The sequence below is a fragment of the Manis pentadactyla genome, chromosome 2 (genome assembly GCF_030020395.1).
Source record: "Manis pentadactyla isolate mManPen7 chromosome 2, mManPen7.hap1, whole genome shotgun sequence".
In the NCBI taxonomy this organism is placed as follows: domain Eukaryota; kingdom Metazoa; phylum Chordata; class Mammalia; order Pholidota; family Manidae; genus Manis; species Manis pentadactyla.
Genome location: NC_080020.1, coordinates 155,149,524 through 155,221,612, shown reverse-complemented (window position 1 = coordinate 155,221,612; position 72,089 = coordinate 155,149,524). Strand labels below are relative to the sequence as shown.

Genomic DNA, 72,089 nt, shown 5'->3' with positions numbered 1-72,089 from the left:
TCACAACCTTTAAATAGAACTCGTGCCACATGTCCAATTTACCGAGTATCATAATTCTTCCAAGTGGTAAAGACACCTCAAGACAAATGCTGGGCATAGAAGCCACAGGGCATAAATATGCAAAGAAGTAAAAAGCTAACCTTTTCAAACAATAAGGCTTCTCTCTCACTTACCAACTTAACATTTCCCTGTATGGCCCCGGAAGATGACTGGTTAGCCAGAGACGGGTAAGATTCCTCAAGGGAGGAACAACCTAAGACAGGCACAGTCGCAGGGGGGCCATCAGGTGAGAAATTGGGGATCAACAGAGGTGAGGCTTAGAACCTCACCCCCCCGTTCTGAGAGAAATCTTCTGCATACGTGGATGTTTTATTGCCCTTGTCTAGCTTGGATTAACACATAGTCTACAGGCACACACCTGATCATCTACATGTGCTCTCTTACAACACTAAACTATGTTTTCTACCTTTATCTTGTATCTACCTACCACTTCAGCATTTTATTAAAAATAATAATAATAAAGAGAGAAATGTGGTATCCACATATAAATCAAGTATAAAAACCAAATGAGTATTCATATTTGAACTGACTGTTTATAGTTCATAATGCATGAGCAAAACCGAAAGTTTCTGTGATGACTGCCCTTGTACTGTTCACTATGTAACTTATTCATTATGTAAGAATTTGTTCTACATGTAAAAACTTGTTTGTTATGCCTCAGAAGATTGGAGACTGACAAAAATTAGGCTTGGGGTGGAATAATGATTGTGCATTGAGCATTGACTCCCCTATACAGAATTTTATTGTCGTTAACAACCATTTGATCAATAAATATGAGAGATGCCCTCACAAAAAAAAAAAAAAAAAAAAAAAAGGACAGACTTCCAATGGTAAAATAAATTAGTAACCGGGATGTAAGGTATAGCATAAGGAATATAGTCAAGATATTGTAACAGCCTGGTAGGGTGATAGCTGGAACCTAGAATTATGTATATAAATGTTCTATCACTGTGTTGTACACTTGAAACTCATGTAATGTAATACTGTGTGTCAACTACCCTTCAATAAAAAATAGTAAAAAAAAAAAAAAAAAAAAAAAAAAACAATGATGGGAGAGTTAACTTAGCAAGAAAATGCTTTGAGAAGTCCAATAAATGCCGGATGAGACTGTAAAAAAAAAAAAAAAAAAAAAAACTATATGTGTGGTATGACTTCAACTATTTAAAACATGTACAGAAAAGAACTAGAAATGAACACATCAAAATATAAATGGTGGACACTTCTAGTTGGTGAGACTATAAGCATTCTTTTCTCTTTTTTATAGCTTGCTATACTTGCCAAAATTTTTATTCTGAATATGTATGCCTTTGAGGTTGAAAAATATACATCTATTGGGCCAATCATTCCATTTGCCCCTCCAGGTCCATTCTTCCACATGCCTGACTTTGTGTCCTAGGACAAATCCAGGAGGCTGACCTATATGGACTGCACTGACTCTTTTGTCTTCTGGTCTCCACCCAGGTTCAGTCAATGGGATGCACCAAGAGATGAGGGGCAGAACAGGCAACTGGAGATCCCTCTGTGTTCCTCTTCCTACAGTTCAAGTTGATTGGCCCCTCTATGACGGTACAGCTCCTCCCAGAACACATTAACAGCACTCCTTTGGGTTAATGGGTGGTAAACCACTGTTGTGTCCCTGGGCACCTCACCAACCCTTGTTGTTTCTCTTAACCCTGACTAAATGGCCTCTTCACTAACTCTGTTGTGCCCTTTGAGTATGCCATCTTTTCTTGCCATGCCATTAACTGGTAGAACTAATAAACCCTTTGATAAACCTCTAATAAACACACCTATTCGTTAAGAGTGGCAGAGACTTGAAAGTTGTGTTGATTCACTCAAATATATACACAGATATGCATACACAGTTCTTGGCCCCCGAACAGGAACAGATCCTGTCCTGCTTGATAATGACTTGCACAGCAGCTTCCTCATGAGCAGAAACACCGCTCGTGGAGGAATTCCAGGCTGCTTCTTATCCTCCTAGAGATAGGGCCATGCCATCAAAAATTTTCCTTTAGAAAGTGCTATGTGCTACAACCTCTTCGAAAGTTTTGTAGTATCTACTGAAGCTGGACATAAGCTGAACCTATGACCCAGCCATTCCATTCCACCAAAAGAAATGGGTATAAGGATTCACCAAAAGGTATCTACATAGTTAGCATTATTTATAATAATCCAAAACCAGGGACTATTCATAGGTAACATATTAAATTAAATACTATTCAACATTAAGAATGACCTCCTGACACATGTAACACAGATGAACTTCACCTTATGCTGAAAAGAGCTAGACACACAAAAAAGTACAGGATTCTAACATACAATTTAAAAACAGGAAAAACCACTCCATAGTAGTAGAAGTCAGGGAAGAAGTTACTCCGGAGTAGAAGGGAGATAGTGTGGCAGTAGTATTTACATGCTATTTATGAAAAATCATCATAGTGACCACTTTTTATTTGTGCACATTTCTGCACATACATTGTATTTAAATAAAAAAGTTTACACTTTTAAAAGTGCCATGTGTGGAATCCCTGCAAGTTAGAGATACTATTAGTCCAGAAAATTCTGCTTTAGGGTTTCCTGTGCCTAGAGTGGGCTCTATAGGAAGGAGATTTTTGTCTCTGTCTCCCAGTATGCAGCATCCCAGCCCAGGAAATAACTAGCACTCCCACAGTGAGGTGACAGTCTATTTAGAACTGTTTAGAACTAGCTCTGCCACCTGCTGTTAGGCCAGGGCCAGCAGAACAGGATGAGTCCTTGAAGACATTTTGGTGTTTCCCAGCCCTCCACTATCAGCTATATGGCCTGGCAAACTCCCTTCCCTTTTCCAAGACTCAAGTCCCTCTTTTAGGAATTGAGGGGGCAACCAGAGATCTCCAAAGCTCACCTAAGGTGCTTATTAAAATACAGATTCCCCAGCCCTAACCCAAATAATAAACTATGAGAGTGGGATTTGGTCATATTTTAAGCCACCAAAAAACCAAGTGTGTGGAAAATATTGCAAGGTATAATCTCCAAGGACCCACCCAGCTGTTATTTACCTGGCATTTTGCACCCATGGTTCTTGGAGCCTAGGATCTTGGATCACAAAGACTGAGAGAAAACAGCCCCCATTAGATGTTACCTTGGATTCTAGACTCTTTTTTAACTGGTGAGTTTAATCCATTTATATTTACTATAATTACTGTCAGAGGACTAACTTTGTGTTTTCTGTAAGGGTATTTCTTTTTCTTTCTCTTCTTTCTTACTTACCAATAGATTTAGCAAGATTTCTTTAACTGGTTTAAAAGGTCTACATTCTATTTTTGCTCTTAGGGTGGTTACTGTTGCCTTAACATCCATTCTTATGATCATACCCTTACTGGCTTAATTTCTTTCCACAACAGGACAAGTGCTTCAGCTGCTTTACATGTCCTTTTATCTCTTGCCCCCTGTTACCAACCCAATCACATTATCTAGAATTTTAGTTTTAGATGGATATATATATATATATATATATATTTCATGTCTGAACTTTTTTTTAAAGCAGTAAACTTTTAATGAAGATATTTAATCACCCTCACTTTCTATATTTCTTGCTATTTTGTCTGGAGTTGTTTCTAAGTGCTTCTAAATATTTCTTCTAATGAGTCTTTATGTAGCAGACTTTTGAAGCCTTGTATGCCTGAGAACATTTTTAACATGACCTCACATTCAAATTCAATACTCTTCAACACTTGAAATACATTAATGAATGACTTCTTGAATCCAAGACTGATGTTGAGATGGCTTTTATCAGTCCCATTCTAGTTCAAACTTTCTGGTGATCTGTGTTTTCTCCATGGAAGCCTTTAATATTTTCTGTCTTTGACTATAACATGTCTAGATGTGGGTTTTCTTATTACTCTCTTTTGAGACTTCCCTTTCAATCTGAGGTCTATTTTCTCTTAATTCCTAGAAATTTTCCATTCTTTAACAAATTATTTCCTCAGTCTTAGTTTCATTATTCTCTCTACAACTCTTAATTGTGTTGCACTATTTCTACTTCTATTCTCCAGATTTATTGGTTTTTCCTGATGCCTTCTGGGAAAGTTCCTAATTGTAATCTTCCAATTCACTAATTCATTCTTTAGCCATATCCCTTTCTACTTTTTAATCCCATCACCTTACTTAATCTATTTTTTCCATATCCCATATATTATATTCTCCATAGCTAATATTTCTGGGTTTTTTTCTTTTTTTTTTGGTATTTCCTTGTTTTGTCTTAATAATTTCTAACCTGAACTCCTTCCATACATTCATCATATGATAATTTCTTGGTCCCTATCTTCCAATAATTCTGCTTCAGAAAGTATTTGCTGTCCAGTGCACTACCTTTTTTTTTTGCTTGTCAAGAAGTATTTAATTTTTTTTTTGGTATCATTAATCTACAATTACATGAGGAACATTATGTTTACTAGACTCCCCCCTTCACCAAGTCCCCCCCACAAACCCCATTACAGTTACTGTCCATCAGCATAGTAAGATGCTGTAGAATCACTACTTGTCTTCTCTGTGTTGCACAGCCCTCCCCATGCACCCCCCCACATTATACATGCTAATCATAAGGCCCCCTTTCTTCTTCCCCCTCCCCGACACTACCTCTTTATGAGGTGATTGTCTCTTCAGATTTTCTAGTTACTTTGATGCTGGTGTCAAAGAAGGCCACATAGGAAACCAAAATTTTCATTACAATGAATGGTAATAAGGGCTTAAACCCCCATCACCACTGTGTCACTGGAGACCATATATAGTTAGCCTGGCCATCCACTCCAACCTGGAGGTAAAAAGGCACACCCCCTCCCAGCTGTATGGGGCCAGCTAAAGTCTAGTGCAGACATTCACTGCTCCCCACAAATGAGGGCATATAACCCCTGCAGTATAAATTGAGGCCTTGTGAGGAAGAGATGCCCATTCCCATTCCACCCAGATTGGCATCAGCAGAGGCCTAGTGGGCAACTGAAACTTCCCTCTACCTGGTAGTAAAGAGGAGTCCCTTTCCCTTTGTGTCAATGAGAGCCAAGCAGGGATCCTAGACTTTCCATCTCACCCAGCAGTAACAAAATCTCCCCCTTTATCCTGCCGGAGCAGAAACAAACATGGCTTGCTAAAACAGATTTAAATAAGATCTAGTTTCAGAGATAATACCAAGGTGTCAAGCTTTCAATAAAAAACACACAATGAACCTGCAAAAACAAAGAACCAGCAAAATTTCAGCTTGAATGAGAAAAGACAATCAACAGATTGTCAACATTGTGATGTCACCTAACATTTTAAATGATTTTAAAGCAGTCATCACAAAAATGCTTCAGTAGACAATTACGAACACACTTGAGACAAATGAAATATAATTCTTAGCAAGGAAATAAAAGACATACAGAACAAAACAGAAATTTTAGAACTGAAAAATGTAATCACATAAGTGAAAAACTCAATGGATAAGTTCAATAGCAGAACAGAGGGGAGAGAGGGAAGAATCATCAAATTTGAAAAAAACAACAACAGAAATTATACAATCTGAAAAGAGAGTAAACAGAGTTTAGAAAGAAAAAGGTAAGAGTCTTAGGGCCCTGAAGGACACAATTAAAGATCTAACATTCATGTCACTAGAGTTTAAGGAGTGGAAAGAGAGGGTGGGGCTGAAAAAAAAAGGCTGAAAATCCCCATTTGACAAAAAAGCCTAACCCTACAGATTCAAGAAGCTGAGTGAACCCCAGCAAGATAACTCCAATGAAACTCATGCCAATACATCATAAAGTCTGAGCACTAAAAACAAAACAAAAAATATTCAAAGCACAAAATGAGAAACACCCATCTGTGGGGGAGAAAGAATGTGAATAATAGAAGATTTCTCATCAGAAACCGAGGAAGGAGTATAATTTTCAATTGCTGAAGGAAAAGAATGGTCAACCAATTTTATATCCAGCAACAATATCCTTCATAATAAAGGGAAATTAGAACATTGCCAGATGAAGGAAAACTAATTGCTGCCAGCTGACCTTCTTTAAAAGAATGGCTGACGGAAGTTCTCAAACAGAAAGGAAACGATGAAAGTAGGAATCTTGGAACATCAGGAAGGAGAAAGAACAATGGAAAGAATAAAAATATGGGTAAATATAACAACATGTTCTTTCTCCGCTTGAGTTTTCTAAATTGAAGCAGAACTTAACACCACTGAATATCATTCTAAATATATTCAGACAATTATACTGGAAGTAAGGGAGGGTAAAGGGACATAATGGGTGGTTAGGCTTTGTGTAACATTTCCAGAGTATCTTGCCTGGCTTTTAGTTCATTTGCATATCCTCAGGGATGGAGAGAAGTTCATCTCCATGTTAATGGGTATTTATCTGGGCAACTGAGGGCATGTCTGAACCTGAGAGGTTAAGGGGAGGAGCTGGCTTGCTGGCTTGCTTCTTCCTAAGGAGCAGAGGAGAGAGACTGCCCTGGACTGCAGTTTGTAAGCAATAAATGGGTTTTAAAGTTTATTTCTCCCTTTGACTGATTTTGGTTTTTAGAGGTATTTTGTCCCAGGATTTCCTCTCCCTGGACTTACATCTGGCGGGAGTCAGCAGGGTGCCTCTGAAACCCAAAATCTGTCACAATGGGTATGACCTTTGGGAGGGCTGCTCTTGTGGATGGTGGGGAGGTCCCAGTGGATGCAGCGGCAGAGGGTGCCGCTTCACCAGTTATTATCCTCCCAGAACTATCCCCAGAACTGGGGAAGGGTGGAAACACTGGAAGCTGCAGAATTAGCCCACCATGAGTTGGAAGACTGCTTGGAGACCTTAGAAGGCTGTGTAGTGGCTGACATAGTAAGGTCTCTTTTCATTGAGATAGTGGAAGATGTTGTACAGGAAAAAGAGGATTATTGAGGGACTCAGGCAGGAGAGAGACACACCTCTCCACCGCTTGGAGGAGCTGGGCGGTAACCTATGGGATGCTGTTAAAGAAGAAAGGCAGTTACTGAAAAGGCAGGTCACGCTCCTAGAAGATTCCTTAGCAGCGGCGAGGGGGGAGACTGCAGGAAAAGCTGCGATGCAGGAGGCTGTGGGGAAGGGGGAGGAAAGAGTAGGGCCTTCAGTCCCAGAAATGGTGGAGGAGGAGCCATTGGTGGAGAAGCCCAAGGGAGAAGAGGAGGAGGTGGGGCCACTGGTGGATCTGCTACCAGGCCACTGCTGGAGGTACCATCTTCTCCTGTTTTAAAGGCCTGCCCAGCTGTAATAAAGAAAATAAAAATGAAACAACCCCGGGTTCCTCAGGGGGAGGAGCAGCCCCTCCCCAGGTTGTGGGGCACCCCATGCTCCGCCCCTATACCCGGGATGAGCTGGTGGACATGAGCATCCGGTATAGGCAGAGGCCATCGGAATCTCTGCCGAGATGGCTTTTACGTCGCTGGGATATGGGGGTGGAAAACATTGTTGTGTTGGGTACTGAGATGAGGGCTTCCCTGACGACTCACCCTTTCCTCCGGCAGCAGTTGCAAAATACGCGTCATGCCTCAGGGAATCAGACACTCCTGGAATGGCCGACAGCTGCCATCATGATAGTTTGGCATAATCAGGGCGATTTACCATATTTTTCCTGTAGTTGGAAAACATATGCAGAGCTCCAACAGGTACTGTGGGAATTGGGTATGAAAAACATCATCTATAATATAGACCCCCAGAGCCCTGATGAAGAGGTGTTCACTATAGGAATGAGAAACCTGGTGTTGCATACAGCTCCCACATCTCTCTTTGGGTTCCTAGTGAATACTCTAGCCCCCCACCTAGGGCAACACTTAAGTGAGGCTATTCGTACTTTAGCAGATCTGGGGGAGGTTAAAACAATAAGGGCACAGAGGGAAGTACAGGCCGTGACTGAAAGGAGAGGTGCAAAAGGCCCCATGAAGTTCTCGAGGACCCAGATGTGAGTTGATTTGATAAAGGCCGGGGTAGTCAAAGAAAAACTCGATGGGCCGCCCAAAGAATATTGTTGGAACAGTGGCACCAATTAAAGCCAGAGCAGCAGTTCTAGCCTCTGAGGTCCAGGACATGGAAATCAGAGTCAAGGCCTCATGCCTGGCCTGTGTCCCTGCAAAACTTCATGGGAGACAGTACTCAGGATTCACCTGAGCTCTCACCCCCACAGGAGGATGATTGGGCATTGCAGTTCAACTGAGGGGTGGGGGTCAAAGTCCCCACCTTGGAGGACATGGTGAGGAGCAGAGGCCACATGTAGAATTAGCAATTCATTGGTCCCCTGTGAATGTACAACATGTCCTGGCGCTGGTGGACACAGGAGCTGAATGTTCTTTGATTCACGGCAACCCTGAGCGGTTTCCCGGGACCCCTGCTGTGATAGATGGCTATGGGGGTAAGGCAATTAAGAGTGAAGAAAGCCCAAATCTAATTGGGGATGGAGCGTTTGCCCCCAAAGGAGTATACATTTCTCCCATCCCTGAAGATATTTTGGGGTTAGATATCCTGCAGAGCCTGTGGTTGTAGACCACTGCAGGTGAGTTCAGGCTGAGGGTACATGTGGTAAAGGCAGTTCTGAGGGGACATGCTAAGCCCCCATCTGTTGCTCTGCCTGTACCTTGGCGGGTGACAAATATTAAGCAGTATAAATTGCCTGGGGGGCACAAGGAAATTGGAGAAACTCTATAGGAGTTGGAGAGGGTGGGCATCATAAAGCCCACTCATAGTCCTTTTAATTCCCCAGCGTGGACAGTGAGAAAGCCAGAGGGCTCCTGGCATATGATTGTAGACTACAGGGAATTGAATAAAGTCACACCCTCTTTGCATGCTGCTGTCCCCTCTATAGCAGACATTCTGGACACCCTCAGCCATATACTGGGAATGTATCATTATGTAGTAGACCTTGCTAATGCTTTCTTCTCTGTTGACATAGCACAGGAAAGCCAGCAACAGTTTGCCTTCACGTGGGAAGGCCGGCAGTGGACATTCACTGTCCTTCCACAGGGATACCTCTGAGACAGGGACCATGGGATTAGGCAGAGTAAGGTGAGGGCCTCCGGAGAAAAAGCAGAGCAAGATAATTACAGTCAGAACAATGTAGCAATGTGCAAAGAAGTCCCTATTGAAACTCTGTGATAAGCATTATGCAAAGTCAGAGTCACACTAATTCTCCAAGGTAAAGATACCAGACTAGGAATATAGACATCTTCAGTGCGATCAGTTAAAACTCAAAAGGCCAGCAGCAACTTAGCCTGGAATGTTTGAGTGTTCTGCAAATAAAGAAAAGTGTCTCAGCATAACCTGTGACTTCACTGTATCAATTTAAATCATGACACTGTAAAATTTACCTTAGCCTGCTAAAAGGCCCAGCTTATTTTAACCGTACCTATGTGCTATATTTCCTTCTCTGATCCTAACCAAGTAATCTGCAACCTAGGAAAAAGCCTGATTTAGTAAGCAAGCCCAACTATAAACAGCTCAAGAAGAAGTAAGATTCTTAACTTACTCCAGGAAACAGCCAACAACCCAGCCCACCTTGGGGGCAGGGTAGGCGGTCTTAATTGACATACTCCCAGAAAGAAACTGCTATCTTAAGAAAGAATCAGAGCAGAAAATTTCTTCTATTACTCATCAAAAATGAGCATTCTGGGACCACTCAACAAGTCTGCACCCCTAATCCTTTACCCTCATTCCTGAAAATCCTCAACCGTGCATAAAACCCCTAGACAATGAGCCAACCACGGACTCTCTTGTCCCCTCCTGGTGTGAGCTGAGAGCTCTTTCCTCTCACTTTATCTCCAAATAAAAGCCTGTACCCTGCTCTCCTACCTTGAGTATTTGTGAAGCTCATTCTTTGGCTTCATGAACAAGAACCCCGGCACCACCTCTACAGTCCCACCGTCTGTCATGGACTTGTAGTCCAGGACTTGGCCACATGGAAGAAACCGCAAACAGTGTGGTTGTATCACTACATTGATGATATTATGATCACATCTGGTTCTCTTTCAGATTTAGAAGGGGCAGTTCCTAGACTGTTGCAACAACTACAGGAGAAAGGATGGGCTGTGAACAGCACCAAGGTTCAGGGACCTGGTTTGTCTGTGAAATTCTTGGGAGTTGTCTGGTCGGGTAAAACTAAAGCTGTTCCTGAAGCAGTTATAGACAAGGTCCAGGCTTTCTCCACCCCTACCACTATGAAAGTATTACAAGAGTTTTGGGGTCTTTTGGGCTACTGGAGTGTTTATCCCACACTTGGCACAAATTCTGAAGCCCTTATAATGGCTGATATAAAGGGCATCATTTAGGACTGGGATGACACATGTGCAGCTGCTTTTACTGCTGCCAAGTGGGCAGTCAAGGCTGTACAGGCCTTGAGTGTAATGGACTCATCAAGGCCCTGTGAACTAGATATTCATGTAACCAAAGATGGTTATGGATGGGGTCTTTGGCAGCGGCTTGAACGGACACGCCAATCTATTGGATTCTGGTCACAACTATGGAAAGGAGAAGAGGTCCGGTACACCTTGACAGAGAAGCAGCTGGCTGTTGCATACCATATCTTGCTGGCTATGGAGCCCATTGCTGTAACAGCTCCAACCAAGGTAATAAACACCTATCCCATCATAGGGTGGGTGTGTGACTGGACCCAAAGGCTACGGAGTGGCATGGCACAGACACCTACACTGGCCAAATGGGGTGCATATTTATAGCAGCGCAGCACCCTCTCTACTAGCTAGCCCCTTAAGTGGAGAACTCCAATGCTTATTGGGGCCAGTGATCCATACCAGTGGAAAGCAGGAATTGCTTTTCAGCCCTTGGTAGCCGAGACTCCTTATCAGGAGGGAAAAGCCCCTCTACCTGAAGATGCTTGGTACACAGATGGCTCCAGTCATGCGCAGCCCCCAAAGTGGAGGGCTGTGGCTTTCCATCCTAAGACTGAGACAATATGGATGGAGGACGGAGAGGGGAAGAGAAGTCAATGGGCTGAGTTGCAGGCAGTATGGCTCATGATCACCCAGGAGCCTTCCCCCATAGTTGTCTGCATTGACAGCTGGGCTGTCTATTGGGGCTTGACCCTATGGCTACCGACATGGTATCATGCTGACTGGATGGTTGGTCACCGGCCCCTTTAGGGGCAAGAGTTGTGACAAGACCTATGGGCCTCTGGTCAGACTAAGACTGTTACTGTATGTCATGTGACTGGCCGTTTGCCTTTGGCATCCCCAGGGAATGATGAAGCAGACACACTGGCCCAGGTGCGCTGGCTAGAAGGAAAGCCTGCTTCTGATGTGGCCCAATGGCTACACCAGCGTTTGTTGCACACAGGGCAAAAGACAATGTGGGCTGCTGCCCGTAGGTATGGCTTGCCATTGACCTTTGAAGAAGTCAGCAGAGCCCGGAAGGAGTGCCTTGTGTGCTCTAAGAGGGACTTACACTGAGCCCCACAGCAATGTGAGACAATAGTAAGGAGGCCAATACCCCTTGTCAGTTGGCAAATAGACTTTATTGGGTCTCTGCCCATATCAGAAGGATATTGGTATGCCATGACTTGTGTGGACACGGCTACTGGACTATTGGTTGCTTTTCCTGCACATTGTGCACATCAGAAAACCACCAAGAGGGGCCTGGAGCATCTCTTTGCAGCCTATGGCCAGCCGCAGGTGATTGAGAGTGATCAAGGCACCCACTTTACTAGACATGCATTACAAGAATGGGTGTAGCAATTAGGAATAAAGGGGAAATTTCATGAACCATATAATCCTACTGGGGCAGGCATGATAGGGAGGTACAATGGTTTGTTGAAATCTGGCCTGAAGTCAGACACCAATAGTCTACGGGGTTGGTCAGTTTGCCTATGGACAGTGCTGTGGCGTTTAAATAAGAAGACACGTCACCAAAAAAAAAGAAATTAAATAAATAAATAAATAAGACACGTAAAGGAGCTTTGCACCCTGTGGATATGCTCACACACCTTGCTGCCTCTTCTGTACGATTGTACATCCAAACCAAAGAAGAACTATTGAAGCCAGGATATGGCCAGCAGACCAGCCCTTTCTGCATTAAGCCCTGGAGACACTGTTGAATGGACCTGGCCCTGGACATTTTGACACATGGACCAGCGATGGCTGGCCCTTCTGGCACCTTGGGGGAGAGGTCTGGAAGGTGGTCTCATGTGTATTCCTGGAGTAACGGCTGAATGGTCCCCAAAGGTCACGGTAGTGTACCCAGAACATCCAGGAGGTAAGAGCATCTTGCAGGGAAGTTTTGTTTTATGTTTATGGCCAGTGCATGTACCTCCTGTACCCTATATATTGACCCATTTGTAACTCGCGCAGGGAGGGGGGTGAAAGCCTGGTATACTAGACCAGGAGGAGATCTCATTCCTACCACTGTTTTATCACAAGACCACTCCTTTGCATGTATCCTACCTGATGGAAAAGGTTTGCCTATGCTGGTATCATTAAAACAATGTTATCTTATCGTCCTTAAAGTTATTTTCTCCTACAGTCCTTGTGGCCTGAATGTACCCCCTGGCTGCAGCTGCTGCATGACGATTATTCTGAACCCTCAACTACTGCCTGCCTATGGAATTAATCTGCTATGGACTTAATCTGCATAAGACTTTGAACCTAGCTGAATCTTCCATCTTGAGGACTGTCAAAATTTTATTGCTGTTGCTATTGTTATGTCATTAGTCTGGTCACAATGCTCCAGTTTTCTCACTCAGGGACCATTGTGGAGGAAGGGGAACGAGTAGATTGTAAGGCGAGATTTCTGGAGGGGTGGCCTGTGGGTAAAATTGTAACATTTTCAGAGTATCTCACCTGGTTTTAGTTCATTTGCATATTCTCAGGGGTGGAGAGAAGTTCATCTCCATGTCAATGGGTAATTACCTGGGCAACAGAGGGCCTGTCTGAACCTGAGAGGTTAAGGGAGGGGGCTGGCTGGCTGGCTTGCTTCTTCCTAAGGAGCAGAGGAGAGAGACTGCCCTGGACTGCAGTTTGTAAGCAATAAATGGGTTTAAAAGTTTATTTCTCCCTTTGACTGATTTCGGTTTTTAGAGGTATTTTGTCCTGGGATTTCCTCTCCTCGGACTTACAGGCTTCTACAACTCACTCAAATGGGTAGAATGTGGATACTAACAGACTATTAATACATTATGTGTACATATAGTGCAACATCTAGAGTGACCATTAGAAAAGCTGAACAAGGAGATATACTTCAACACACTTCAGATAAATCAAAATGGGGAGCATATTTCTACATGTTAGATGGGATGCTGCCCAATTTGAATTGCTTGATAAAACCATTTATATCTTCAAATTTAAAAAAATCCATACCCTCAGACAACAGAAAGAGATAAAAGGCATTCAAATTGGTAAGGAAAAGTTAAGTTCTCACTATTTGCAGATGACATATTATACGTAGAAAATCCTAAAGAATCCACCAAAAAGTACTAGAACTAATAACTGAATTCAACAAAGTTGCAGGATACAAAATTAATACAAAGAAGTCTGTTGCATTCCTATATACAAACAATGAACTAGCAGAAAGAGAAATCAGGAAAACAACTCCACTTACAATTGCATGAGAAAGAATAAAATACCTAGGAATAAACCTCACCAAGGAGGTGAAAGAGCTATACTATGAAAGCTATAAGACAGTCATGAGAAAAATTAAAGAAGACACCAAAAAATGGAAATCTATCCCATGCCCATGGATAGGAAGAATTAACATTGTCAAAATGGCCATCCTGCCAAAAGCAATTTACAGATTCAATGCAATCCCTACCAAAATAACAACAGCATTCTTCAATGAACTAGAACGAAGAGTTCTAAAATTCATATGGAACCACAAAAAACCCTGAATAGCCAAAACAATCCTGAGAAGGAGGAACAAAGCTGGGGGGATTATGCTCCCTGAATTCAAGCTCTACTACAAAGCCACAGTAATCAAAACAATTTGGTACTGGCTCAAGAACAGACCCATAGATCAATGGCAGAATAGAGAATGCAGATATAAACCTACGTGTCTATGGTGAATTAATATATGATAAAGGAGCCATGAATATACAATGGGGAAAAAACAGCCTCTTCAACAACTGGTGTTGGCAAAAGCAGACAGGTAAATGTAAGAGAATGAAACTGGATTACTGTCTACCTCCATGCACAAAAGTAAGCTCTAAATGGATCAAAGACCTGAATGTAAGTCATGAAGCCATAAAAATATTAGAAGAAAACATAGGCAAAAGCCTCCTGAATATAAAACATGACCAACTTTTTCCTGAACATCTCCTCAGGCAAGGGAAACAAAATAAAAAATGAATGAGTTGGGGCTACATCAAACTAAAAAGCTTTTGTACAGCAAAGGACACAATCAGCAGAACAAAAAGCCATCCTACAGTATGGGAGAACATATTCATAAATGACTCATCTGTTAAGGGGTTAGGACCTGAACAGACCTTCTCCAAAGGAGAAATATAAATGTCCAACAGGCACATGAAGAGATGCTCCGCATCATCAATCATCAGGGAAATGCAAATTAAAACCACAATGAGATATCACCTCACACCAGTCAGAATGGCCACTATCAGAAAGACAAGAACTAACAAATGCTAGCAAGAGTGTGGAGAAATAGGAACCCTCCTACACTGTTGGTGGGACTGCAAATTGGTGTATCCGCTGTGGAAAGCAGTATGGAGGTTCCTCAAAAAACTCAAAATAGATATACCATTTGACCCAGTAATTCCACTCCTAGGAATTTACTTGAAGAAAACAAAATCCCTGATTTGAAAAGATATACGCACTCTACGTTTATCACTGCACTGTTTGCAATAGCCAAGATATGGAAACAACTTAAGTGTCCATCAGTAGATGAATGGATAAAGAAGATGTGGTACATATACACAATGGAATATTATTTAGCCATAAAAAGAAAAGAACTTCTCCCATTTGCAACAACCTGGGTGGATCTAGAGGATATTATGCTCAGTGAAATAAGCCAGGCAGAGAAAGACAAATACCATATGATTTCACTTATTTGTGGAATATAAAAACAAAGCAAAACAGAAGGAACACAACAGCATTAGACTCACAGACACTGAGAAGTGACTAGTGGTTACCAAGGGGGAGGGGTTTGGGTAGGATGGGGGAGGGTAACTGTTAATCCACTGTGATGTACATTTGAGTAAGAAAAAGTTCATATTTGAGCATTTTGCATGTAATTAAACATTATCTGAGAATAGTTTTAATAGTTTTATAATAGACTATTCTAAAGAGATACCATAAAATACTTAACTACTGTCCTAGTATTAGCTATTTAAATTGTATCCAATTTTTCACTATTAAAAAATCTTAATAAACAAAAATAAAAATGGTATTCTAAAAAAATGTTCAAGTAACTCAATTGGTAGGAAAAAGAAACAGAAACAAAAAACAAAGAACAGTAAACAAAAACTAAAATGGCTGACTTAAGCTCTAACATATATACAATTACATTAAATGTAAATGATCAAAAAACACCAATTAAAAGACAGAGATTGACATCAGAGCTGACATCTGAATGTCAGATAAAGTAACTTCAGGGCAAAGAAAATTACCATGTACAGAGAGATATTACATAATGAAAAAAGAGTCAATCCACCAAAAAGATGTAAGAATTTGAAATATATACAGACCAGATAACAGAAATGCAAAATATGTGAAGTAAAATCTGACAGAACTGAAAGGAGACAGACAATTCCATGATTACAGCTGGAAGTTTCAACACCGCTCTCTCTCAACAACTGATATAGAACGTGACAGAAAATCAGCAAAGCTTTTAAGAACTCAGCACCATCATCAACCAACAGAATTTTTACCAATGTATACAAAACACTCACCCAAGAGCAGAAAACACATTCTTTTCAAATGCCTACAGAATATATACCACAGACCCACCATATCTTGGACTATATAAAGACCTCAACAAATTTTAAAGACTATGAGTTATCACTACACACTTAATAGAATAGTTAAAATTAAAAACTATAGTATCAAATGCTGGTAAGGATGCATAGAAATTGGACCTCCCCTGCATTACTGGTGGGAATGTAAAATGTACTGGTAGTTTTTTTTTCTTTTATAGTTTTTTAATAAACGTATTATTGATATACACTCTTACGAAGGTTTCACATGAAAAACAATGTTGTTACTACATTCACCATATAATCGAGTCCGCCTCCCCATATCCCATTGCAGTCACTGTCCATCAGTGTAGTAAGATGCCAGAGTCACTATTTGCCTTCTCTGTGCTACACTGTCTTCCCCATGATCCCCCTGACACCGTGTGTACTAATCATAATACCCCTCAATCCTCTTCTCCATCCCTCCTCACTGACCCTCCCCCACCACTCCCCTTTGGTAACTGCTAGTCCCTTCTTGGAGTTTGTGAGTCTGCTGCTGTTTTGTTCCTTCAGTTTTGCTTCATTGTTATACTCCACAAATGAGGGAAATCATTTGGTACTTGTCTTTCTCTGCCTGGTTTATTTCACTGAGCATAATACCCTCCAGCTCCATCCATGTTGTTGCAAATGGTAGGATTTGTTTCTTTCTTATGGCCGAATATTATTCCATTGTATATATGTACCACTTCTTTATCCATTCATCTACTGATGGACACTTAGGTTGATTCCATATCTTGGCTATTGAAAATAGTGCTGCAATAAACATACAGGTGTGTATGTCTTTTTGAATCTGAGAACTTGTATTCTTTGGGTAAATTCCAAGAGGTGGAATTCCGGGTCAAATGGCATTTCTATTTGGAGTTTTTGAGGAACCTCCATATTGCTTTCTACAATGGTTGAACTAGTTTATATTCCCAGCAACTGTGTTGGAGGGTTCCCCTTTCTCTGCATCCTCGCCAGCTTCTGTTGATAGTCTTTTCGATGCTGGCCATCCTTACTGGTGTGAGGTGATATCTCACTGTGGTTTTTGTTTGCATTTCCCTAATAATTAGTGATGTGAAGCATCTTTTCATGTGCCTGTTGGCCATCTGAATTTCTTTTTGGAGAATTGTCTGTTCATATACCCTGCCCATTTTTTAATCACATTATTTGCTTTCTGGTTGTTCAGGTGTGTGAGTTCTTTATATATTTTGGATGTTAAGCCCTTGTCAGGTATGTCATTTACAAATATATTCTCCCATTACTGCAGGATACCTTTTTGTTCTGCCTATGTTGTCCTTTGCTGTACAGAAGCTTTTTAGTTTGATGTAGTTCAATTTGTTAATTTTTGCTTTTGTTTCCCTTGCACAAGATGTGTTCAGGAAAGAGTTGCTCATGTTTATATCCAAGAGATTTTTGCCTATGTTGTCCTCTAAGTGTTTTATGGTTTCATGACTTACATTCAGGTCTTCGATCCATTTTGAGTTTACTTTTGTGTATGGGGTTAGACAATAATTCAGTTTCATTCTCTTGCATGTAGGTGTCCAGTTTTGCCAACACTAGCTGTTGAAGAGGCTGTCATTTCCCCCATTGTATGTCCATGGCTCCTTTATGGTATATTAATTGATCATATATGCTTGGGTTTATATCGGACTCCCTAGTCTGTTCCATTGGTCTATAGGTCTGTTCTTGTGCCAGTACCAAATTGTCTTGATTACTGTGGCTTTGTAGTAGAGCTTGAATTCAGGGAGCGTAATCCCCCCAGCTTAATTCTTCCTTCTCAGGATTGCTTTGGCTATTCGGGGACTTTTCTGGTTCCTTATGAATTTTAGAACTATTTGCTCTACTATGTTGAAGAATGCTGTTGGTATTTTGATAGAGATTGCATTGAATGTGTAGATTGCTTTAGGCAACATGGCCATTTTGACAATATTAATTCTTTCTATCCATGAGCATGGGATGTTTCCAGTTATTGGTATTTTCTTTAATTTCTCTCATGAGTGTCTTGTAGATTTCAGGGTATAAGTCTTTCAATTCTTTCATTTATTCCTAGGTGTTTTATTCTTTTTGATGCAATTGTGAATGGTATTGTTTTCCTGATTTATCTTCTGCTAGCTCATCATTAGTGTATATGAATGCAACAGATTTCTGTGTATTAACTTTCTATCCTGCAACTTTCCTGTATTCAGATATTAGATCTAGTAGTTTCGGAGTGGATTCTTTGGAGTTTTTTATATACAATATCATTTCATCTGCAAACAGGGACAGTTTAACTCCTTTACCAATATGGATGCCTTTTATTTCTTTGTGGTGTCTGATTGCTATGGCTAGGACATCCAGAACTATGTTAAATAAAAGTGGGGAGAGAGTGGGCATCCTTATCTTGTTCCCAATCTTAAAGGAAAAGCTTTCAGCTTCTCGCTGTTAAGTATAATGTTGGCTGTGGTTTTGTCATATATGGCCTTTATTATGTTGAGGTACTTGCCCTCTATACCCATTTTGTTGAGAGTTTTTATCATGAATGGATGTTGAATTTTGTCGAATGCTTTTTCAGCATCTATGGAGATGATCGTGTGGTTTTTGTCGTTTTTGTTGATGTGGTGGATGATGGTTTTTCTAATATTGTACCATCCTTGCATCCCTGGAATAAATCCTACTTGATCATGATGGATGATCTTTTTGATGTATTTTTGAATTTGGTTTGCTAATATTTTGTTGAGTATTTTTGCATCCATGTTCATCAAGAATATTGGTGTGTAGTTTTCTTTTTTGTGGTATATTTGCCTGATTTTAGTTTTAGAGTGATGCTGGCTTCATAGAATGAGTTTGGAAGTATTCCCTCCTCTTCTACTTTTTTGGAAAACTTTAAGGAGGTTGGGTATTAGGTATTCACTAAGTGTTTGATAATATTTAGTGGTGAAGCCATTTGGTTCAGGAATTTTGTTCTTAGGTAGTTGTTTGATTACCAATTCAATTTCATAGCTGGTAATTGGTCTGTTCAGATTTTTTTTCTTTCTGGGTCAGCCTTGGAAGGTTGTGTTTTTCTAGAAAGTTGTCCATTTCTTCTAGGTTATCCAGATTGTTAGCATATAGATTTTCATAGTATTCTATAATAATTCTTTGTATTTCAGTGGTGTCTGTAGTGACTTTTCCTTTCTCATTTCTGATTCTGTTTATGTATGTAGACTCTTTTTTTCTTGATAAGTCTGGCGAGGGGTTTACCTATTTTATTTATTTTCTCAAAGAACCAGCTCCTGCTTTCATTGATTCTTTCTATTGTTTCAATCTTCTCAATTTTATTTATTTATGCTCTAATATTTATTATGTCCCTCCTTCTACTGACTTTGGGCCTCATTTGTTCTTCTTTTTCTAGTTTTGTTAATTGTGAGTTTAGACTATTTGTATAGGATAGTTGTTCTTTCCTGAGGTAGGCCTGTATTGCAATATACTTTCGTCTTAGCATGCCTTCACTGCGTCTGACAGATTTTGCAGTGTTGAATTATTATTGTCATTTGTCTCCATATATTACTTGATCTCTGTTTTTATTTGTTCATTGATCCATTGATTATTTAGGAGCATGTTGCCAAGCCTCCATGTGTTTGTGGGATTTTTCATTTTCTTTCCATAATTTACTTCTAGTTTCATACCTTTGTGGTCTGAGCTTGTTGGTGCAATTTCAATCCTTTTGAATTTACTGAGACTGTTTTTGTGGCCTACTATATGATCTATTCTTGAAAATGTTCCATGTGCACTTAATAAGAATGTGTATCCTGCTGCTTTTGGTCGGAGTGTTCTGGAAATGTGTTAGGTCCATCCGTTCTAATGTGCTGTTCAGTGCTTCTGTCTCCTTATTTTCTGTCTGGCTGATCTTCCTTTGGAGTGAGTGAACTGTTGAAGTCTCCTAAAATGAATGCATTGCATATTTCCCCCTTCAATTCAGTTAGTATTTGTTTAACATATGTAGGTGCTCCTGTGTTGGGTGCATAGATATTTATAATGGTTATAATCTTCTTGTTGGACTGAACCCTTTATCATTATGCAATGTTTTTCTTTCTCTTGTTACTTTCTTTGTTTTGAAATGTATTTTGTCTGATACAAGTACTCCAACTCCTGCTTTTTTTCCCTATTAGTTGCATGAAGCATCTTTTTCCATCCATTCACTTTCAGTCTGTGTATGTCTTTGGGTTTGAAGTGAGTCTCTTGTAGGCAGCATATAGTTGAGTCTTGTTTTTTTATCCATTTAGTGACTATGTCTTTTGATTGGTGCATTCAGAGCATTTACATTTAGGGTGATTATCAATAGGTATGTACTTATTGCCATTGCAGGCTTTAGATTCGTGGTTATCAAAGGTTCCAGGGTAGCTTCCTTACTATCTAACAGTCTAACTTACATCATTCAGTATGCTATTACAAACACAATCTAAAGGTTCTTTTTTTTCCCTTACTTTTTTTCTCTCTCTTCCATTCTTCCTACGTTAGGTGTCACATTCCATACTCTTTGTGTATCCCTTAACTGACTTTGTGGGTAGTTGATTTAATTTTGCATCTGCTTAGTAACTAATTGTTCTACTTTCTTTACTTTGGCTTTATTTCCTCTGGTGACAGCTATTGAGCCTTAGGAACAATTCCATCTATAGCAGTCCCCCCAAAATACACTGTAGAGATGGTTTGTGGGAGGTAAATTGTCTCAGATTCTGCTTCTCTGGAAATTGTTTAATCCCTCCTTCAAAATTTAATGATAATCTTGCCGGATAAAGTAATCTTGGTTCCAGGCCCTTTTGCTTCATTGGGTTAAATACATCATGCCACTCCCTCTGGCATGTAAGGTTTCTGTTGAGAAGTGTGATGATAGCCTGATGGGTTTTCCTTTGTATGTGATCTTTTTCCTCTCTGGCTGCTTTTAATAGTCTGTCTTTATTCTTGATCTTTGCCATTTTAATTATTACATGCCTTGGTGTTGTCCTCCTTGGGTCCCTCATGTTGGGAGATCTGTGCACCTCCATGGCCTGAGATACTTATGCCCTTCCCCAGATTGAGGAAGTTTTCAGCAGTTATAGCCTCAGACACTTTCTATCTCTTTTTTCTCTCTTTTTCTTTTGGTACTCCTATAATGTGAATATTTTTCCACTTGGATTGGTCACACTGTTCTCTCTACATTCTTTCATTCCTAGAGATCCTTTTTTCTCTCTGTGCCTCAGCTTCTTTGTATTCCTCTTCTCTCATTTCTATTTACTGTCTCCTCCACTATATCTAATCTGCTTTTAAATCCCTCCATTGTATGTTTCATTTCTGATACTGTATTCCATGATTGAATCTCTGTCTGGAATTATTCCCTGAGTTATTTAATATTTTTCTGTATCTCCATGTGCATGTTTATGATTTTTATTTTGAAATCTCTTTCAGAAAGATTGATGAGTTGTTTCACTTGTTGGTGATTTTTCTGGTGTTTGTGGGATTTCGGTTTGAACCAGTTTCCTTTGACGTTTCATATTTGTATGTGGCACCCTCTAGTGCCCAGAAACTCTACTCTCTGGAGCTGGTCAGCCCCTGGAGCGATGTCAGGGGTCACAGGGGAACGGCGCTGGTGCCTGAGGGGAGGAAAGTGCTGTTTTCTGCTTCCCGGCTGCTCTGCCTGCCTCAACTGCCAGAACCAGTAGGCCGAGCACAGAGGTGTAAGACTCTATGCTTTGCATTTGTAGCTGCCTTAGGCAGGGCTTCCCTCTGGCTGGCTAGACACCAGGGCAGGGGCTGCGGGTTCATGAGTTGGTGTACACTGGCCAGGATGAAGGCACAGCAGGCTGCTTATCACAGTGGGGTGCCTTGGAACTGCATAGCCAACCAGGGGGATGGAGTACCTGAAGCTCCTGAAAGTTCCCAACCTGGTGGGCAGAGTGTGCCTAGACAATTTTGCCCACCTGTCCTTTCTCCTGAGCAGTAAGCTCTGTGCAATCCTTGCCCTTTGGTAGCCCTCTTGCTGTTAGGAAGTCTCTCAGACTGCCCACCCAGATCAGCCGGATAGGAATTCCTGTTTTCCACAAGCAGCTGGAATCTCCATCTCTCCAGGTATTCCACCTGTCTTAGCTTTCCAACCCCAGTAATCACCAGAACACCATGCAATGTAGGTTTGTGTTCCCAGAGCAGATCTCCAGGGCTGGGTGTTCAGCAGTCATAGGCCGCCACTCCCTCCCTGCTCTGTTTCTCTTCCTCCCACCAGTGAGCTGGGGTGTGGGAAGGGCTTTGGTCCTGCCAGATCACTGGTATGTTATCCTGTTCCATGAGGCCTGTTTTCTTCTCCAAGTGTATGCAGTTTGGCACAGCCTTATTTCCTGTTGCTCTTTCAGGATTAATTGTATTAATTACATTTTCGTATTATATGTGGTTTTGGAAGGAGGCCTCTGTTTCACCTCTCATACCGCCATCTTTAATCTTACCTGGTAATTTCTTAGAAAACTAAAAACTTACCATATGACCCAATAACCACACTTGTGGGCATTTATCCCAGAGAAATGAAAACTAATGTTCACACAAAAATTAGTTTAAAATTGCTCAGAGCAGTTTTATTTGTAATAGCCCAAAACTTTATAAACAATCAAGGCATCCCTCAATAGATGAACAGCTACAGAATCTGTCATATATCCATACCATGGAACATTCATACTCGGCAGTAAAGAGATGAACTGATACACATAACTTGGTCAGACATCAGGGAAGTTATGCTGAGTGGAAAAGAGCCAACCTCCAAAGGTCATGTATTGTAAGAATCTATTTATATATCATTCTATACACAGAGATGTAGAAATGATTAGGGGCTCCTACAGGTTAGAAATGGTGAGGGGGGAGTGGATGGGTTTGACTATAAAGCAGCATCGTGGGGGAGGTCTTCATGGTAATGGAATAGTTCTGTATCTTGATTATGGTTAAAGGGATAAGATGACATAGAATGACATGCAGGACCAAGAAGAATACACAGGTCTTCATCAGTGACCTCTGCTCAAAGCACAAGGACATCTTCCATAGTGCATCAACATGCACCTGTCATCCACAAATTTAACTAAAACCTTCTTGATCCTTCCACAGTTTGGGCTAATAGTATAACCTGAGGTTACGAACTCCAGGTCCCGTATGTTATAGGTAGAGGAAAACTTCCTTTTACATTTCAAGAAGTATGGTTGGAGAAGTGTGGAACTGGGGAACATGACTGTAACTTCAACCACTTCCCCCTTCAGCCCATCCCTCAAAAGTGAGGAAGAATTAATGCCCTCACAACAATGCTTCTCCAGCTTGGGCATTCTTCACAGTGTGTAACCCAAGCCTCAGGAAGTCAACTATGGGAAGCACACCAGGATTTACAAACATAGGCCAATGTGTCAGTTTTTCCTCTGGCCCAAGCACACACTGGGCCAGCATTTTTCAGGAGCAGTGTTGTCAAGGCTGCACTAAGTCATGAATGGGTTGTTCAGGACCCTCTGCCTGTCCTAAATGATTGCTAAAAGCTTCACAGTCTCACATAGCCTTACTGTCCTCAGTTCCTGTTGGTGTGCTATCATTATACCTATGAAGTTATTAAACCCCTGACCCATGGATGTCTCTGTAGCTTTGGTATCTCTCAAACTTAATAAATGCCTCCTGAGTTTCAGAAAGCAGTTACCTATCAGCTAATGTAAGAATGCAGCCTATCTGTGTGAATCACTGCTGAGACCAGCTGTGCAGGAGGCCAGGGAGGGAGGATATATGTTTAAGATGACCTCTCCACTCTTTCACATATACCCCCCAGCCCCATCTGCAGCACTGTCTGCCTTGTCTGAGACTCCTGCACACTGGGCACTCCCCCTTGTGGCCGCCACTCAGACTAGCAGGTGAGGCTCCTGGACTGAACTCAGGTGGCCTGGTTAGGATATATGCTGCACCATGGGTCAGGACCCTAGACCACAATTTCAGCCATGGCATGCTGTGGCCCCTCCCTGCCTACAGATACCAAAGAGTTACATTTGAGTTGCCTTATTTATTACCTTGGCTGGAAATATTCTAGGCTCTGGAAGGGAAGGAAGCCTACTCTGAAAGATAGGTACTAAGCCAAATCTAAAACTACCTCTGCACACAAGTAATGTGAGGAAGTAAGGAGGGGCTCAGAGCTCATATCCAGCAATCACTTCTCCAGGGTTGAGGCTGGCACCAAGAGCCCTGCACAGTGGAGTCCGGGCCAATAATCTCCCTTTTTCTAACCAAGAAGACAAAACAGTTATATGGGATGGAAATAGAAATACCAAAGCATGGCATTCGTTGTCTTGATGCCTAAACTTCCTGGGATAGCCAAGATATTAACTTAACTGGGTATCTGTGTTCTACTTCCAAGCCCTGGAGACAGAATTTTAGGGGTTGAAGTTTCTTCCCTCTAATTGACAAACCTTCTTCTCACCTCCAACTGAATCAACAGCTCCTCAGGTGTGAGATGCAAAGCCTCAAGCCCAAACTGTTTTCACAGCAAGACTTAACTGGCACTTCAAGCCACTTTGTTTGTTCCATCCTATTCTCAGCCTTTCTGGACCTCCTGGCTTTCTGGATACAGAGTTGCCCAAAGCGTGATGAAAAACAGTCTGGCTGTCACCTCCTGGTAACTGCTCTTACCCAACATCTGTAGGGGCCAAAGGGCCTGAAAGGTGACGGCCTTGTTTCCTTTGCCTTTACCATGGGTTTGAAATTAGGAGTTCCCAGGTCTCAGTAGGCTATTCAGTATCTGATGCAGTTCCTAAAAGGGAGCTGCATGGAAAACACTCTCCCATGGCTGCTCAGAGAAGGCAACAGTGATGCTCAAAGCAACCCTTCAGGTAGCAAACAATGGTCTGGTGGGCCAGGATGATCTCAGTCCTCTGCAAAGGCTCTCAATCCTAACTCCCGCAGCTCCAGACCATGCAGATGTCTCCTCCCAACTTAGCATGGAGGCAGCACAGACTTCCAAAAGGAACTTCTTTATCAATCGCGGTGAGCTGTCTAGCATTGCAACCAGGATCAAGTCACAGCTAAGGCTGGGGAAGAAGTGCTTCTGATCCATGCCCGGCCAGATATACTTGTATACTTGAGGAGCCTGGGGGCTCTGGGAACCAGATGTGTAAGTGCTGGAAAGACAGTGCTCCCCTTGTTGGCACCACATCACCCAGCCTAATGGTTTCACAAGACTCAGAGGCACAGCTCTGAAGACAACTGGTGGGGAGGCAAAAATGACTGTCTTCAAGAGGTCTTCAGACAAACGGACAGCTCAGCAGGATGGCACATGTCCAGGGCTCATCGTGGGACAGCCATCACCAACCTGGTAAAGGAGGACATAGCGCATGGCATCTTCAGGGCGCTGGAGGCAGGCGCTGTGGCAGAAGAGGTGGTGAACAAGTGTCAAAACTTTGCCAGGTTAACACATCCAGACCCTCTGACCCAATCATCTCACTCCTGAGAATTTATTCCAAAGAAATCTCAAGAGGGAAAAAGCTGGATGTACAAGGACATGTGTTCCAGCAGCCAGTGGTTAATAAAACATGGACTCTGGAGTCAGAATAGGGCAAGTGACTTATGCTCTCTGAGCCTCCTTTTCCTCACCTATAAAATATAGAAGACAGCACCTACTCCCCAGGGGTTTGTGGGATTAAACGAAACAATCTGCATAAAGCACCTAGAGTATAAATGTATTCAAGTACAAAGATTCACTCTTATTATCACATATAGGACAGGAAGCTAATGCAGGGAAAGGGAACAGGTGAGTTGTTAAGGGTGATAATGTTGAAGGGAAGTTTTCCATGACTGTTCTTGACAATATCATTTCTTTAGGTCTTGTCCATACTTTTAGGTGTGGAGGATATCACAAATTGTTGAACCCTGAAGCATAGGAAGAAGGAAGGAAGGCAGACAGGTGGTATCTTCTCAGCAGGGTTTTCCCCATTTTTCTAGATTTCACCTGTGGAAAACTCCTAACAGGTCTCTGAGAATGCAGCAAAGTGGGGAAGATGGAGGGCCCAGGTGAGGAGGAATGAAGAAGGGTTTGACAATCCAAACTTGGAAGGATCCACCTACTGTGGGCAGGGCTTGATCAGATCACCTGAGAGCCTGAGCCTACTTTCTAGGGGCTACTGCAAGCACAGCAGTAAGGCCCCTGAGTTGGGCGGGCAAGAGGGGCTGCCTGCCAGCCTGAACAAGGTCACAGCATGGCCGGAGAGGTGTAGACAGGGAGATCCACGTGTGGTCAGAGAGAAGTAAGATCTTGTGACCACAGGCAAGGAGGCCATTCTCAGGACTCTGCTGCACAGAGAGTCTGTGCACAGGACTAGCACAGCCTCTGTTCCTCCCCCGCCTCCTGCAATTTCTCAGCTGCAAGTACATAATTGTTCAGTTTCATAAAGGAAACACACAGTGGTAGAAACGAAACAGATAATTAAGTGCTTGCACAGATCTCAGAGATACCTAGCCAGTGTTTACACACAAACTTTCTTTTTAAATTCATTCTATCTATAAATATTGCAGTAGGTAACCCAAAAAATTTTTTAAAGATTTTTTCAAAGTTAAACACCATTATTACACATAAAAAGTTTAACAATTCCTCACTACCAACAATTACCCAGTCAGTGTTCAAAGTTTTGACTGTCCCATAAATGTCATACATGGATTTACATGAAGGTTTGTTTCTCAACTTTTAAAAATTCATCTTTCCAAAGCCCAACGAGATTCTAAGACAATCCCTACTACTCCCATGACCACAACAATCACTGACTTAGGCCAACCTCCCCACTAGAGCAGATGGGAAAAGCAAAACCCAGAGAGGTTAGGTGATTTGTCCAGGATCACACAGCTAGCTGCATACAGATAGCCTGACCCACAGGCCATTGCTTTCCTTAATATCACACCGTCTGGCAGTCTGAACACTGAGGCAACTGGTAGAAGCTTCCAAGTTAGTAAGTCTTAATCTAATAATAGCTCCTTTATCTGTAAGAAAAGAATTACCATTAGACACTGCCTAGTAATTATATACCCATTTAACTAAGATAGAAACTAGGCTTTTGAGTTAATACCTTATCAGGTAGAAATCAGATCTTGATCTTTATTCTGTGTTTCAGTTTAGCCACGGTAAAGGATCCTCAATGACCTCTACTCTCTTCTCAAAACTAACTGTCCCTGAGGCCACAGCAAGCTGAAGAGGAAGAAGGAACCACATGGTTGGATCTGTGCTCTAGTTGTGCATCAATGTGGCACCAGCAGGTTCAGACTGACTGAAAACAGGTCCAAATGGCTTTATAGGTCAAACCCCTAAAACCATCAAGGAACTGATTAATTTCTGTGCTGTATGTTTTAGAATATGGAAAACAATCAAATGCTTCCCATCTCCCACCTTGTTCTATAAGGACAGAATTATCCCTATCATACAGCTGGACAAGGAAAGTATACACACCAAAAAGTGGGAGTGGACAGGAAGGAAACTACAGGCCAATCTCACTAAAAAACAGAGGCCAAAATCCCACATAAACTAAAAGCAAATCAAAAGAGTAGACATGCTACCCTGAAAACTACAAGATACTCTTGAAGGAAAATTAAAGAGGACACTAACAAATAGAAACTCATCCCATGCTTTTGACTAGGAAGAATTAATATCGTCAAAATGGCCATCCTGCCTAAAGCAATCTACAAATTCAATGCAATTCCTATCGAAATACCAACAGCATTCTTCAATGAACTGGAACAAATAGTTCTGAAATTCATATGGAACCACAAAGACCCCGAATAGCCAAATCAATCCTGAGAAGGAAGAATCAAGCTGGGGGGATTATGCTCCCCAACTTCAAGCTCTACTACAAAGCCACAGTAATCAAGACAATTTGGTACTGGTACAAGAACAGACCCACAGACCAATGGAACAGACTAGAGAGCCCCGATATAAACCAAAGTATATATGGTCAATTAATATATGACAAAGGAGCCATGGACATAAAATGGGGAAATGGCAGCCCCTTCTACAGCTGGTGTTGGCAAAACTGTACAGCTACATGTAAGAGAATGAAACTGGATCACTGTCTAACCCCTTACACAGAAGTAAATTCGAAATGGATCAAAGACCTGAATGTAAGTCATGAAACCATAAAACTCTTAGAAAAAAACATAGGCAAAAATCTCTTGGACATAAACATGAGTGACTTCTTCATGAAGATATCTCCCCGGGCAAGGGAAACAAAGGCAAAAATGAACAAGTGGGACTACATCAAGCTGAAAAGTTTCTGTACAGCAAAGGACACCAGCAATAGAACAAAAAGGTACCCTACAGTATAGGAGAATATATTCATAAATGACAGATCTGATAAAGGCTCGACATCCAAAATATAAAAAGAGCTCACGCACCTCAACAAACAAAAAGCAAATAATCCAATTAAAAAATGGGCAGAGGAGCTGAATAGATAGTTCTCCAAAGAAGAAATTCAGATGGCCCACAGACACATGAAAAGATGCTCCACATCACTTGTCATCAGAGAAATGCAAATTAAAACCACAGTGAGATATCACCTCACACCAGTAAGGATCGCCACCATCCAAAAGACAAACAACAACAAATGCTGGCAAGGTTGTGGAGAAAGGGGAACCCTTCTACACTGCTGGTGGGAATGTAAATTAGTTCAACCATTGTGGAAAGCAGAATGGATGTCACTCAAAAAGCTCAAAATAGACATACCATTTGACCCAGGAATTCCCCTTCTAGGAATTTACCCTAAGAACGCAGCAGCCCAGTTTGAAAAAGACAGATGCACCCCTATGTTTATCGCAGCACTATTTACAATAGCCAAGAAATGGAAGCAACCTAAGTATCCATCAGTAGATGAATGGATAAAGATGTGGTACATATACACAATGGAATATTATTCAGCCATAAGAAGAAAACAAATCCTACCATTTGCAACAACATGGATGGAGCTAGAGGGTATTATGCTCAGTGAAATAAGCCAGGGGGAGAAAGACAAATACCAAATGATTTCACTCATCTGTGGAGTATAAGAACAAAGAAAAACTGAAGGAACAAAACAGCAGCAGAATCACAGAACCTAAGAATGGACTAACAGTTATGAAAGGGAAAGGGACTGGGGAGAATGGGAGGGATAAGGGTGGGGAAAAAGAAAGGGGATATTACAATTAGCATGCATAATATGGGGGGGCATGGGGAGGGCTGTGCAACACAGAGAAGACAAGTAGTGATTCTACAACATCTTACTACGCTGATGGACAGTGACTGTAATGGGGTTTGTGGGGGGGACTTGGTGAAGAGGGGACCCTAGTAAACATAATGTTCTTCATGTAATTGTAGATTAATGATAAAAAAAAAGTATCCATCTCATCCTATCTCCACCTTATTGAGTATTATTGCTTTAAAAAATATTGCCAATTTTATTAGCAAAACAATCTTATTTTAATTCACATCTTTTATTATTTGTAAATTGGGATTTTCTCCATCTTTATTAGCTAGCCCATTATATTTCCTACTTTGTAAATTGTCTATATATGTCCTTTGCTCATTTCCCTAGGGACTTAACATTTTTCCTGCCAATATGTGTAAGTTCTTTGTGTATTAGGCATATTAACCCATAAGCTATCATATTCGGTTGTTTTATGACTTGAATGCAAAATTTTTAATGAGAAAAAATATGTATGAATAACACATGAATGTAGTATCAAAAAATTTGATTAATCTCATCTGTTTATTCTTTCAAATAATTGTTAGAACCTCAGAGTTCAGATAGAAAACAAAATCCATTGGGATTTTAATTATAATTATATTAAATTGATAAATGTAATTTATAATTAATTTAGTTTACCAGTCCCCTAAAATGGTAGTTATTTCTTTGTATTCAAGATTTCTGTCTCTGTTATCTTTGGGTACGTTTCTAAGAATAAACTTAATGGCTTCAAAAAAAAAAAAAACATAGCCCAACTCTCTAATAGGAGGTGGTGCAATACACTTGTACATCCACCCAGGAAAATCCTAGGCAGCCACTGACAAGAAGTAGAAAGGACTCTATGTAACCAACAGGGAAACATGTCACAGCATGTTTTGTAAACAAAGTCTAGTTATAAAATAATCCATATCCTGTGATCCCATTTTTGTCAAAAACAATTAAATAATGTACTTTGTATAGAAAGAACAATCTAGAAGAATTAGCAAATCAAGCTATTTTCAGTGGATATCATCTCTTGGAGTGGTACCATGGGAAATTTCACTTTTCAAATTATATTATTTCTGTAATGTTTGAGTTATTTAAAATACATATAATCACTTTTGTCATTGAAAACCTAAAGAATACAATAAAGAAATGAACACACTTGTGCCTCTCTGTAAAAAGGCAGGGAGGGTAGCTATGATCCCAACGAATGCCAGGCAACATCTCTGTGCTAAGTTTTCCCCTAAAGAGGAAGTGGCAGAAAGCTTCTGAACAACTGGGAATGGTCACCTGCCAATATACCCAGACTGCCCCCCATTCCTGGGCAGGGCTGGTGTGGGATAATAACAGGAAGGGGGCAGACCTTCAGTCAGGGCAGCCTGCACCACATCTTGTCCCCGAAAAGCAAGGGCTTGGCTGAAACACTGGATGCTGAATGACGGCACCCTCAACACTGGACTCAAAACTATTCTTTTCTTTAACTTCTGATCTCTGGTCAGCTCTCAGATCACCATTTAAGGTTAGAAACATTTTACATGAAAAGATCATCATGGAAATCAGATCAGCTAAGGGGAAATGAGGGTGACTTCCTGGGTGAGAGCCATAAAAAACTCACAACACCCTAAAAGATGGCAACAAATGCCAAAATCTGCAGTGGCACCCCACTGCAGAGTTGCTGGCCAGCTAGAGCTACCACAGCCTCCGAATGAGGAAACCAAGAAAGGGAGGAGAGAAGGAATGGGGAGGGAAAGCAAACAAAACCACTGGATTGCCAAGCACTGCCACCACTTGACTATATTTACATATTCAATCCTCACAACACTCCAGGGAGTACAGAAAAGGAGATCAGAGGCCCACTGACTTGCTCAAAATAACAAAGCTACAAACCCTGAATCAGGATTTGAATCTGGTCTGCCTATGAGTCCAATGGCAGCTCCTCTAATCGGCCAGTCAGCAGCACCAAACTTCCTAACACTGGAGCCGGTGTCCTGGGCCTTCCCAGGCAGACTCACCTGTGAGCTGGAGGGCAGCACCTGGGAGGTGGGCTCCTCTGTCAGGGCTACTCCAGAGCCCATGGGGCTCAGTGTGGTGATTCGGCTTGGTTGGCCACGTAGTGTCAAAGTAATGGTGGTGGGGACCTTCAAGCCTGAGAGAAAGGGAAGTTGGGTTTTTTGGGTCATGGCCTCTACTCACCTCTCCTGAAGAGTCCCACATAACACACCCACCTTGGCCTCTAGCCCTAGGCTCCTCCCCCACAGGGTCACCTCTGTCCTATCATTCAGTCTGAAAAGCAACAGGAAACAGCCTGTGTTCTCTCAACATCTCTGGGGAACAGACTCATACAGCTGAATCCCTGAGGGTCAATGCCAGAACCCCTTATGAGATGGGAAGGTCCCAAAGATCCTTTATCTAGGAATCCCCATAGTTCTCATGACAGACTGACCTGATGCTTGATTAGAGATCTGAGCCAGGCCAGGGAGGCTGCTTGCCAACTTAGCCAGGCCCCCATTGGTCAGCAGCTGGTGGATGGCTGTGGGCTTCCCACAGGGAGTGGCACCCAAGGAGGAGAGAGTGGTGGCAACAGGAATGGTACGGACAATGGTGCTGGTGCCCGTGGTGACAGCACCCAGGCTCTGCATGGGGGTGGGCAACTTCACACTGGTGGCCTGTGGAACACACAAGCCCAGGTGATCAGAAGCTATCACCCAACAGCAATGTTCCAGTGTGCAAAGCCCACAGCACATTATGAAAGGCTACCAGGCATTGAGTACCTACTGCATACAAGGTACTCTTCCAGGTATTTTCCATATATTATTTTACTTAATCCTCAAAACAACCCTGTGAGAGAGGAACTACTATTAACCTCATTTTATAGACAAAGACAAAGAAATATAGAAAGGTCAAGAAAGTTGCCCAAGATCACATAGTAAGTGATAGAACCTTAACCTTGGAGAGCTCCCAGCTGTGAAGTCAGAAGGCTGTTTGTCCTTGACCAGACTCCAGCCAGTCTCCCTGCAAAATCCAACTAGCTGCCCACACCTGCCCAGCCCAGGGAAGGCAGATGTGCACCTGTGGGGCTGGCCCTGGGGAGGGATTTGCTGGGAGGCCAGTGGTCTTGCTGCCAATATCCTGCAAGCTGAAGCTGAGGCCTTGCAGGAGGCTGCTGGCTGATGCGGCCCCTAGGAGAGGATATAACATACATCAGCACAGGCTCAATCACTTACCCAACCTCAATACCTAACTAAACACCAATGGGCTTTCCTTCAGACATCCCCAGTGCTCTCAGGAAGCTGCCAGGAAGGCCTTCCCCAGGCGTACACACTGGATGCCCACATGAAGGAAGGTACTAGGCCACACACACTGCCCTGGATTCACTCTGCACATCCCAACCTGTTCCAAAACATCTGTCCTACATTTTGGACAGTTTTTGGAAAACCAAAGAAAGCTGAATCGCACTTTTCAGAAATCTCAATGCTCTTTCTTTCCAGGGAAAAGGAAGGACTTTTTAAGCCAAAAGAATTCCAAATACTTGACTTACACTTCACTTTATAACAGTCCAGGGGCCTCAACACCAAGAGGCAGGTCCTCTTGAAGAAGGGCATCTGCAGTGCCTTGGCCCAGCTGGGCTCAGGCAACTAGCCTTTCAGTATTGATGGCAGGTGGAGAGAGTGGGGAGGCAGGCATGGGCAGAAAATGCCTTGTTTTGCTAATTGCCTAGTAGAACACCATTTCCAGTTTTATTCAGTCAGATGGGTTTAAAAGCACCACAATGAGGCACAATAATGTATCTCCCACTAGCTGCTGACAGTACAAATTACGCTACCTGCAAAAAAGGATATTTACTCACTATATACACTAAGGACAAGAACTCCCCCAATTCAAAGCTAATCCCAGCTTCATGGCAAGCCCCTGTGACAAGCCACACTCTAGATTCAACTACAGGGATGCTTTCCCAGTACCACCCTCCAGAAGCAGCCCACAAAGACTCTGCTGGGAGGCTGGGAATGCTGGGCTACCAGATACCTGGGAGGGAGCTACCAGCAGAAGTGGCCACCAGGCGGCTCTGGAGTGTGTGCAAGGCACTGGAGTGTGTGGTACTACTGGAGATGGAAGAGGCTGGGCTGGCTGAGACTCCGCCTTCAGAAGCACTTGACCTGGAGACAAAGACAGAAGCTCCTTTATGCAAAGGCTGGAGGGCAGCAGACCCTGGCAACACAGGAAGGATCCAGAGCAGGGCCTAGCGGCTTTTAGCAATGGACACAAGGCTAGAACCTACAGTATCCTAGTCCCATCTTCTGAATCTGGCCTCTAATCCTTATAAAAGGTCTAAAGTAAACACTTTAGGCATTGAAAGAGCTATGGTACACTGAAAACTGTAAGTAAAAATGAACTCTCAGTTGACCCAAAAGACAAAATTCCCACTCAGAAAAAATCACATTCCCCAAACTGACAGAATCCAGAATCCTTCATCTTCTCAAAGCACTAAATGGACCAGAGACAAGGCAAAGAGAAAGAATGGAACAGGCAGAAAGACAACAGACTCACTTGGTTGTGGTGAGAAGCCCTGTGAGCTCCGTGGCCCCTGCTGAAGCCTGCCCCAGCGTCCTGGTGATGGGCTTCCCTCCCAGGGCTGCAAAACAAAAACCCAAGGCCAGCCATCAGTCCTGTTCAGCCCTACTTCTCAGGGCCCCCCAGCCCAGGCTAAATGCAGGACACTACAGACAAAGGCAGGGAGACGAAGAGCAGACATAATAACTACACAGGGTAGGGAGAGTTGGTGATTTTTTTTTCCTTCCATTTTCTAAACTTGCTGGAATATTTTAGTGTTTTTAATTGAAACCAAAATAGAAAACAGTGTGAGATGCTCTGAATAACTGCACAGCTTCCTCTGACCCTTGTTCTGTCTCTCTGACTCAGTCCGTATCAGGCCACTACCCATGTTCCCCACGTGCAACCTTGTGCCCTCTTTGCTTCAAACACCTCTTGCACTGAGAAGAGGCGGGGCTGCCCTCTAGTAGCCACCAAGAGGGCAATGCTCTGTGCCCCAGGAGAGCTCAGTCAGTCGGTTTTTACCTCAGCAGGTCAAGAGAAACTCACCTTCTGGAGCTCCTCCTTGGGAAGGAGTACAAGGCCCTCCACCTGTGTCCCCTTGGGAGACAAGAGACACCTTTATCTTTGGTCGCTTGGAGGTCTTACTGCCAGGAAGAGGACTGGAGGGATGGTGCCGCTTCAGCTGGACCCTAAGATCCTCTTTCTCTGCTTCCTCAGTTGGTTCTGATGAAATGGGAACTAAGAGATGGAGCTCAGGTGAGGCCCTCCTCAATACGAAAAAGCCCAAGAGACATTGGCAAGCAGTCCTGGTGTGGGCACGGCTGTGCATGGACACATGGAAGAACCACCCCACAGTGAAGTCACACTGGAAATGAGACTACCAATGCTTCAGTCCCACCTCATTCAGGCCCCGCCTGTGGCAGAACTCCGTAGGCCTCACCACTCCCAGAGGATGGCACCACACCCATCCCTTATCCTGTCCTGGAGTCCCAAGGAGGGGACTCTGAGTTGGTAGGGACAAAAAAAAGGAGAAGACACTCTGACCCTGCCTAGCCAAGGCCAACCAACCAACCAGAGGGCTCACCACAGTGCATCTAAACCGTGCTACCTGGACTCAGAGTGTGACTGTTTTCCTGTTTCAAGCCCTCTCCACATCACACATCAGGACAGCAGTACTAGAGCAGCATTCCTCTCTACACCAGTCCCACCTGCCCTCGGAGCCCAGGGCTCAGAGTTTGCCTGCCAAATGGAGGCAGTGAGGATTACCACCAGGACTTAAGGTTGGCTTCGAGTAGCTGCTAGGCAAGGGAGCATCTCATCAAGACAACGTTATTGCTCCTGCCCAAAAGTAACAGGGTGACAGTGGCCCACATCACAACCTAGTCCCTAAGCCATTTGTGCTAGTACAGAGACCTTGGCCACCTGTTCACATACAGGTGCTCCCTCTACTGACTCGGACAGACTCATCCTGTACGTGCCTAAGACTTGTGGACTCATGTTATTCCAGGATTCCTCATAGATCCCCTCCTTTTTAAACCCAGAAGCCCACCCCAGGCCCTCTTCTCAGCACAGACAATAGGGTGGGGTGGGCAGGAAGCAGCAGCACAGGAGGAGGGGGCCACGGTGAGTTACTCCAGGCCACAGCCAGGGTATAACCAGCCAGAAGGATTGCTTAGGGGTTAAAGGCATTGATCAAAATCAGAACAGGAAGGACGGTAAGAGGTAAAGCTATAGGCTTTATACTGAGAAGTGGCTGGCGTACTTGCAGCGGCCAGGACGGAAGCAGGAAAGCAGAGGCATGGAGAAGAACACACAAGGACACTCAGGCTCACAAGCAACTGGCCACAGGCACACACAGGGGAGGCAAGGGCGGTGAGACAAAAAGGGGAAAACATCATGAGAGGCAAACAGAAGGAATGAAGAAAAACCAGACTGTGAAGTAGGCAAATGGAGTCAGCAAAGTAAGAATCAAAGATAGAAAAAAGCAGGGAAAAAAGAACAGGAGGAAACCAAACAGACAAATAAGAGGCAGGGGTGGGGAAGAAGTAAGAGGGAGAAGGGGAGAGAAGCAGAGAGCAGAGGGCAGAAAGGTGAGAGAAGAGCAATACTCACCAAAGAGACAGGAGGAGGTGCCGGGAGGAAGAGCTTTCCTCACCAGCATATTTTGTTTCAGAAAAGCAGCAAACTGTGCTGGAATGAATCAGAAAGAATTACAGAATCACAGCCAGCCAGAGAAAGGAGAAAAAGAGAGGGAGTAAGAAAAAGATAATGAAAATGTTTTAGGAAATTGTCAACAGGGACCTTTTCTGGAATTAATGCATGAGTATGAACCCTGATTCTGCCATATAGCAGCTCCATGGAATCATCTATAAACTGAAAATAAAAGTATCTGCCTCAGGCAGCTGGTGCCAAGATTCCATAGCAACAGTAGGCCAATGCCAAGAGGAGGGCAGGGAGCGCAGTGCGGGCTATCATCACCTCCCATTGCCTGCGAGCTCTGCTGAGGCCAGGGAGCCGTGGCTGCTGCTCTTCCCAGGATACTCTGGGTACAATTTCGAACCCAGCTCACCAACTAAAATTCTCCACTAATTAGCCCTTCCAAAAGCACAGCAGACTGCTGGCTCTCTCTTCATCAAAGGCCTAAGGGAACACCACCCACATGGAACTTGGCTCTGGCCCCAACTTAAGAAGATCCAGATCATGGAGCATCCCTGTGGGCCCTAGGGGCCTGGGCTCTTTTTGCCTTCAGCGATCCACTCACACTTGTTTTCCTTGTCAGCACCCACTCTTAAGAGTGACCTCAGAAGAGTCCTGGCTTTAAGTCTTGACCCTGTGGCTCCACCATAAGAAACCCAGGGGAAGCGAGCTTCTCAGCCTCCTGTCAGCTCCACATTTACTTGACAGCCAGCCCTGGCTGCTGCCTCTTCCCAAGCACCTGAGAACCTCAGAGGATACATGTGCCTAGACATATCATCACACACCAGTGCCCAAGAGGCCTGACCTCAAGGCCACCCAACTGGATCCAAGTTGGGCAGGGGAAGAGCACCTGTTTCCTTCTCCCAATGCACCAATCTCTCCCTTTTCTACAGTTTAAGTAGCACTCACTGTTCTCCACTCTCATTTCAACCATACAAATATTTCCTAGCCTGCTTGCAGAGCCCGTGATAAACTCCACTGAAAGTCCCAGTGGGGAATCTTAACTCTTCAAGGGCAAAACAAAGGAGGGGCATGATGCCAGTAGAGTTGCCCTGGGATGTGCTGGGTGAAGCCCATCACCCTGGACACATGACCTGGAATGCTCCTTGACTACAGGAGTCGCTAGGCAGGGATTAACAGAAGATGTAGCTTCCCCAGTTAGGAGTTAGAAAAAAATGTAAGCCAATATGCAAGTAGTCCATTCATAAAGCCTAACTTCCCTAGAATACCAAGACAAAGCTCCAATTAATGGAATTTTAAAGCAGACCTTTTGTGATGTTCTGCCCTTAAAAACAGCCCGTGGCATTCATTTCAACCTAATTTTTCCTGGATAGAAATGTGGGAAAGGGTGCCTCTCACATGGCCCTGGAAAAAGCTACAGAGGCCAATACTTCCCAACAGCCGTGACATCAACTGCAGCAGACAGACCTGAGAGGCTGGTGGGCTGGGTGCCTATACCTTGGGCCTGTTTGTGGGTCAGCACAGCTTCTGTCCGCTGTACATGTCTCTTCATCAGCTGAGAGCTCCCCATCTGGCTGGCCTTCTGGGCAGAGGACACTGTGCTTACTTTGGTCTTGGGACTGGAGGTGGGGCTGCTGGACACACTGGAAAGATCCTGAGTAGGTGAGAAGGACAAGAGCTGACCGTCAATCATGTTCCCCTGAAAAGCCCTGGTCAGGAATCAGGAACTTTCCTTGTAGGAACACACAGGCCCGCAGCACCGGCAAGGTGGACAGGCATCCCAGAAGTGAGGGAACCAACTCTGCAGCCCTGATCCCCCAGCAAAGTGCTCCCTCCCTGCCTGTATTACCTCTGAGCCTGAAGGGGAGGCAGGCAGCTTGGCGGCTGGTGAGGCCGGTCGACTGCCCCGCTCAGGAATCTCAAAGGCCAGGTCTCTGCGGGCCACATCCCGGGGCTTCTTTTTCTTCTCAGCATCCTGATCCCGAGGTTCAGAGCCCATGTGCCCCTCGGTGCGAGTGAGCACCCCAGTCAAAAAGTCCACAATTTCATCCTAGTGTAAGGGGGGCCAAAGCCTCTGAGTCCTCAAATGGAGAACAGGAACCTCCCCCACAGTCCAAGTAAAACCACTTCCCCTTGGCCTTGGCATGTGCCAGTCCCCACCACACACACACACAGCCTGGCACAAACGCAGCCTCTGCCCAAGACCAGCAGGAGTCTGCGCCCACTGCCTCTGGGAGGGGGCACTCTGGGGTGGTTGTGCTATACCACTCCTCCAACAAGCCCTTTCTCCCCTGATGCTTCACTCACACCTGAAATTTTTTTTCTGTCTTCTCCTTTTCTTTTCCCTTCTCTTGGCTTATGATCTAGGTCTACCAGAGGCCCAGTGGATACCCCCTCAACCTTCAGAGTCAAAGAGGCCACTGCCAACAAGACCAAACCTAAAAGGTGGTAGAAAGGCAAGCCTGGCTGAGAAAGAACATAAAGCCACTGGGTACCTGAATACATCTGTCCACCATGCTCTGAGTCAACCCCTCTGCTTTCTTCTTTGCTTTGCTTATTCTAAGAGACAAAAAGGAAGAAATGTTTACTTTCTAAAGATTCCATGGCACCATGTGGAAATAGGAAGGGATTTTTCTTCTGTGTTGGTTATTTTCTAGGCCCAGAAAGGAAGGCTACATTAGCTCTCATGCAAGTATGGCAACCTCTTGAAACTCAGTTTCCACATCTGCAAAATGGGCAATCATAATACCTTACTCATGGAGTCAGGGGGATTACACAAAATAATAGGTGTAAAGAAGCAAAGAACATATGACAAGTGGCTGGGACTGTACATCCAGAAGTCCCACGGCTACAGCTTCACCGATTAACTACACAACTGTTAATTATGACCTCATCTACCCCAACACAGACCCAAGCCCTGAGATCACTGGGTGTTGTTGAAATGAAATTAGTAGGAGGGGAATAAAAGTGGTCACAGATTAGTTCTAAAGGGCTAAGAACAAATGACCACAGCTGGCTGTAATGCCCTCCTGGAAAGCTAGCCTTAAAACCCTCAAAATCCCTCTCTGAAAACTAGGGAGGCTTGTGACTAGGGGTCTTGGCAGAGAGAGAAACAGGGCACCAGGTGACAGGATGGAGAACAATATTCTGAGCCACCAAATTCTGAGGCCCCAATTTACTAACTCTTAGCCTCTAACCTTGTTTAACACCTTCATTTTACTATGAGGACAGTGAGTCCTAGAAGTTAAGCAATTTACCCAGGCTTCTTAGCAAAGAGGCCAGGAATAAATTGAGGTCTTCCAATTCTCAGTCCAATGCTCCTGGCAACACACAGATATGTCTTATAAGCAGCCTCACACTCTAACTCTTACTAAGGGCGCACCCATCTCTCCTATGTCCCAACAGTGACTGAACACATCCAAGCTATACTCCTGCAAAAAAAATGCTGGAATTACCAAGGAAGACGATGTATTTACAATAAAACATTCCCTTGGGCACTGAAGGATAGGAATCTAGGTCCACAAGAAGCTGTCAAATGATCAAGGCCAGAGGACTTTTCCACAACATCTTTGGGTAAGAAACTGACAGGATATGTGGGAGCAGGTACTTGCTTTAAGCTCTCTAAAGTACACAAATGAAACTAATCTCTAAGACTGAACATATAAAGAAAAGGAGGTCCAATAAAATGACATGACCTATTTTTCAGTACATTTCATGACAACATCACTGAAGGCCCTATAGGCAGCCAGTCATGTAAAGGAATAGTGGCTGTCTCAATGACTAAAGGTACATTCCTAAAACCCCTTCCAAACTATGCCTGTTTATACTCCAAAATTTATAAAAGTATGTTTATTATAAATGAAATCTATGTTTACATTCATCCCCAGGAAGGAACAAAATATAAAGAAATGCCAGTCCAGTGAAAGGGTGATGACAAAGACTGTACTTAGAATCTCAAAGTATCTTCTCCCCACAAGATGACTACTAATTATAAAGGGGAAAAAAGTAACTTTACAGTGGAGACACCTGGCAGATGCCACCTTAACCACATGATCAAAGTTGACATCACCAGTGATAAGACACTTCTACATCATGTGCCCCCTGAGCAGATGCACATGAGGGCATTTCACCGCTGTGGCATTCCTGCCAAAAATGCATATCCTCAACCTAATCATAAAAAAATGTCAAAAACCTAAGTTGAAATGAACAAGTGGGACTATATCAAGCTGAAAAGTTTCTGTGCAGCAAAGGACACCACCAATAGAATAAACAAGCATCCTACAGTAGGGGAGAATATATTCATAAATGACAGATCTGATAAAGGCTTGACATCCAAAATATATAAAGAACTCACATACCGCAACAAACAAAAAGCAAATAATCCAATTAAAAAATGGGCAAAGGATCTGAACTTCTCCAAAGAAGAAATTCAGATGGCCAACAGACACATGAAAAGATGCTCCACATCCCTAATCATCAGAGAAATGCAAATTAAAACCACAGTGAGATATCACCTCCCACAAGTTAGGATGGCCAATATCCAAAAGACAAACAACAACAAATGTTGCAAGGATGTGGAGAAAGGGGAACCCTCTTACACTGCTGGTGGGAATGTAAACTAGTTGAACTATTGTGGAAAGCAGTATGGAGATTCCTCAAAAAACTCAAAACAGAAATACCATTTAACCCAGAAGTCCACTCTTAGGAATTGACCCTAAGAATGCAGCAGCCCAGTTTGAAAAAGACAGATGCACCCCTATGTTTATCACAGCACTATTTACAATAGCCAAGAAATGGAAGCAACCTAAGTGTCCATCAGTAGATGAATGGATAAAGAAGATGTGGTGCATATACACCATGGAATATTATTCAGCCATAAGAAAAAAACAAATCCTACCATTTGCAACAACATGGATGGAGCTAGAGGGTATTAAGCTCAGTGAAATAAGCCAGGCAGAAAGACAAGTATCAAATGATTTCACTTACCTGTGGAGTATAAGAACAAAGAAAAAAACTGAAGGAACAAAACAGCAGCAGACTCACAGAACCCAAGAATGGACTAACAGTTACCAAATGGAAAGGGACTGGGGAGAATGGGTGGGAAGGGAGGGATAAGGGGGAAAAAAGTGGGGGGAGCATTATTACTAGCAGACATAATGTAGGGGGCGGGGCATGGGGAGGGCTGTTCAACAGAGAGACAAGTAGTGATTCTATGGCATCTTGCTACACTGATGGACAGTGACTATAATGGGGTATGTTTGGAGGGACTTGGTGATGGGGGAGTCTAGTAAACATAATGTTCCTCATGTAATTGTACATTAATGGTACCAAAATAAAAAATAAAAATAAATAAATAAATAAATAAATAAAATAAAAATAAAAAAACCTAAGTTGACAGTCTACAAAATAATTGGCCAGAAGTCTTCAAAGTGTCAAGGTCATGAAAGGCAAACACTGAGGTACAGTATCAAATTAAGAGAGACTGAGGAGACACAGCAGCCACTAGCAATGTAGGATCCTGGACCAGGAAAAGGACATTGGTGAGGTAACTGACAAACTGGCATGTGCAGATTAGAGAACAGTATCCTATCAATGTTAATTTCCTGATATTGGTAATTATACTTTGGTTGGTTACACGGGAATTTTTAGTATTATTTTTGCAACTTTATAAATCTTAATTAGTTAAAAAGAAATGTTTTTTAATGCCCCATTTTCACTGAACCAGATCATCTACAGTTCTATCGCCACCTTACAGGCGTGTCTCCCAACACTGCCACATGGCTTTCTCACAGCTCTGGGGAAACCTGCCCACCTGAGATTATCATCAGCTCCCCCAACCACCACCAAGCTGTTCTCAGCCCGAATCTTCTCCCGGAAGTCCTCCATGGCTTCGGGGTGACACTGCAGAGAATTCTGTCCAATGACAAAGAGGACTGGAGTCTTCATATCCAAGAGGGGGTCATCCACATCCTAAGAGAGAGGTAAGTTTCACAATCAGCCAGCTAACACTCCCTGAGCACTGACCAGGCAAAGTTGCTCAGCAGAGTCAGCTGGGCAACTGTGGTCACTGAGCAGCATCCTGGGTGAGGCATCACTCCCTCCCTCTCACCTGCTGACCACCCAGCAGGGAGCCACACCCCATGCTTACCCCTCTGGGGCCATCCACTGTAAGCAGAGGAAACCCAAGGCAGACCACTGCAGTGACATACTCCATCACCGACACCTGGAGATGATGCAACGGTTTGTCTCGAGGTCAGCTGACTTCACTGGAGCTACAGCCTACCCAGAATCCAGAGGTGGTCCAGACCTACCCGCTAGCCCCATCACTTTCCTGTTCTAACCCCCAGATGGACCAGCCATAGTGGCAGCAGTAAGAGCAAAGAACATAAAATGTGTTGCTCATCGGCAGCCACCACCTAGAGAACCGGGGTGCTGAGAGGACCCCAGCAGAGGTTTGAACCACAGGATGGGAGGTTAATACCTCTCTCCTGTCAACTCCCGAGACTATAGAGTCCTCCTGCTCACGTTTCCCTCCCCTAATAGCAAATGCAATCAGAACACAAATGCTGCTCTTCTCCCTTAAGGAAAGAAAATCTCTGCCTTTTGAATTTAATGGCTAGCTCCCAGACACCCCAAATTTCTTAGAGCTGTGGCTGACTGAGTGCTGCCATCCTGGGGCCAGGGAGTGTGGAGCAGAGCCTTCTTCCTCATGTGGCCCTAGATATCATGCTTGACTGGACCACATGAAGCAGCACAGACTTCGTTTACGTGATCCACTTGAAAACTAGGGCTTCAGACAGCTCAGGAACATGTCTGCAAACTAATATCCATACAAAAGTATGTAAAATAATATAGAAAAACTTCCTTAGAAAGGAACCAGACATGATCACACATCAAATTCCAGAGCTATTAAAATTTTTGCCTGCTAGAATTGTTTTGTTTTGTTTTTTAGGTGGGAGAATAGTGCTTACGTTTGGGCGAAAGTAATTTTTTTTTAGAGATGCATGCTGAAACATATGTAAATGAAATGGTATGGTATTTGGGATTTTCTTCAAAATAAGTGAAGAAGAGAAAGTGGCAGGGGCAAGATGACCAAAGCTTGCCCATGAGCTGATCACTGGTAAAGCTGGATGCAGGGCCCCAACGGTTTTATTATGCTCATCTAGCTAGTCTCCCTTTAAGTTTCTGCTTAAAATTTTCCATAATAAAGTTAAAAAGTAAAGTTTGTCTTCTACAATTTAAAACATAATTACGTAAGTCAAGCATCTAGCACAGGGCCCAGAACATGAAAACGGACTCAGCAGCAGCTTGCAGCCATATTAGTAGTGGGATCAGGAGCAGTATTCTGTCCCAACCTCTAAGTAAGATAGGAATTACTCACATGACAGGCCACCAAAGCTCCTGTATTCCAGCCAATCAAGATAATGGGTTTGTGGGGAAAATGGCTGTGAATCTTTGTGGGAAGAGAAAGAAGAAGAATAAAACAGGAGGCCACAGATGGGTGCGGAACACGCCCAAAATGCTGGGTGTACTACCCTGAACAGAAATAGGAATACTCTCACCTCGAGCACTTTGCTTCTCACCGCCCCAATCATATGCTCCAGGCACTGCAGAACTCCCACCCCACTACCATTGTTCAGCAGATGGGTGGCTACAGGGATAACCTAAAGAAAGAAAGTTGGCAGCCATACCAGCAGAGGTTAAGTTTCAAATCTTCTCTCAATTCTGCTTCATAACTTTAAATCCCTTCAACTGTGGATAAGTATCATTTGAGTTCTAAGCAAAAAGACAGTTGGCAAAATCTCTACATTTCAGTTCGTCTATTTTGACCCCCTCCTAAATTGTCTGTTCAGCACTCCAAAACCATATTCCCACCCAGGAGAGAGTGTCCTTGCCCCACACATACCTTGCCTAAGCAGGAGAGCTGGGATTGCCAGAAGCGGTGGCGGCGTGAGGTGGGGAACGCGGAGCTGGAGGGCCCGGAGGAGGCAATGAGAATAAGAGGAGAGCCAGGGAGTTTGCTCTGAAAGAACCCCACCAGAAAATGAAGGAGTGAAAGGTGTTCCTCCACAAAATCCCAAGTATCCCAGTACCTTCTCATCCCAACCAATGCAGATTTGCTTATGAACCTATGATAAGCACTATATACAACCAATTATTAATAAAAAAAAGTTAAACAAACCATTTATTATCCTCTTGCCAATGTTCTAAGACTGGATTCTAAAAACTTCCTGGGTCATATTTAAGTCCTGAGCTGTTTGACTTACTGGTTTGTTATGAGAAAGCACCCCCACAGCAGGGTCCCAGGGCCTCTTCAGCAGGAGAGACAAGGCCTCAGCTCCTGCAGCCCCAGTCTTCGTGTTGGATGACACAAGCATCCGATCAATCAAGGCAGGGATCTGGAAGCAAGGAAAAGCAAAGATGATTCTAATGAGGCAGGAGACCTGTCCACCAGCAGCGATCAGGCAGGAGGACAGAGATCCATTATGAGCTACACACAGACTCCAACTAAGTCTCTCAAACTTTCCTTAGGGGCAAAAGTACAAATAAGTGGATGACCAGAAAGTATGCCTCAGATCATTAAAGGTAAGTGGGTTATAATCTTTGGGGAAAGCAGCTTGGTGATAAGTATCAAGAGATTTAAATTTATTCCTATCTCTTTCCCAAAGGATTCTACTTCTAAGACCCTTTTCTAACAAATATATCAGAAATACACATACAAGGGGGTATGCAAAAGATGAGATCACTCTTGATAATAATCAAAAAGTGGCAACAATCTAAATGCATATATACAACCTAAATGCATATATATGAGAGTGGTTCAACAAATTATCCATAAGTTAGATATTAAGAGTTAATTGAAAATATTTAAAACATTTATCATAACATAGGGAAATAATTTTGCTAAATTGTTAAAGGTAAAAAAGAAAACGTAAAAATTATCTTTACTCAGAATACCATTAAGAAAATATGCCAAAACATTAATAGTGATTTTTATGGAGTTATGAATGATTTTTTCCTTTTTAGATTTCTGTATTTTCTAGATTTCCTCAATGAATATCAACTGATTATACAAAAAAAAAAAATTCTGCATTTTGTTCTAGAGTACTGCCTTCAAGCTGTGGGATGTTAAAGAAATCTATTATTGTGCCCAAAATAAAATATCCTACTATACTGTATATTTTGTGATTTATACCATACTCTGCTTTCTACTACTCACCAAATATGTGACTTTGCAGATGTACAAATGTAAGTTTCAGACATGCCGATGCTTACAGTGACAAAAGAAATATCTGCGTAAATTCCACACTACACACAAAAGTCAAACTGACCCAATAGAAAGGAAAGGTTTTTAAATGACAGAGATGGTTTGCAGAAAAAAAAAAAGTTTTTGAGAAACTGGAGAATAGAAAGTACTATGGTGATACAGGTTGTAAAAGTTCTGTCTATAGCTAACATCATAGCCAACAGTGAAAAGCTAAAAGTTTTCCCTCTAAGATCAGGAACAAGATGAGGATGCCCACTCTCCCCACTTTTATTCAACATGGTATTAGAAGTCCTAGCCAGAGTAGTTAGGCAAGAAAAATAAATAAAAGGCATTCAAATTAGACACGAAGAAATAAAACTGTCACTATTTGCAGATGACATGCATTATATATAGAAAACCCAAGAAGACTTGACAAAAAAACTGTTAGAATAAATGAATTCAGTAAAGTTGCAGGATACAAAATCAATATACAAAAAGCTGTTGCACTTCTATATATTAATAACAAACTAGTAGAAAGAGAAATTGCAAAAATCCTATTTACAATCAAATAGAAAAAAATACCTAGGATAAATTTAACCAAGTTGGTGAAAGAAACTACATGCTGAAAGCTGTAAGACATTAATGAACGAGCCTGAAGAAGACACAAATAGAAAGATATTCTGTGCACATGGCTTCATGGATTGAAATAATCAATACTCTTAAAATGTCCATACTACCTAAAGCAATCTACAGACTCAATGCAATCCCTATCAAAATGAGGATTTTTCATAGAAACAGAACAATCCTAAAATTTGTATGGAACCACAAGACCCCAAATATTCAAAGCAATCTTGACAAAGAAGAACAAAGCTAAAGGTACGTGCTTCCAGATCACAAACTAAATATGACAAAGCCATAGTAATCAAAACAATGTGACAGAAGTATAGTAACAGACACACAGATCAACAGAATAGAACAGAGAGTCCAGAAATAAACCCATGCATATATAGTTGATTCACACGAGAGGAATATTAGTCGGCCATAAAAAAGAAGGAAATTTAGCTATTTGCAACAATAATGGACCTTGAGGGCATTATGCTAAGAGAAATAAGTTAGAAGGAAAAAGACAAATTCTGTGTGATCTCCCTTATATAATGGAATCTAAAAAAGCTCATAGACAGAGAGAAGACATTGGTGATTGCCACAGGTAGGGGACAGGAGTGGGCAAAATGGGTGAAGGGAACAAAAGGCACAAACTTCCAATTATAAAATAAATGACTCATGGGGATGAAATGTACAGCATGGTGGCTCCAGTTAATAATACTGTATTGTATATTTCAAAGTTGCTAAGAGCAGATCTTAAAAGTTTTCATCACAAGAAAAGAATAATTATGTATGATGACAAATATTAGACTTTTTGTTGCAATATATACAAATATCCAATCATTATGTTGTACAACTGAAACTAGTATGTTATATGTCTATTATACCTGGATTTTAGAAAGTTGGATGACAGCATGAGAAGGTAAGGCAGGCAATGATAAACAAGGACAGGGTTCCTAATTTAAAAAGGGAGAGAATAAAAAGATATCTACATGAGAAATTAGGGAAATACACCATGAGACTTTCTCAGTTCAGTTCAGGAAACAAATGTTTATGTAACAGCTGTTGTTACAAGGCACCAGGCTCACTGCAAAGGAATTTAATCTACAAGGCTAATAAAGACAAACACACAAGTAACAAAAGGGGGTGTATTAAGGTATTATTGATATACACTCTTATGAAGGTTTCACATGAAAAAACAATGTAGTTACTACATTCACCCATATTATCGAGAAAACACATACCCCATTGCAGTCACTGTCCATCAGTGTAATAAGATGCCACAGAGTCACTACTTGTCTTCTCTGAGTTACACTGTCTTCCCCATGATCCCCCCCCACTATGTGTACTAATCATAATACCCCTCAATCCCTTTCTCCCTCCCTCCCCACCCCTCCCCTTTGGTAACTGCTAGTCCCTCCATTGCTTTTTTTTTCTCTACTTATTTTTAAATTTTTTATTAAGGTATGATTGATATATACTCTTATGAAGGTTTCACATGAAAAAACAATGTGGTTACTATATTTACTATTAAGTCTCCACCCATACCCCAAAGCAGTCACTGTCCATCAGGGCAGCAAAATGCCACAGATTCACTATGTGCCTTCTCTGTGCTACACTGTTCTCCCCGTGATCCTCCACACCATGTGTACTAAACATAATACCCCTCAATCCCCTTCTCCCTCCCTCCCCACCCACCCTCCCAAACACCTCCCCTTTGGTAACCACTAGTTTATTCTTGGAGTCTCTGAGTCTGCTATTTTGTTTCTTCAGTTTTGCTTCATTGTTATACTCCACAAACGAGGGAAATCATTTGGCATTTGTCTTTCTCTGCCTGGCTTATTTCACTGAGCATAATGTCCTCCGGCTCCATCCATGTTGTTGCAAATAGTAGGATTTGTTTCTTTCTTATGGCTGAATAGTATTCCATTCTGTATATGTACCACTTCTTCTTTATCCATTCATCTACTGATGGACACTTAGGTTGATTCCATATCTTGGCTATTGTAAAAAGTGCTGTGATAAACATAGGGATGCATATGTTTTTTTGAATCTGAGAGGTGGTATTCTTTGGGTAAATTCTTAGGAGTGGAATTCCCAGGTCAAATGGTATTTCTATTTTGAGTTTTTTGAGGAACCTCCATATTGCTTTCTGCAATGGTTGAACTAGCTTACATTTTCCTGCCAGCAGTGTAGAAGGGTTTCCCTTTCTCCACATCCTCGCCAGCATTTGTTGTTCTTAGTCTTTTCAATGCTGGCTATCTTTACTGGTGTGAGGTGATATCTCATTGTGGTTTTAATTTGCATTTCCCTGCTGATTAGTGATGTGGAGCACCTTTTCATGTGTCTGTTGGCCATCTGAATTTCTTCTTTGGAGAAGTGTCTGTTCATATCCTCTGCCATTTCTTTTTTTTTTTGTAAAATACTTTCTTTTTATTTAAATTTCTCTAAAAACATATAACTGTTTATCAGATACAATATGAATTTCAATGTCATGTGGAGTTTACATATATGTATAAGTAACCTGTATTAGGAAGGGAAAATTGAAGTACACTGCTGTCAGGTTCACATATGACATGAAATGTGTCACTTGAAGATAGACTGTATATATCAGTGGAATGAACCACTAATATGGGCGATAACATGGATGAATTTCAAAACTGTCTCTGCCATTTCTTAATTGGGTTATTGCTTTCTGGTGTTGAGGTGTGTGAGTTCTTTATATATTTTGGATGTTAACCCCTTGTCGGATATGTCATTTACAAATATATTCTCCCATACTGTAGGGATGCCTTTTTGTTCTGTTGATGGTGTCCTTTGCCGTACAGAAACTTTTTAGTTTGATGTGGTCCCATGAGTTCATTTTTGCTTTTGTTTCCCTTGCTCAAGTAGATGCATTCAGGAAGAAGCTGCTCATGCTTATATTCAGGAGATGTTTGCCAATATTGTCTTCTAAGAGTTTTATGGTTTCATGACTTACATTCAGGTCTTTGATCCATTTTGAATTTACTTTTGTGTATGGGGTTAAACAATAATCCAGTTTCATTCTCTTGCATGTAGCTGTACAGTTTTGCCAACACCAGCTGTAGAAGGGGCTGCCATTTCCCCATTTTATGTCCATGGCTCCTTTGTCATATATTAATTGACCATATATACTTTGGTTTATATCGGGGCTCTCTAGTCTGTTCCATTGGTCTGTGGGTCTGTTCTTGTACCAGTACCAAATTGTCTTGATTACTGTGGCTTTGTAGTAGAGCTTGAAGTTGGGGAGCATAATCCCCCCAGCTTGATTCTTCCTTCTCAGGATTGATTTGGCTATTCGGGGTCTTTGTGGTTCCATATGAATTTCAGAACTATTTGTTCCAGTTCATTGAAGAATGCTGTTGGTATTTCGATAGGAATTGCATTGAATTTGTAGATTGCTTTAGGCAGGATGGCCATTTTGACAATATTAATTCTTTCTATCCATGAGCAAGGGATGTGTTTCCATTTATTGATATCTTTAATTTCTCTCATGAGTGTCTTGTAGTTTTCAGAGTATAGGTCTTTCACTTCCTTGGTTAGGTTTATTCCTAGGTATTTTATTCTTTTTGATGCAATTGTGAATGCAATTGTTTTCCTGATTTCTCCCTCTGCTAGTTCATTGTTAGTGTATAGGAATGCCACAGATTTCTGCATACTGATTTTGTATCCTGTGATTTTGCTGAATTAAGATATTAGATCTAGTAGTTTTGGAGTGGATTTTTTAGGGGTTTTATGTACAATATCATGTCAGCTGCAAACAGGGACACTTTAACTTCTTCCTTGCCGATCTGGATGCCTTTTATTTCTTTGTGTTGTCTCATTGCCGTGGCGAGGACCCTCAGAACTATGTTGAATAGAAATGGGGAGAGTGGGCATCCTTGTTCCCAATCTTAAAGGAAAAGCTTTCAGCTTCTCACTGTTAAGTATAATGTTGGCTGTGGGTTTGTCATATATGGCCTTTATTATGTTGAGGTACTTGCCCTCTATACTCATTTTGTTGAGAGTTTTTATCATGAATGGATGTTGAATTTTGTCAAATGCTTTTTCAGTATCTATGGCGATGATCGCGTGCTTTTTGTCCTTTCTGTTGATGTGGTGGATGATGTTGACGGATTTTCAAATGTTGTACCATCCTTGCATCCCTGGAATAAATCCTACTTGATCATGATGGATGACCTTTTTGATGTATTTTTGAATTTGGTTTGCTAATATTTTGTTGAGTATTTTTGCATCTATGTTCATCAGGGATATTGGTCTGTAATTTTCTTTTTTTGTGGTGTCTTTGCCTGGTTTTGGTATTAGAGTGATGTTGGCCTCACAGAATGCGTTTGGAAGTATTCCCTCTTCTACTCTTTGGAAAATGTTAAGGAGAATGGGTATTAGGTCTTCACTAAATGTTTGATAAAATTCAGTGGTGAAGCCATCTTGTCCAGGAGTTTTGTTCTTAGGTAGTTTTTTGATTAACAGTTCAATTTTGTTGCTGGTAATTGGTCTGTTCAGATTTTGTTTCTTCCTGGGTCAGCCTTGGAAGGTTGTATTTTTCTAGAAAGTTGTCCATTTCTTCTAGGTTATCCAGTTTGTTAGTATATAATTTTTCATAGTATTCTCTAATAATTCTTTGTATTTCTGTGGTGTCCGTAGTGATTTTTCCTATCTCATTTCTGATTCTGTTTATGTGAGTACACTCTCTTTTTTTCTTGTTAAGTCTGGCTAGGGGTTTATCGATTTTGTTTAATTTCTCGAAGAACCAGCTCCTGCTTTTGTTGATTCTTTCTATTGTTTTATTCTTCTCAATTTTATTTATTTCTGCTCTAATCTTTATTATGTCCCTCCTTCTACTGACTTTGGCCTCATTTGTTCTTCTTTTTCTAGTTTCATTAATTGTGAGTTTAGACTGCTTATATGGGATTGTTCTTCTTTTGTGGTAGGCCTGTATTGCAATATACTTTCCTCTTAGCATGGCCTTCACTGCTTCTGACAGACTTTGCAGTGTTGAATTATTGTTGTCATTTGTCTCCATATATTGCTTGATCTGTTTTTATTTGGTCATTGATCCATTGGTTATTTAGGAGCATGTTGTGAAGCCTCCATGTGTTTGTGGGATATTTCATTTTCTTTGCATAATTTATTTCTAGTTTCATACCTTTGTGGTCTCAGAAAATGGTCAGTAGAATTTCAATCTTTTTGAATTTACTGAGGCTCTTTTTGTGGCCTACAATATGATCTATTCTTGAAAATGTTCCAGGTGCACTTGAGAAGAATGTGTATTCTGCTGCTTTTGGGTGTAGAGTTCTGTAGATATCTGTTAGGTCCATCTGTTCTAACATGTTGTTCAGTGCCTCTGTGTCCTTACTTATTTTCTGTCTGGTTTATCTGTCCTTCAGAGTGAGTGTTGAAGTCTCCTAGAATGAATGCACTGCATTCTATTTCCCCTTTTAATTCAGTTAGTATTGTTTCACATATGTAGGTGCTATAAAATGGTTATATCTTCTTGTTGGATTGACCCCTTTATCGTTATGTAATGTCCTTCTTTGTCTCTTGTGACTTTCTTTGTTTTGAAGTCTATTTTGTCTGATACAAGTACTGCAACTCCTGCTTTTTCCTCTCTATTAGTTGCAGGAAATATGTTTTTCCATCCCTTCACTTCTAGTCTGTGTATGTCTTTTGGGTTTAAAATGAGTCTCTTGTAGGCAGCATATAGAAGGGTCTTGTTTTTTTATCCATTCAGTGTCTCTGTGTCTTTTGATTGGTGTATTCAGTCCATTTACATTTAGGGTGATTATCGATAGGTATGTACTTATTGCCATTGCAGAATTTAGATCCGTGGTTACCAAAGGTTCAAGGTTAACTTCCTCACTATCTAAGAGTCTAACTTAACTCACTTAATATGCTATTACAAACACAATCTAAAGGTTCTTTTCTTTTTCTCCTCCTTTTTCTTCCTCCTCCATTCTTTATATATTAGGTATCATATTCTGTACTCTTTGTCTATCCCTTGATTGACTTTGGGGATAGCTCATTTAATTTTGAATCTGCTTAGTAATTAGCTGTTCTACTTTCTTTATTACCTCTGGTGACAGCTATTAAACCTTAGGAACGCTTCCATCTATAGCAGTCCCTCCAAAATATACTGTAGAGATGGTTTGTGGGAGGTAAATTGTCTCAGCTTTTGCTTATCTGGAAATTGTTTAATCTCTCCTTCAAATTATAATGATAATCTTGCCGGATAAAGTAATCGGTTCCAGGCCCTTCTGCTTCATTGCATTAAATACATCATGCCCCTCCCTTCTGGCCTGTAAGGTTTCTGCTGAGAAGTGTGATGTTAGCCTGATGGGCTTTCCTTTGTATGTGATCTTATTTCTCTCTCTGGCTGCTTTAAACAGTCTGTCCTTATTCTTGATCTTTGCCATTTTAATTACTATATGTCTTGGTGTTGTCTTCCTTGGGTCCCTTGTGTGGGAGATTTGTGGATCTCCATGGGCTGAGAGACTATCTCCTTCCCCAGATTGGGGAATTTTTCAGCAATTACCTCCTCAAAGACACTTTCTATCCCTTTCTCTTTCTCTTATTCTTCTGGTATCCCTATAATGCGAATATTGTTCTGTTTGGATTGGTCACACAGTTCTCTCAATATTCTTTCATTCTTAGAGATCCTTTTTTCTCTCTGTGCCTCAGCTTCTTTGTATTCCTCTTCTCTAGTTTCTATTTCATTTATCGTCTCCTCCACTGTATCCAATCTGCTTTTAATACCCTCCACTGTGCTCTTCAACGACTGGATCTCTGACCAGAATTCATTCCTGAGTTCTTGAATATCTTTGCGTACCTCCATGGGCATGTTAATGATTTTTACTTTGAACTCCCTTTCAGGAAGAGTCATGAGGTCCATGTCATCTTTCTCAGGAGTAATATTAATTTTACTCTGAACCAGGTTCCTTTGGCATTTCATATTTGTGTATGGCGCCCTCTAGTGTCCAGAAGCTCTACTCTCTGGAGCTGCTCAGCCTCTGAAGCACTGTTGGGGGTTGCAGGGGAGTGGTATTGGTACCTGGCAGGAGGAAAGAGCTGTTTCCTGCTTCCCGGCCACTATGCCTGTCTCCACTGCCTGAACCAGTGGGCTGAGCACACAGGTATAAGCCTCTATACCTGTAGTATACCTTTTTTTTTTTTTTGCATTTGTAGTTGCTGTAGACAGATCTTCCCTCTGGCTGGCCTAATGCCAGAATAGGGTTTGCTGGTTTGCGAGCCAGGTGGAGCTGGCCAGGAGAAAGGCACAGTAGGCTGCCTATTACGGAGGGGGTCCTTTGAGCTATGTAGCCAGCCAGAGAGCTGGAGCACCTGGAAATCGTGAAAGCTCCCAACCTGCTGGGCAGAGTGCACCTGGACAATTTTGTCTACCTGTCCTTTCTCCTGAGCAGTAAGCTCTATGCAATCCCTGCCCCTTTAGCAGCCCTCTTGCTAAGGGCTTCCTTGTTAGGAAGTCTCTCAGACTTCCCGCCTTTCTTTTGTCCCAGAGCAGCCAGATATGGATCCCTGCTTTCCACAAGCGGCTGGAACCTCAGTCTCTCCAGGAATTCTGCCTGTCTTAGCTTTCCAATCCTCTAATCATGAGAGTATCATGAAAGCACCATGAAATGTAGGTTTGTGCTCCCAAAGCACATCTCCGGAGTTAGGTATTCAAGAGTCCCAGGCCTCCACTCCCTCCCTGCTCCATTTCTCTTCCTCCCGCAGGTGAGCTGGGGTGGGGGAGGGCTTGGGTCCTGCCAGGCCACAGCTTTGGTATGTTACCCTGTTCCGTGAGGTCTGCTCTTTTCTCCAGGTGTATGGAGTCTGGTGCAGTCCTCTTTTCCTGTTGCTCTTTCAGGATTAGTTGTATTAATTATATTTTCGTATTATATAGGAGGAAGTCTCTGTCTCACCTCTCACACCGCCATCTTTAATCCTATCTCCATTGCTTTCTAATTGCACCATCTTTTCATTTGTCTCTTTCCTCACTAGAAAAAGAGCTCCACCAGAGGAGGGAACATCTCAGTCCTGCCCATCCCACTGCTTAACACACTGGAAGCACAAAATAATGAATAAATTGGTGTCAGATTTCCTACTATGCATATCATTAATGCATCTAATCCTGAGAGTGTTTGTTTCCTGCACTAAACCAGTCTTCTTTTGCTTTCAAACAAACTTGGCATCCTTTAATTTAAAGACAGGTAAGAAAGAGTAAGTCTGAAAATTTTGGAGATATGACAGAGGGGAAGCTGTTGGCCAGACAAATTACAGCAACAAAATAGGCCAGCTTCCTCCAAGAGAAAAAAGAAAAACTATTCAAAAAAAAAAGTCAAGAACTGAAGTAATCCAAGTTATCTGAGAGTCACTTTGTGTCAGAGTAAAATAATCTAATCATTTTAATAACCTATGAAGGTACATTTACATAATTGTTAAACAGTTCCTGTGAACTTGCTATGTGCCAAATTTTGTACCAAGCATTCTACCTAGAGTAACTAATTTAATTCTCACCAATATGCTAGATAGGTTTTTATTAGCTATATTTTAGATATGAAGAAACCGAGGAACTAATCCAAGATTACACAGCTAATTCATGATCAGGGTGAGACCAGCCAGACAGTCTGCCTCCAGAACCCCTACTCCACTGCACTGAACACTGTCTGGTAGAATAACTGAAATCATAATAAAATGGATCATAAAGAAAAAGTTTAGCTTTGTGCAACTGCCTAAGTAAGAAAACAGAGAAATATAATGCTGTTTTATAGGTACTGACTGAAGGCTTATCCCTCAAGGAAGAAGACAGATGTACCACACTTCCCTGCTCTAGAACATCCCCCAGCCCTGCCCTGCGCTGAGCACTACTGGTTTCTTTCTTGTCCCCTTCTCCACCCTCTTCCCTGGTAAACCGTTCATCTCTTCTGTGATGATCCAACTCCTTTCTCACCTCACCTCAGAGGTGACTCAAACCACAAGCTGCAGGGCTATGGAGGCTAAAAGTGTACTCTGGTTTTCAGACCCCACACTTCATCCTGAAGACAGTAGGGTTGAAGACATTTCAGACAAAAATGTGAAATAATAGCTGTCTCCTGGTTTTAATAGCAAACCCATTAGCTTCAGTCATGCCCTCCAGGCTGAGCAGGCAATGACCTCGTCCAACTCCACCTTCCCTTCCTGAACCCACAGCAGAGGCTGGCTACCCCAGGATAGAGAAGAGGCCCAGCAGAGCCTTACCTTCCCTTTCAGGGTCTGCAAAGCATCCAGGTAGGCCGCCAGCATAGGCAGACTCAAGGTCTCCACCAGGGTGGTGTGTAGCCACTGGATCAGCTTGGTGTCCCAGCTTACACTTGCCAGGGCCTGCCGCACTCTCCTTGCACACTTGTCCACAGCAACCCGGCGCAGCACTGGCTCATTGCAAGCCTGAAGGACATAAGAGGGGGCAGGGGTGAAATATAAGGGTGAGCAATGGAGCATGTCAGCCAGCCAGTGGCACCTGACCTAGGTGGGCAGCTTTCTGGAGCCTTACCCCTTCATTGGCCAAGCGGGCAAGGCGGTCAGACTGCAGGGCTTTGAGGATCTTGTTGAATAGCTTGTTCTGGGCCATGGTCCAGCCAGTCCTATAAGAGAAACTGAGGAATTAAAGTCAAACCCTTGAGACACAGTCCCTGCATGTACAGCATACAAAGATTATGCCACGGTTTCTGTTCCTACTATGAAAGAGTTACTCCAAGTAGTTCAAGTAGTCTAAGACCACTGAGTTAACACACAAAACTAGATTCTGATCCCAACCCTGCTGATGAGCTACCTCAGCGTACACTTGTATTGACAGACCTACTACAAGTCAAAATCAGTCATAAGGGAAGTATTTTTAGTGCTAGCAAAGCTAATTATTTGCTTAGTGCCTAAAATGATCTATTAAGTAAATAAAAGCATGGCACCACTGTACAGATATATTTGAATTTCACCAGTTTAATATTTCATACAAAAAGGCAGACAGGCTGTGCAAGCATTTTAATGTACTAAAACCTCAGACTACAATAAGCAGCCTATTTAAATTAGCTTTAAGAACAAAAATAACACAAATGAAGTGCTATTTTTCCACTCCCTAATATACTACCCCACATTACCTCTTACCCTTTCCCATGTATACTTCTTTTATTTTTCTACGTATCACATAATTAACATATTCACTCTTGAATGGTCTGCTCCTTAAGTTAGCACTGCATCACCCCACATGATACTTTCCCAGGCACTTCTACCTCACTTATAGGAGGCCATACGTGTCCTCCTCCAAATCAGCTGTAAACTCCCTGCAACTGGAAACCTGCCCCACTGCTCACTCCCACCTCCCTACACCCTGCACAGTGGTGCGTGACTTTCTGAGGTCCTCCTCCTGCTCCCCAGCTCCTGGCAATCTTAATTCCATCTCAGGCCAGTCTTCCTGAAGATATTAAGTGAAAGGTGACAGAAGATGCCCAATTAATATTTGCTTACCAACTCTCCCTGACATAAACTGGTGATTACTTAAAAAAAAGAAATCCTAAGTGGATGCCAGACCCAAATGAGAACCTGGGGATAGTCGGCCCCCTTCAAAATCAAACATGCAAATTAAAATAATAAAATACTATTTCTCACCTATCAAATGGGTAAAAATACAGAGTGATACTCTGTTGTGAGGATGTAAGAAAATATATCCCTCTATACTTTGTTGACGGAAACATAAATTAGTAAGACCTTTTGGAAAGCCAATTCGGAAAATTAATTCTGGAAAAAATCAGTCGAAAACCTAAGCCAGATCATGTCACTCTACTCAAAGCCCTTTGTGGCCCCATTTCAAACAGTTAAAAGCCAAGTCCTTACAACAGGACTGCCTGTACAGCCTCAAGATCCATGACTGCCCCTGACTGTCTTCACCACAGTTCCCCCCTCCATCCTTCCCGATCCTGCTTGCTCCTGAATCACAAACTGGGCCTTTGTCATCCAATCTCTCCACCTGAAACAATGGCTCCCTCTCCAATCTCCTTCAGGGTATTGCTCAGATTCACCTTCCCCTGAGGCTCCCCCAACTCAACCCTATTTAAAGCTACCAACACCTCACTCCCACCCCAGATTCCCTCTCCACCTTTCCAGCCATATCTCCACCCCACATTCTATCCATTTTATTTATTTGTTTAGTCTTTCTCTCTCTGGCAGAAGGTAAAGGTCAAGATGGCAGGGACTTTTGTTGGTTTAGTTTAAATGCTATATCCCCAGCACATAAAACAGTGTCTGACACACAAGAGGGACGCGAATATCTGCTGAATAAATAAATGAATTTTGTGCATGCTATAGTCTCAGTCCTGTGAACAATTGAGTACAAATTAAACCCTCCCACTCCCTCCCACACCTAGCACATGGGTGCTGAGCAGCAGAGGAAGACCCAAACATGACTAAGGCTCAGCTGTAAACCAAGCCCTTCACCACACCAGGGTGGTCACTGCAGGCAAGCTGCTTGAATCAACTTCAACAATTTAATCAACATCTCTTACTCTGTAACAGACTAGAGCCCTTCCCACCACACCCTGCCAACAAGATACTCAATTCTCTACAGGTCATCTAAGAACAGCAATCATATGGCCCAGCAAATATGCAGATGGCGGACAAATCACCCTTTGTTATTCATTTTGTACAACTAACCCACTATCCTTGGAAAGAGTAAATACCTTCTAGAAAGGAGGGAAATAATGGTCCAACTTCATTTTCTTCTGTAAAACAAATCTCCCCCTCCCACACCTCTAGTTTTACAAACCAGTTACAGTCCGGGAGAACACTAACTAGGAGCCAGGACTCTTAACCAGCTCTTCAATAAAGAGCTGGCTCTGTGCCCTCAGTCTCCCTGACTGTAAAACACATGGATTGAATGATCTATGTTTCTCCTAGCAATAAAAACCCAGGTTAGCTTTTATTGATGGGAGCTAAAAGTATGAGAGCAGCTGAAGCCCGTGATCACAGAATTGTTCAGAAGCACCCTCTATCTTCAATAGCTTTCCTTGCAAGAGCTAAATCCTGTTTTAAACTCCAAAGCCTTGCACCCCTTTTGTGATCCTTTTGTGGGGTACTTAAAGCAATCTTGGATTTCTTGGAGTTGCCCTTTTTCTTACTTTCCTGTAGTTCTCTTGGTTTAATTTGGCTACTTCACCTGGACCCAGTCAGTTTTTGTTGTGCTTTGACATTCAGAGATTCCGAACTTGGGAGGTGGAGAGCAGATGCTTTAACTCAATGCTGGACTCAGGATACCTTGGGACCGGAAAGGCTGGTGGGGTCCAGAAGCTCCAGCCCACTGGTCCGTAACTTCATTTTCCTTCACGTTATTTAAATGTACAACACTCACATGAGTAGCATTTCTCTTATGCACAGTGATTCTCAAGTGGACTTGGGGATTTATTTGGTGGTGGTAGCAGGAACAGAGGGTGTTTAACAAGTAGTTTTAAAATGCTCTCTGGAAATACATGGATGTACTTCCATACTAATACACTTCTTTGCTGTTAATGGCCAGTTGGTGGGCATTTGGGTTGTGTCTCTTATTGCTATTACAAACAGTTGCAGTGACCACCTCCCCTTCTTTACCCACCAATATACAAACACCTCTCTCTATCTACATCTTCATATGGTTGTGCAAGTATCTCTGTAGGGTAAAGTTCTTGAATTGGAAATGAAGGTTCAAAGGCTATCTGTGTTAAAATTTTCATATTTCCAGTTCTGTACAATAACATATATAAAGAACATGTGACAGTGAAAGCAGTATTACACTATAGCCTTACCCCTAGCAATAATGTTTATTAATAATCAAATAGTTTAAGCAACAAATACAATTTCTTCATGTTCAACAATCTCAAGCTTTCTCAAAGCCTACTGATCATACTGCAAACTTTAATTCTGAGGACAGAGAATAAGGTATAATTTACTTATGAGGTACCAAAAGCATTCCAAAATTATTCTGTTTATTGTACAACAGGAGGGACTTGTTTTCTCTATTTTTCTCTTACTCTATATTTATTCTGAAACCCAAAATGATGGGAATGAGAAAATGATGTGAACAAAATGGGGGGGAGGTGCTCAAAAGCTATTTAGGAATTACTACCATACACCAATGACAGCTGACATTAAATTGGAAAACCACAATGTTGAGAATCTAACACCCCTGAAAAAATTCTTAGGATTGCTGCTGAATATATAACAAAGTAATTCCAAGAACTGAAATATGTTCTCTGTATTTTGTCAGCTTCATGGGAGGTTGGAAAATTAAGTGAGCAGGAAAAAAAAATACTCTAACCCAAGATTAAGATAAAAGATATAATTAAGGAAATTTTTAAAAACAGGAGAATTTTAAATGCAAGTCTGAACAGTGAAATAGATGATGGGAACTGTGGTGAGTCATCACACTACCCTTAAGTAAACCAGTTCAGTTTTCATGAGCACAAAATGCCTTTTCTTCATTTCTTAAATGAGATCAGATAATCTTATGTTCTCCATGCTCTGAGTGAATCTGAATGATGTCTGGCCCCTGGTTTATCTTACTCAAAGCAGCCAAAAAGTCACACTGATCCTAGAAAAGTCTATTTCCAAAGTTAATTATTCTTTCTCTGATACTGTTTCAAGGGAGACTAATTCATGGTCTAAGGATTTTTATTACCAGAAGTCAAACAGGAAGAGACAAAGAATATCAGACTGAATAGGTCACACTTATTTTTTTCAGATTATAAAAACTCCTTGCTTAAACACTAGGAGAAAAGAAGGAAGGAATGAAGGGAAGAGAGAAAACAGAAAGGGAGGGAGAATAGTGGGGAGGGAGGGTGAAAGAGGGAAAATAAACAACTCAAAGACTTTGGACTCAAAATTTCAAACATCCAATGTACGTTTAATACATACATAGCTACATACAATACTGAGAGATATAATTAGAGCAAATTTTAAAAAGAATTTTGGGGGAGGTGAATTCAGAAGCTCTGAATTCTAAGATAAAACCACCTGCTTTAGGACACTAGATCTTTTACTGCAATGTTAGAAATGTCCTAACGTCCATTTGAGCAATGTTGAGAAGTATCATGTCAGGAGTATTTTGTTAAATGTCTTTCAAAAGCTGTGCATCTAATTAAACCTGGCATGTGACAAAACATTTGGGGAGGAAAAAAAAGTCTGGTCCAACTTCTTCGGGACAACATTACTACACCAGCAAATGTAAATCGTTTTCAAAGTTTCTCCAAGTCACATGACTTAGGCATGCAGACACAAGAACATGATCTAGACCAGAGGTCAGCAAACTTTTCCTATAACTGAATGGGCAATAGGTGTGTTAAGAGTTTATGGGCCATACGGTCTCTGTCACAAGTATTCATCTCTACAGTTATAGTACAAAAGCAGTCATGAACAGTACCTAAATGGATATGCGTGACTATGATCCAATAAAACTATTTATGGGCACTGAAAGTTGAAATTGATGTGTTTTTTTAAAAACTTTTTTTTAAACCAGTGTAAAAACTATTCTTAGTTCACAGGCCATACAAAAACAAGCAATAGGCCAGATTTGGTACAAAGGCCATAGTTTGCCATCCTCTGATCTGGACAATTAAATCAGGCAGTGAGGGCTATTTAAACTGTGTCACAAGCTATCACACATTACTACCCAACACTAGTGTCAGTTGCAGGGGGCTTCACTTTCTATATGCAGGAAGTTATCTAAAGGCAGTTTCCACTGAAATAATTCAAGAGGGGGAAAAGGGCACTAGCAAAGAAAATTAAGTTTCTGATTCCATTGATAGATCAGAGTAAGCTCTCCAAGGAAAAACAGATTTCTAGAGAGCTGTTCTATAGTCCATGAGTACTTGATGTGGGAAACTAATTTTACATGATTTTATACAGGAAGAAAAGCAGCAGCAATTTAACAATCAAGTCAAGGGACAGAAGGGCAACAAGATAATTATAGTTAGAGGAGAGGGAACTAACTCCAAGTTCCAAACAGGCTATAGACCCAGAATTAGGGAATAAGGTCATAAAATGGTGACCTCTGAAACTGAAGCCAGTAAGTACCATCAAATAATGAAATTAGCTGTGTGCAAAAGTGACCTACCTGAAGAGATGGTTTGTAAGCCTGTTGCTAATGAGAGTAGGACGCCTCCAAAATCTCATCAGACACTAAAAAACAAATAATCTGAGATAAACAGCACTAATTAATCATATCAATCTGGCAATGTCATAACAGAAGGATGAAGGACCACATGGAGAAAGACAAGCCAAAGATAAGAATCTGTCAGCGTTTCTCTTCAGGATTGGGTAGGTGAAGGGGTGCCCTGACCTCTCTGTGGACCCATCCTGCTTTGAGGAAAGACAGGTACATCCAGTATTTTGCTGAAGGAGGGTACCACTCACCATCCACCTCAGGAATGGAATGGCTCCCCTGGACTCTCCCACTGAGTAGCAGTGCTCTGCCCAGGGCCACCCCAGGATCTCTTCTGCCTTGCAAGCATTTCTCTCCTTATAAACTAAGAAACTGATATTCATATGTATTATTAAGTCTGTAATGACTTTGTAAGTATGATGAGCCTCCTAAAATCTCCTGATCATGACAATGGGCGAACTGATACAAAACTTCTCCCATGCAGCTTCTGAAGTTGCAAACTGAGGACAAGGCAACTGAAAGCACCACAAAGGGACACATAACCATGTGAGGCCACCTTGTTCAGCTACCTCTAACTGGTCTCTCTTTTAACTGCCCTTAAAGAGATGGCACAGCAGTGGAGAACACTGGGCACTGGAGTCAGACTGCTGTTTTAAACAAATCACTGTTCCATCACTTTCCACCTAAGGCTTCTTAAACTCCCTGAGCTAAGTTTCTTCACCTTGTAAAATAGAGATGAAGAAGGGATAGACCTTGGAGAGTTACTGTGAGGATTAAGACAAAGAATGAATATGAAGTGCTTGGCACAATGCCTGGCACCTAGAAAGCACTTGGCAAATGGTAGTTCTTTTTTGTTACTAACCTGTCATTATTTGTTATTACTATTAACTGTAACACTGGTGATAAGCTTTTGTTGAATTCATTGACCCCAGTTAATTAATTCCAGCAGTTAATCTTCATTCACAGCAGTTTTCCTTTGTCTAAAGCTCTGGAGAGCATTTCCCCTTCCTAAGGCACACACTAACTCTAATTTTAGAACCCACAAAACTCATGATGCGTGATCAAAACCAAAAGTTTCTGTGCTGACTGCCCTTGCACTGTTCACCATGTAAGAACTTATTCACTATGTAAGAACTAGTTCCCCGTGTAAGAACTTGTTCGTTATGTTTCAGAAAATTGGAGACTGTTGAGAATTAGGCTTGGAGTTGATTAATGATTGTGCATTGGGTCCCCTATACAGAATTTTATTGTTGTTAACAACCATTTGATCAATAAATATGAGAGATGCCCTCTCAAAAAAAAAAAAAAAAAAAAGAACCCACAAAACTTTTTCCTAAGTTCTTTGACCAAAGGCTCCTCCTCAACAGCTACTACCCTGATCACACAAGCATAACTGCTCAATCTCATTCCCTGCTTCCAACCAGACTCATACATCACACCAATTGCCTCAAGATTTCCTACCATTCTTCCTACCAAATTTACCTTTCTCTTCTGTTGTCACCAAATAAGAGCTCTTCAACATTATGGCAAGTTTGCCATTTACCAACTCCTGATGTAAAGATTTTAACACTCCCTTATACATGTAGATAAAAATATAGAGAGCACCATCAGAGAAATGTAAATTAAGAAGACAGTGAGATGTCACTTCACACCCACTAGAATGCTCATAACAGTAACAAAAGGACAGATAATAACAAGTATTGGCAAGATGTGGAGACTTTGGAATTCCCATACACTGCCAGTGGGAATGTAAAATGACACAGCCCCTTTGGAAAACATTCTGGAAATTCCTCAAAAGTTAACAGAGAGTTTACCAAATGACCCAACAATTCTACTCCCAGGTATATATGTAAGAGAACTGAAAACATATGTCCACACAAAAACAAGTACATGAATGTTCATAGCAGCATTATTCATAATGGCCAAAAACTATTAGTAACCCAAATATCCATCAATGGATGAATGAACAGAATGTGGTATATCGATACAATGGAACATCATTCAGCAATAAACAGGAATGAAGGACTAATTTGTGCAACATAGATGAACCTTGAAAACATTATGCTAAGTGATAGAAGCCAGTCACAAAAGACCACATTATATGATTCAATTTGTATGAAAAGTCCAGAACAGACAAACTTAGAGAGACAGAAAGTAGACTGTTGATGGCTAGGGACTGAAGGGATTGGGAGGAAATGGGCATGGACTATTAATGGGTAGAGAGTTTCTTTTTGGGGTGATGAAAATGTTCATTTCAAATTGACTGTGGTGATGAACATTCTAAAAACCACTAACTGTACACATTAAGTAGGTGAACTGTAGAGTATATAAACTTTATCCTCATAAAGCTGTTATGCCATAGGTAAAAGATAAATGTTTGCCAAATGAACAATGACGAAGACCTGGAGAGGTGTTGAGTCCCCTGGGCTAGCAGGAAGAATGAGAACAAAACCAGCCAGTAAACTCATCAAAATGGGCTGAAGTGTTCTCTCAAACCCACAGACTGCAAATCTGCTTTTAAAAGCCACTCATATCAAACATCTCTTAGCTCTTCATGTAATTCCAAACATTTTTCATTATCCTAGTTACAGGCCACATAAATACAGATTCTTATGAATGTACGTTTTTTTTAATAGCTTGGTTCTTATTGTAATCTGGGTAACTCCCACATCATAACCTGTACTACATAATCTACAAAGCTGTCATACTTATCAAATTTGATTTATTTATTCAATAAATAGTTATTACATGCCTACTGTGTGCCAGGCAGTGTCCTAAGTGTCAGGGATGCAAAGATGGCTGAGACGCAAGCCTTCCTCTCAAGGTCACTGCATAGTGAGCTGAGAGTTACAATGCAGGGAGTTAGGAGAACATTCTGACTGTGTTGCTGCAAATGAAATAAGCTCCTAATAAATGTTTCAATGAAGATGATACAAAATATTTACAGTGGGGTGACCACCAGCCCTGCAGTGAGTCTTCCTGAGGAGCACCTACCTATTGACATGCTCTTCCCAGTCCTCTGGTGGCGGAGGAGCATCTGCATCTGTCCTGGCAAAGATGACATGCCGTTCACATTCATTCATCACACTGCGTGCCTTCTGATTGTCGTAGAGTGGCACAGGGGTTGACGTGACTGTTTCCACATCTACTGGGACATCTGATTCACTGTAAACAGATGAGGAAATAGGACCAGGCCACATGTACTTCACTCCACATAGGTGTTTAATGATCATTTGTTTGCCAAAACATGTCTCCTTAATATAATTATCAGCTTTAAAGTATGCATAAGCACATTACATCCATGAGAAAATAATGATCCAAAGTCATCTTTCCCACACCTGTCTGTTCTCTGCCCCTGCATGTTGTTGTGTGCTAGAGGAACACAAGGTCACTTTAAAATGAGTTGATGCAAAAAAAATGACAGTTGTTTAAGAAGACAAATATAGTCTGTAAGCAACAGTTGATTGCCTAAACATTCTTTCCAATATGGTAGCTATAAGCTGCATGCAACTATTTAGATCAATAAAAATGAAATATAATTAAAAATTCTGGTCCTCAGTCACACCAGCCACATTTCAAGTGCTCAACAGACATGTGGCTAGTGGCTATTGTATTGGACAGCACAGTTATAGAGCATTTCTAACACTGCAGAGTTCTGCTGCCCATTGTTGGTCTAAAGTTTTAAGTTATTCATACAAACTTTCCTTTTCATTAGCAAGTCAGCGGCTATTTAATTACATACTGTAAAAGCCTGTGATTGTCTGTAACCAATCACCTGCAAAGGTCACTGTCTGTAACAGATCACCTTAGCTATTTATCTCACTGTGTAAGGAGCTGAGAACAGAAACAAAAAGAAATGGATATATAAAGGAACTTTCATATTTCAAAATGTTAATGAAATCCTACTGCCCTAAGGGCCCTTCACTACACCAACTTGTCACCCAAAATACTGTGCCAACCAAACTGGTCTACCGGATACCTACTAAACATCACTTTTTAACTTTTCAACCATGGTGATCTTATTGCATCCATTCCAAATGGATGGAATAATTACATCATTATAAAATGAACTGATATAATGTGCAGCTAAATTAGGTGGTGGGTGAAAAAGCTAATTATCATCTCTGAGCAGACATTGGGCTAAGCACTTGGGCCTGTATGCCAAAAAAAAGAAAGAAAAAACTCTCAATTTCACCATTCCAAATCTATCCTCTTCCAGTCTTCCCCAACTCAAGGTACCACCCAGTTGCTCAAGCCAGAAATCTAAGAGTCATCCAAATTTCACCTTGCCTCTAAACCCTGGCCCCTTTCCAATTCATGACAAGAGGTCCTGTCCACGGTATCGACAAAATCTATCTCAAGGCCATCCATTTTTCTCCATCTGTACAATTCCTGCCCCTCTCCAAGGTGGAGGTCACAACTGCAGTACTGTAATGGCCTCCTGGCAGGTCTTTATTCCACTCCTGCCACTATATTCGACAAAAATTCAAAGTGATTTTTTAAAATACAAATCCAACCTCTAGCTTAAAATCCTTCAATGACTTCTTACCATTCTTAAGATCAAATCGTTCATGAGGTAGCCTCTGCCAACTTCTCCCCAGCTCCCACTTACACCCCTATTGCAACTATATTCCACACACAGTGGCCTAAAACGAGTTCCTAGAACACACTGTAGGGCCTATATAGAGATGGTTCATAGGAGAAATAACTAACTACTGAAATGACCACGTTCCAGACTCTCACTTTTGGAAAATATCATGAGGTATTAACACAGGAGTTTCAGTGTTAGCAAGAAGTTATTACAAACTAAGAGAAAAAGATTTCAAATTCTATTTAAAGGAGCTTTCCAGTGATGCCCTGGGCCAGAGGCCTCAGGATTATCCTGGATTATTCCCTAAAGTCACACATCCTGTACCCTGTAGAACGAAAAAAGCCAACAGAATGCTGCCCTTATTGGGAAATGAAATAAAAACCATTATTCTACATGTGTTTAAAACACACACATCCTGGTACCTCTAGCTCATTAATGATAAATGGGGAACCTGCAGAAGCAAAATGTAAGATCACTACTCCCCAACAAACCTAAAATCTGTGCTAGAGGAAAGATTAAACATTAGGCCAGATCACAAACAATTCTCTGAATTGCTCTCATCAAGTAAAACCAACAGACTTACAGTTGCATAATTTTTAACTAAAGCAGTATTCTGAAAACCAGAGTACAAGGAATTTCTCAGATCCATAATAATGCTAAATTCTTCACTAAAACAATCTCTTGTAGCTAATTCTCTCAAGCAGCAAACAGTAATTAAGTGCTTATTAATTGACGTTCTTCCATGTATCATGCAAGGTACCCTGAGCACAAGAGTGACTTGTACATGCTTATGTATCCATCACCATCTCGGAGTGGTACAATGCAGTGTGTTACTGTTTACATTAGAGAGACCATGGGAAGGACTGAAAAGCCAGCTCTGAGCGGGGCAAACAGAGAAGCCTCCTCAACAAAGTGATGGAAAAACTGAGTTGTAAACAAAGAGGGAAGAGGGAGAGGAAGGGAAGGAGAGGAAGAATATTCTAGGCTCCGGCGCAAAGTGGAGAAGGAGGGAGGGAGAGGAATGAATGAGGAAATTGCATGGGTGATCTGAGTGAAACATACCTAGTGTCATGATGAAGGGCATACGTAACTGCACAAATGGTGCTTTACTGACTCTGGAGTGGAGATTGTAGGGGAGAGTAAACAGCAACAGACAAAACAAAAACATTTCTTCCCCAAAAAAGTTATTAAGGACATGATTTGATCACCAAAATCATCAACAAACCTTGAAAAATAAATAATTAGACCACCTTAAAGCTCAAAAGAAGTGCTGCAACAAGTTTATTTAAGCCAAATATAAATTTATCATACATACATAGTAAATCTATGAGAAACTCCTTAGCCTATAACGTAAGCCTGCTGAATATATAATCAGACCTCACAAGGGTTCAGATCAACCCACGGTTGACAGTTCTGTGACAAGCTGAAAGGAAGCTAGGTCTTGAGAATATGCTCTAAAGTTTGTGGGTGAAGTCAGGAAAAGCAATTTGCATCACCACAAAAAGGTTATTGTTGAGTGTTGGAGCAAGCCAGGACACTAGACTAAAGGAATGAGTCTAATCTTGTGTGGCATTTTTAAAAAATCAACTCTTCAAATAAAACAATAGCAAAAATCAATGAAACCAAGAGCTGGTTCTTCGAGAAAATAAACAAAATAGATAAGCCTCTAGCCAGACTTATTAAGAGGAAAAGAGAGTCAACACAAATCAACAGAATCAGAAACGAGAAAAGAAAAATCACGACGGACCCCACAGAAATACAAAGAATTGTTAGAGAGTACTATGAAAACCTATATGCTAACAAGCTGGGAAACCTAGGAGAAATGGACAACTTCCTAGAAAAATACAACCTTCCAAGACTGACCCAGAAAGAAACAGAAAATCTAAACAGACCAATTACCAGCAACGAAATTGAAGCGGTAATCAAAAAACTACCAAAGAACAAAACCCCCGGGCCAGATGGATTTACCTTAGAATTTTATCAGACATACAGAGAAGACATAATACCCATTCTCCTTAAAGTTTTCCAAAAATAGAAGAGGAGGGAATACTCCCAAACTCATTCTATGAAGCCAACATCACCCTAATACCAAAACCAGGCAAAGACCCCACCAAAAAAGAAAACTACAGACCAATATCCCTGATGAACATAGATGCAAAAATACTCAACAAAATACTACAAAGCCACAGTAATCAAGACAATTTGGTACTGGTACAAGAACAGAGCCACAGACCAATGGAACAGAATAGAGACTCCAAAAATTAACCCAAACATATATGGTCAACTAATATTCGATAAAGGGGCCATGGACATACAATGGGGAAATGAAAGTCTCTTCAACAGATGGTGCTGGCAAAACTGGACAGCTACATGTAAGAGAATGAAACTGGATCACTGTCTAACCCCATACACAAAAGTAAATTAGAAATGGATCAAAGACTTGAATGTAAGTCATGAAACCATAAAACTATTAGAAAAAAACATAGGCAAGAATCTCATGGACATAAACATGAGTGACCTCTTCTTGAACATATCTCCCCGGGCAAGGGAAACAAATGCAAAAATGAACAAATGGGACTATATCAAGCTGAAAAGCTTCTGTACAGCAAGGACACCATCAATAGAACAAAAAGGTACCCTACAGTATGGGAGAATATATTCGTAAATGACAGATCCGATAAAGGGTTGACATCCAAAATATATAAAGAGCTCACACACCTCAACAAACAAAAAGCAAATAACCCAATTAAAAAATGGGCAGAGGAGCTGAATAGACAGTTCTCTAAAGAAGAAATTCAGATGGCCAACAGACACATGAAAAGATGCTCCACATCGCTTGTCATCAGAGAAATGCAAATTAAAACTACAATGAGATATCATCTCACACCAGTAAGGATGGCTATCATCCAAAAGACAAACAACAACAAATGTTGGCGAGGTTGTGGAGAAAGGGGAACCCTCCTACACTGCTGGTGGGAATGTAAATTAGTTCAGCCATTGTGGAAAGCAGTATGGAGGTTCCTCAAAATGCTCAAAATAGAAATACGATTTGACCCAGGAATTCCACTTCTAGGAATTTACCCCAAGAATGCAGCACTCCAGTTTGAAAAAGACAGATGCACCCCTAAGTTTATCACTGCACTATTTACAATAGCCAAGATATGGAAGCAACCTAAATGTCCATCAGTAGATGAATGGATAAAGAAGATGTGGTACATATACACAATGGAATATTACTCAGCCATAAGAAAAAACAAATCCTACCATTCGCAACAACATGGATGGAGCTAGAGGGTATTATGCTCAGTGAAATAAGCCAGGCGGAGAAAGACAAGTACCAAATGATTTCACTCATATGTGGAGTATAAGAACAAAAGAAAACTGAAGGAACAAAACAGCAGCAGAAGCACAGAACCCAAGAATGGACTAATAGTTACCAAAGGGAAAGGGACTGGGGAGGACGGGTGGGAAGGGAGGGATAAGGGTGGGAAAAAAAGAAAGGGGGCATTACGATTAGCATGTACAGTGGGGGGGGGGCACGGGGAAGGCTGTGCAACACAGAGAAGACAAGTAGTGATTTTATAGCATCTTACTATGTTGATGGACAGTGACTGTGAACGGGGATGTGGGGGGGACTTGGTGAAGGGGGGAGCGTAGTAAACATAATGTCCTTCATGTAATTGTAGATTAATGATACCAAAATAAAATTAAAAAAAAAAAAAAAGCAATTGGGAGGAAAAAAAAAAAATCAACTCTTCAGTCTTTTTTTTTTTCACCAGTTAAATAATCTTCAATTTCCTCTTCCCATACAAATCCAAACATCTAAGTGGAACAGGCTGTTTGCTTTCTTTTGAACATCTTGCTTTCTTAACCCATTAGATGTCTTACATGCAGATGGTCCACATAGAGGTCTGATATCCTCATACTGTGTTAACAGAGATGCCTGAATTAAACATCCAAGGCCCCCCTCCATACAATCTCCAGTAATAAAATCCTCTCTAATCCCCAGCATCTGATGACTGACCAATTAGGGCAGGGGCAGCCCCTAGGAGAGAAGCCCAAACTCACATGGTACTTTCGTGCTGCCTCCGGGGCGTAACAAAGAGCATGCGGGTGGGGCGGGCACTACTGGCATCTGGGTGGGCACTCCATGGCTTGGCATAGCTATGATCCAGGAAAACCAGGTCCAGCTCCCGCTCGTGCACTGAAAGTTGGAAGAGCAGCGACGTGCCCATGCGCCGTGCTGAAGTCTGAAAGTCCCTCTCCCCACCCCGGTGGGCCATGTCAGTAGAGGGTCAGTCAGCAAGTAAGAGAATGGGTTTCTGCATGCTAGTCACCTGCAATGAAAAGTTTAAGTTTAAATCAATTCAAATATTCTAAATTTCTTCCAACCTAAACATCTAATATGCTTCTTACGTTTGTGGCCTTCTATCAGTCATAACTGAGCACCCATTACCCTGCAGACCCTTGCCCACTAAGAGGTTTCTGATAACCCACACCACCACCGAAAAGCTACTCCATACTCCACCTCCACAAATTCACTAAGTGGAGCGCTAAATGACTCCACTGTTCACACTGGCCTCATATGGACGGGCAATAAACTTGCTTGGACAGCGCCACAATTTTCCTACGTGGGCAGGACGGGTTTTGGCAAACAACAGGGATCACAAATACGAGTTCTTCCAAAGCTAAGGGTCTCTACGGCTTCCCGCCATGCTCTGAGGCGTCACAGAGCTCTGTGGCCACAGCGTGAGTCCCCACAGCACGCCGAACGCGAGCCTCCAGGGAGCCCTCGAGTCTCCCGTGGTATGTTAAACAAAAGTTGTGCAGCTACTTCATAATACTCTGGAGTTTTGAAAAATATACAATGAGAGCTCCTCCCCAAAGCCAGTAACAAAATCCACCGCAGAAACCCTCTCCCTCACAGTAGGGTGGTGCCCGGCAAACCGCCCGGTACTCCGGGAGCCCCCTGGGGGTCTCGCCTCAGAGCCTCAAAACGGCCTCATCCACGAGGTTGGGCTTATAATTCGCGTCTTACTGACCAAGGCACTGGCTCAGGGTATGAAGTGACTTGGCCAAGATCACCCAGAGTTCGCGACGAGGAGAAGACGCCTCGCACCCGCCTCCCGCCCGCGCGGGCCCGGCTCGCCGCCCGCGTCACGGCAGCCCGAGTCCGCCCCCGGCCAGACACGCCCGTCAGGCCCCGGCCGCCCCGGCCCCGGGGTCTAGCCCTCGGTCCCCGCATGCCCCGGAAGCCCTAAGGCCCTCGCCGAGACGCCCGCCCGCTCTGACTCAGACGGTGGCCCCCGGGTCCCGCCACCCGCGCCGAGTCCGCCCCAGCCCTCACCCACAATCTTCGGCCCGCGCGCTCGGCCGGGGCCAGATGCTAGCGCGCGTGCGCGTTACCGCCTCCGCGCCCCGGCGCGCCGGGTACCAAGCAAAATGCGGAAGCGTTTTATCTCAGGATAAAAGCCTGAGATGGGAGGGCGGTGAGCTGCAAAACCCGGAAAGGAGACAGCTGCGGCCGCCCAGGCGGGAAGAGAAGAGCGGGGAACGCGCGCGGGTCCTCCCAGACAGAAAGCGCGGAGGGAGGAGTTTCCACCTCCTGCATTTCCAGCCGGGAAAGCGAAGGCAGAGGAGGCGGCTCGCTCCTGCAGCCCCAATTCTTGCTGCTCCCACGGCCATTTCTCCTTTGCAGGGTGTTTGGCCAGGGCTCAGAGGGCGCGCAACCGACTTTCCACTCGCTAGAGCAGCTCCCCGACCCCCGGGTATACTAGTTAAGAATTTCTTATGTAAATAAATAATAGAAATAAATTTTAAAATAAGTTTCTGTGAGTCTAAAACTGCTCTTAAAAAAATGAAGTCTATTAAAAATAAGTCAAAGAAATTTACTCAGCGTTTTGCCGATATGAATCAGGAGATGGATGAATCAAGACCATGGCTGGCCCGAAAGGAATCAAAGGAATAAAAGGGAGGTAGAGCCGCTCAAGGTAGAGTTCAGACTTGGGGGTTGGAGTCTCAGCTCCAACACTTAACTCCTTGGCTTTATGACCCGAGCAAGATCTCAACGTCCCCACTCAACTCTAAATGTGCAAATACTTCACTGGGTAGCTGAGAGAATGAAACGGATATCGCATGGTACCTGGAAGGAACACAAATAGATTTCAAGATGGAAATGATCACGAAAGACCCCAGAGTGTTCTAGAAAAAGATTCCCCAGCCAGGGGTTTGGGGTGGTATCATGAAGAGGAAGTCACCTAAGACTGGGCTCTGAAAGACCGACTAGGTCATTGCAGAAAGCTTGGAAAGATTGGTAAGGGCCCATACAGAGATAGCAAATGAGCCAAATAAGGCCCAACACCATTTTCTTTAGCCTACATACTACTTTTTAAAATGTTTATTTAGTTGCAAACATTTTAAACTCAGGAGGTTTCATGTAAAAATCCAGATTTTCAGATTCTTTTGAAAAACTGGAGACTGCGACAGCACTGGACTCACCTTTTGGTGTGGCAGGCAAGGGGTCAGCACATACCCTCACTATGGCAATCTTCACTAAGCCTCCTGGGCCCCTGTGATATTTGATTCATCACCCATCCCTACATACACACACCACTCCCAGGCTAGATTTAA

General features: G+C 42.1%; 1 protein-coding gene across 10 annotated transcripts; it reads right to left on the bottom strand.

The window, feature by feature from the left end:
• Window positions 1–22,494: 22,494 nt before the first annotated feature.
• On the bottom strand, window positions 22,495–70,908 carry KANSL3 (KAT8 regulatory NSL complex subunit 3). Of its 10 annotated transcripts, none has more exons than XM_036888665.2 (22): window positions 70,807–70,908; window positions 69,528–69,796; window positions 63,863–64,033; window positions 55,241–55,343; window positions 54,949–55,134; window positions 44,111–44,242; window positions 43,750–43,866; window positions 43,406–43,507; window positions 43,225–43,296; window positions 41,992–42,066; window positions 41,656–41,813; window positions 38,339–38,402; window positions 37,693–37,893; window positions 37,341–37,497; window positions 35,799–35,876; window positions 34,233–34,424; window positions 33,681–33,765; window positions 33,159–33,289; window positions 32,205–32,314; window positions 31,579–31,801; window positions 31,148–31,281; window positions 22,495–25,319 (listed from the first exon to the last, which is right to left on the bottom strand). In XM_036888665.2, the coding sequence occupies exons 2-22, from the start codon at window positions 69,740–69,742 to the stop codon at window positions 25,299–25,301; spliced, it is 2,727 nt and encodes a 908-aa protein (XP_036744560.2). In that variant the 5' UTR covers window positions 69,743–69,796; window positions 70,807–70,908; the 3' UTR covers window positions 22,495–25,298. The 10 variants fall into 10 exon arrangements, with proteins under 10 accessions (XP_036744560.2, XP_036744527.2, XP_036744567.2 ...); XM_036888632.2 differs by having other exon boundaries at window positions 22,495–25,267; XM_036888672.2 differs by having other exon boundaries at window positions 55,241–55,331.
• Window positions 70,909–72,089: the final 1,181 nt, after the last annotated feature.

Bases quoted from the DNA above. Each gene is read 5' to 3' on its own strand.
- KANSL3 (XM_036888632.2), bottom strand. From the start codon at position 69,742: ATGGCCCACCGGGGTGGGGAGAGGGACTTTCAGACTTCAGCACGGCGC. The intron at 55,344-63,862 runs GTAGGTGCTCCT...TTAATTCCTCAG, and splicing joins TGGGAAGAGCATGTCAATAG to TTTCTCTTATAGGACTGGCT. The intron at 37,498-37,692 runs GTAATACAGGCA...TCACCTACTCAG, and splicing joins CCTCCCCTTCAGGCTCAGAG to GATCTTTCCAGTGTGTCCAG.